This window comes from Tachyglossus aculeatus, chromosome 12 (genome assembly GCF_015852505.1).
Source record: "Tachyglossus aculeatus isolate mTacAcu1 chromosome 12, mTacAcu1.pri, whole genome shotgun sequence".
Taxonomy (NCBI): Eukaryota; Metazoa; Chordata; class Mammalia; order Monotremata; family Tachyglossidae; genus Tachyglossus; species Tachyglossus aculeatus.
This window is the reverse complement of record NC_052077.1, coordinates 5,192,183-5,264,271: the sequence shown is the minus strand read 5'-3', so window position 1 is coordinate 5,264,271 and position 72,089 is coordinate 5,192,183. Positions and strand designations below refer to the sequence as shown.

Sequence of the window (72,089 nt, the reverse complement as noted above, 5' to 3'; positions counted from 1 at the left end):
AAAAAAAAAAGACAAGTTGATTAATTAGTGAAACTATCCTCTTTCATCAATTTTTTTCTTCTTTTTCTACCTCTTTATAAATTTGAATATCATTTATTTCCATCCCTTTCCTATATAGGAGAAATGGGATATGTACTGTCAGAGCTTGAAGACAGGACTAAGCTGCCGCTGTTCATTAGTTTACATTAGTGATGTCCATTCCTGCCCTGTGATTTTAAGCTCGGCTGCTCCAAATGATTGATTAGAGTCCTTTGGTTTAGGTGATGAGAAAAGCAATAGGCAGCTATTGTTAGGAAAAAAAAAAAGAAAAATTAGAGCACCACAGTGTTTTAGGGAATTGTTTCCCGTCCTTTGTCCCTCCACATTGCACTGGGGTTAAAGCCCAAAACTATATCATCGGAACCCAAAAGATGCAGTGCCAAGCTAAGGTACAGTTTGAGCCTGTTGTGAACAGTCTCTCTTCCAGCATCTGGGAGAGGGTATTCATGTTTTGTGTCTTGATGGGTGAAAAGTATTACCTGGAGGTGCCCACAATATCGAGTCACTATTTTAAAGCCTATTTATCACAAGGCTACCAAAACAAAAAAAAAAATCAGAGCTCAAAGCTGGCATGAGAGATTTTAGGCCTGGAGAACAATCTGATCATTTAACAGGAAATGAACCCAATGCCTGTGTCATCAGTATGTATACATGGAACTAAGGAGAACAACAAAAGTTCTTCTGTTCACTTAAATCATTAAAGTTATGATGTCATTTTTTAAAAATGTAAGCCTATAAATTGAACATTAAGGATGAAGTCATTCACTCAGATTAAAATCCCCAACAGGGATTTCGTACTTGGGAAAACCAGATTTCAAACTGAAAGTTTTATGAGTATTACCTCTTATCATAGAAAATAGAATCTGGCAATAACAATGGTATGATCACATACCCAGGGACACTCCAGAGAATCCTCCTCTCTACAGATTTCAGTGATGATGATCAGTAGCAATTACATGTCCATAACCCAGTAGGATCCCTCTGTTCTATAAAACTGGAAATTCTCTACATACATAATTTAATTGACTCTTCAAGCCTTTCCCAGTCAGAATCAGTGTCATTTTTATTGGGCTGTTGGGCTTACCAATTTGTTCAACTTCTCAAACTCACAGTTAATTATGATTATTAATTATGCTAACTCAATCCCCCAGGGTCATTGGTGAGCCTGGAACACTTAAATTACTCCAGGAGTAAAATGTTACAAGGGTGGTAACAGTGAATTCTTTCAGGGTGGCCAAGTGCCAGTTGAGGAGGAAAAAAACCAAAACAAAACATATTTATGAATAGGGGCCCAGGAAGAATTAATTCATTGCTTGCATGTGAGCAATTTACTCCTAGTTTACTCTCTCTTACTCATCAGCGGGCCACATCTGGTTTTACTAAACTCAGCTGTATGGATCCCACTCCCTAGTCATAACCCAGCCCACACAGGAACTTTCCCTAACTTAAAATATAATTTAAATAGATTGAATTCTGAGCACTTCATTATGTTCTTTTTGGCACACAGGAGAGACAGATAAGGAGATTTAACTTACCCAATGTCAGCATGAACGCACTACCATGATTTCATTTGAATGTCTATAAGTGATTATAGTCTTCTTTTGGATTGTCTGTGTGAATAATTTAGTCCTCTTGCACTTAAATTGTTTGTTTTTAAACATCAGCACCCTGTCTTCGGAATGTAAACTGATTCCATCTTTCTGTGTTGTATGAAACTGGGTGACTAACACTGATTGAATTGACCTTCATCCTAGGCACATCTCCATATATCCCTTTCCAGAGGTGTATTCCTTGCTTCCTTTCCCCCCACACCTTGCCTTCTTTCCAATATTTTCTCCATCCCACTGATCCTTCTTCCTTGTCAATCAGTCTTCATGGCCCCTTCCTTGACTCCTATCTAGTGTCCTACTAATTCCCTGCTGCTACTATTCCCTTCATTTTTAGTTTTATAGTTCATCTGATCCCAATTTGCTTTTCCTGTTGTTGCATTTTTTTTTCAAAGCAGAAAGATTTTTGCTTTTTTTTTTTTCAACGGATTGAGCTGGGAATTCACTTACCATTGTGATCCTCTGGTGTGAGGTCAAGAAGAAATTAACTGATAATATGGCTGCATCTTCAGTTCACTTTAAATATCCCAGTTCAGTAGTCCTCTATCTGCTGGCGAATGCACTGAAGTTCTCCTGCAGAAGTCAACCTTTGCAAAAAGCATCACAGTGAAAATGCAGCCGTGTGTTGAAGAGGTTGATCAATTTGATCAAAATGAACATATTTTGAAATTATTTTTCAAGTAGAGGTATTCAAATTTTCAGCAGCACTTGGCTTTCTAAAAAATAGCAGCCCTAAGCATTCTTTAGGGTGCCAAGAGCAAAGCAGCCTCAGTCGGAATCCATCAGGAGAGTTAGAAATGAGTGTGTTGATGGGCAAGTCCAATTCTCAAGTTTCACTGCCTCAGTGAAATTAAGGACCTTGCTCCATTTTACCCCCTTAGACTGTAAGCTCCTTGTGGGCAGGGAATGTGTCTATCAACTTTGTACTCTTCCAAGCGCTTAGGACAGTGTTTGACACACAGTAAGCGCTCAGTAAATACCACTGATTGATCCAGCGCTTAGAACAGTGCTTTGCACATAGTAAGCGTTTAATAAATGCCATTATTATTATTATTATTATTGATAGGCCTTGGCTCCAATTAGTGTCATTATCTACGAAGGTAAGCGTTCTAAGGCTTACTAACATGTCTGCCAGTCAACTCTCCATTTAAAGCGCTGCTGCAGGATGTAGATTTTTACAAATGCTGCTGTTGAGAATATAATTTCTTTTCCACTTCATGTCTCATCCAAACCGAAACACAGTGGTAAGTGTATTTCAGCCTTTCAGTGGCTAAACACTGTATTCTTAAACCAATGTTTTAAAACTAGGTTTTTTTCACCCCAACCAAGAATGAACCATGTGTTTTGTCCAAACCATTGTGTCCACAGGGGGAAAAGGGAAAGAAAGGCAAAAAGGGGCCTAAAGGGGAGAAAGGAGAACAGGGTGCCCCTGGATTAGATGCACCTTGCCCGTTGGTATGTCTCCCTTGTGGAAATCCATCCTCGTGACCTGGGAAATAACAGGATTTAATGCTGGGAGAGGAGCAAGCTAAAGCTAAACAGTAACCTGAGAGAGGAGGGTTAATCTGGGGAGATGGAGATGGCCTGAAGCATTTTTTTTTTGTATGTGTGTGGTATTTAAGCGCTTACTATGCGTCTAGAACTGCACTAAGCGCTGGGGTATCTTTGAGCTAATGAAGGTGGACAGAGTCTATGTCCCACGGGGGCTCACAGTCTTAATCCCCATTTTCCAGATGAGGGAAGTGAAGCCCAGAGAACTGAAGTGACTTCCCCAAAAGGTCACACAACAGAAAAGCAGCAGAGCTGGGATTAGAACCCCAGTCCTCTGATTCCCGGGCCCAAGCTCTTTCCGCTCGGCCAAGCTGCTTCCTGTTACCAGGGGAAACATCGGTCCCCCGAGAGCTCAGCCTCGGGCCATCCGTCCCCTTCTCGCAACAGCCATCCAAAGAAGCAGACCTCTTCCAGATGCTGTCTCCCCTCACTCCCATGTCTCCCGCCGAAGTTACTCTTTGCTGCTCGCTTGCTCCTCTCCACTCTTGTATCGTTTTGGTCTCGTCAGCAGACCCCGTGTGAAAGAAATGTAATTTTGTCAGTAACGTTGCAAGTTAATCTTCACAAACAGGGATTCCGTGGAGTTAAGGGGGAAAAAGGGGAACCGGGTCAACCTGGCCTGGATGGGCTGGATGCCCCTTGCCAATTGGTACAGTATTTCTCTTTCCTACCAACCCTGCATGTGATTCCTTTGTTCAATATACATCAGTCTCTATCGATGTAAAGTGGCGCTTTGTGGAGCAAGCTTTACATGATGAACACACGACATGCATGTGCATGAACCATCCGGCTCCCTCAGAGACCATCTCAAGATGGAGCGAGCGCATCTTCCGTCCGCAGTGCAAACTAACACCTCTGTATTGCGCTCACACACGACCCACTCAGAACTTGTCATGATAATGATTCTTCCCTTAAAATGATCTTCCGTCCCCCGCCCATCCTTTTTTTTCTTTTAATATGCTTCTACCGCCACTCATTTAAGATCCTACCAGACTGGCAGCGTTAAGCTTTTGAGAGGTGAACATTTGGTTCCCTATTCTAAACTAGAGTAGAATGCTGATAGCTGATGCAGAGAAGAAAAACCAAGTTCTCTGAACTCTGAAAGATAATAATGGCCTGCGGCCCAAACCCTCTGTCTTGGTGGCTTAACGTTTTAAATTTAATTGTCTTTCCTTTGGAGCTTACTTCCCTGAAGTTCACGGTACTCCCTTGCTCTTCAAGTTCCTTCCTGTACTAAAATTCTACTGGTTGATCCTTTTCCCTTGTACCAATCTGGCAACTTAATTTTTATCCAAATTGTTCTAAAATATAATAGGAGGTGATTTTCCTCCCATATTTAAAAATATATTCCCACTTCCCACAATCTTAAGAAATCTGTTGGTTGTAGGTAATTGTTACTTAAGGTGTGCATGACTTATATGGTTTGGTAGTTTAGCACAGTTCTCTTAAAATGAATGTTACATTCCATGAGATTTTAGCAGATTGTATTTTCAGAATAGAAATGTATTCTCTATTATTATGATTAGAGAATTATGGTAGAGGTGCCTTGTCATCTATTTTGTTTGCCTTGGAGTACTGATAACCATTTTTCATGTATTTTACAGAGGATAAACAAGCATGCTCTTATTTTTTAAAAAGTCCTCTGTCTTGATTATATCATTTGTATCTGGAGACTGTGTACAATATCCCTACTTAAAGAAGAAATAATAGCCTATGTGTATGGCTATAAATTTCCTGAGAAATTCAATGCAAGAAGAATATATTGCACTAAAATTCCAATTGGTATTACTAGATTTCCTTAAAATATTATATCCATCTATGCAATTTACTGGGAAGATTCTACCATTAGTTTGTTTTAAAGAGAGAGAAAATTCAAATATAAGGAAAAGTAAATAGTTTAATATTTGACATGCTGGCTTAATCAATCAATCGTATTTATTGAGCGCTTACTATGTGCAGAGCACTGTACTAAGCGCTTTAAACACCATACATTCCAGATAGAAATGATATATCTTTGCTCATTTATCATATACATTCAACCATAGACCATTGTGGTTAGCACATCTCGTATATGTTGCCGATTTGTACTTTCCAAGCGCTTAGTACAGTGCTCTGCACTCAGTAAAGCGCTCAGTAAATGAACGAATGAATATCATTTTAAAAGCTAAAGATTCCAGTTCAGTTGACTTTGATTTAAAGCTTTCATGTTACACTATCCCCCAATTCATGTGCTTTTATGGAAACATCAAAGTATGGCACATATCAAACTCTGTAAGTAGAATTGCTGTGCTTCATCAGTTAATTTCTCCTTTTCAAAATGAAGCTTTATTATAATAATAATAATAATAATTGTGGTATTTGTTATGCACTAACTATGTGCTGAGCACTGAATTAAGCACTGGGGAAGATACTAAATAATCAGGTCCCACTAAATAGGAGGGAGAATCGGTACTGAATCCTCATTTTGCAGATGAGGAACTGAGACATGGAGAATTGACTTGTCCAAGGTCACGCAACAGATAAGTTCTTATTAGTTGTATGATTGAGATTTTGCTTCTTGAAGGCAAGGACCATGTCTGTTACTTTTGTTATACCCTTCGAAGTGCCTAATACAGCGTGCTGCACATAGTAGATGCTCATTCAGTTCTACTGATTTTTTTTTCCTCTTAAGTAAAGGGGGGCTGTGATTTAGGCAAGGCTTAGCTCTTGTGCATGTGAATGGAGGATTCTCACTCTCCAGAGCACTGATTGTTCTCTTCTTGGTTTTTCTTCTTGAAATAGGGGCCTGATGGATTACCAATGCCTGGGTGCTGGCAGAAGGTAAAATTTCACAAATCTCTCCCAAAGTACTCCCTTTCCTTTTCTGTTGACCTAGTCTAACCTGGCCTATGCCAGGCAGCCCAGACTTCTCACAGTTCATAACAACCTCTAGATAAATCATGATTCAAAATATCACAAGTTAAAGATATATACATATATAATATATAGAGATTTAATAGTTCAAGGAAATGTAGTAATACCAATTGGAATTCCAAGGAGACTAACTCTTATGATATTTTGAATCTGGATATATCTAATATATGTTTTATAATTATAGTATGATATACCTGTGCAAGAGTTACTTTAATGGGGAGTTTTAAGAAATAGTTTGTAAGAACATTTACATTCTGCATGTTGATTCAGAATCATTCTCTGTGCATCTTGATTACTGTTTGCGCATTGTGGGGATTTTTTGTCCTCAGAGTTGTTCTATAGCAATGTAAATGATTTACTACTTTGGGATTATTTTGGCAAATGGTAGAACTCTGTCACTAGCAGCTAGAAGCAACCAAGGGAGCACAGTGATGATAGCTCTTCCTGCTTGGGTGGAAAGGGGATGCATTTGGTAGAAATCAGCACTTTGGATTTAAAGAAGATGGGCCAGCTCACTTGTAATTTTGCCCCTTAGGGCCTGCACCCACTTATAATTAGGAAGGGGAACAGAGATGGATGATGAAATGAAAATTCAAAACGTGCAACTTCAGGATACAAACTCATGTTATAGACTAGGCTCAGGACAATAGTCCCTTGGCTTTCATGGATTTTTTTTTTTGTCTCTAGTTTTGTCTGGTTGAAGTTATCTGTAGCGGCAGGCCCTACTCCCTACACCAGTCTCTGCTCTTTCTCTCTTTTGTCTCCAGGAGACATGGACAATGGCTGTCTGGCCACTTCCCCAGCCCCAAGAAAATCAAAGTGGCCATGAGTTGTAGAATAAGTTTCCTAGTTGCTGTAAGGGCAGCTGCCATTGAGCACAGGCTGGATAAGTGGTTCTGACTTTTTTTGTGGTATTCATTAAGCACTTACTGTGTGGCAGGCACTGTTCATTCATTCATTCAATCATATTTATTGAGCGCTTGCTGTGTGCAAAGCACTGTACTAAGCACTTGGAAAGTACAATTTGGCAACAGAGACAATCCCTACCCTACAACAGGCACTGTTCTAAGTCCTGGGGAAGATGCAAATTAATCAGGTTAGACACAGTCCATGCCCCACAAGGGGCTCACATTCTTAATGCCCATTTTACCGGTAACTGAGGCACAGAGAAGTTAAGCAACTAGCCCAGGATCACACAGCAGGCAGAGTCAGGGCTAGAATCCAGGTCCTTTTGATGCTAGGCCCATGGTCTAACCATTAGGCAAAGCTGCTTCTCATTTGTGGGGCTTTCTCTAACCAATCCCCTGGGAATACTGAGGGACTACTGTATAAACTCTTTGTTCACACTGGGATGAAACTTTCCAACAGAAACAATGACTGAGTCTCCAGTCCAAGACTTCAAGACCAGTCAATCAATCAATGGTATTTATTGAGTGCTTGCTATGTGCAGAGCACTGTTCTAAGCACTTAAGTGCTCAGTAAATACAATTGAATGAATTGGGAGAGTACAATACACAGAATTAGCGGACACGTTCCCTGCTCATAAGTACCAAGAACCTGAGTAGAGGATTCATGATAGTGCTTGAGCAGCACTACTTACGTTTTCTGGTCCCTGACAGTCATGAACACAGCATGTCGCATAGTGCAGTCCTCATCTACAGGCAGCAGCAGGATTAGAACCCGGATCTCCTGATTCCCTGAGCAGTGTTCTCTTTCCACTGATCCAACAGCAGGATGTTCAAACGATACCTCGGCAATTAAAACAGATCCGAGAAAAATTTAGCTTGCCTGAATGTTTAAAAGATTTGCACCCAAAGTTTTCATTGGCTTTAAATAGAAGGAAAGAATTATACCAAGGGTTTAGATTTTGTTTGTGTGGAAGTAAAAAGGCTCTTGATCAAAAAGCTATATAGGGACAGATGTGCCAGCAGATAAAATGTCCACAATAGGGGTATGAGCTAAGAAAGTGGGAGACTGGGTAAAACTGAAATTTCTGATCCTGTTAAAAAATACCTGCTTTTAAATTGGGAAAGAAAATGGAAAATTAAAATTGTGTTAAAAAGTCATTATAGGTTTACACAACTTTCTTGAGGAGGAGTAACCAAGAAAGTTTACACACTCTAAATAGCTCTTGAAATTAAAGGCCCTACAATTCAAAAGGCTTCATTTCGCCCCCAGACCCCACTGCCTGATCCAAAGATTCTAGTAAGCTTGTGCAAATTTAGATGACCAAAGACTACTTGAGGGGGGAAAGCCATTTTTTAAATGTATTAATTTTAAGGCTCCCTCCCTCCCTAGCCCCAGATATCTGAATTCTTAACTTATGGGCTGAGCCCTTGCATCTTGCTGGCAATGAAAGAACACTTTTGTTATGGCAGAGAAAATTATCCAGAGAAGGAACTGTGTTTGCAAAGACATACCTTTCATGGTTTTTTTTTTCCCCATTTATTTATATTGAGCCTTTATTCTGTGAACCAGATTTTGTCAAGTAGCCCTCACAGTGAACTAATTTTAAAATTTTCTAGATGTTATAATAAACATAACAAAAAATGGAGCAAGGAGGAACACTAAAGGGGAAAGGATCCAATGGAAAACCAGCAGCCACTACTCAAAGCTTTCCTTCAACCTTTTAGTTGTGAGGATATGACTCTCAAAGGTGCCTCTCTGGCCAGCTGGTCAGCTTTTTTTTTTTTTGAGTCCAGTGATTACAGAGGGCTCAGGATGGTAGCAAAGAGAAGGGATCCAGAGCCAGCCCCGCTTCCCAGAGAAACACAGCCATCAGCTTGTTTTGGGCAGGGAACATGTCTATCAACTCGGTTATACTGTACTCTCCCAAGTGCTTAATACAGTGCTCTGCACATGGTGAGCACTCAACAATTATGATTGTTGGAATGATCACAGCCAAAAGCAGATCAAGATTGGTGAGAGATACAGTTGCAGAGATACCGGGTGAAAGAAACTAATCAATCTGTTGTAAGTATCGAGAGCTAGGTGCAGAGCACTGCACTAAGCTTTGGGGAGAGTACAGTGCAACAGAATTAGCAGACATGTTCTCTGCCCATAACAAGCTTACCAATGTAGACTGGAGAGAAGAGAAATAAAGAAAGCTGAGAGGAAGCAGGAAAAAATAGCAACAGAGAAGGAGGGGGAAGATGGACAGAAACAGTCATCTTGGGTCTTTCCCACCCCATGAAATAGAGGAAGAGGGTGAAGAAATTACTCTCCCCCCATTTCAAAGCTTTACTGAGATCACATCTCTTCTAAGAGGCCTTCCCTGACTAAGCCCCCCTTTCCTCTTCCCCCTCTCCCTTCTGCATCTCCCTGATTTGTCCCTTTGTTCTTCCCCCCATCCCAGCCCCATAGCACTTATGTACATATCTGTAATTTATTTATATTACTGCCTATCTCCCCTCTTCTAGACTGGGACCTCGTTGTTGGCAGCAATGTGTCTCTTGTTATATTTTACTCTCTCAAGCACTTAGTACAATGCTTTGCACATAGTAGGCGCTCAATAAATACAATTGAATGAATGAAAGCAGGGCCTGTTGCCCCAGGTTGGAAAGTAGAGAAATGGGTCCTGTCCCTGGGGAACACAAGGAAAAAAACAGAGTGGCTGAGAAAGGAAAGAGGTACGCATTGCATGGTAGGGAAGATTACTGCTGCCCTTAGGGTCAGGAGTCTGGATCTGACATCACTGGTGTGATGGACACATAGTCCCACACCCTAGGATTACTGCCAGAGGGTGGATATTATACTCTCCCAAGTGCTTAGTACAGTGCTCTGCACTGTAAGAGCTCAATAAATATGATTGTCTTACTGACTGATGAATCCAAAGTTAAACAGCCATTTTAGCAGATTCCATTCTCTGGCCGGCCTCCATCTGATCCAAAGGGGCAGGCAAGGGCTACTGCATCCCTCTCTGTCCTGTCCAAAAAAGTCAAGGGGATGAAATAATAAAATTAATAAATTTTAATTTTAATTTAATTAAAGTAATAATAAATAATAATAAACCTGTGAGCCCCCGTGGGACAACCTGATCACCTTGTAACCTCCCCAGCGCTTAGAAAAGTGCTTTGCACATAATAAGCACTTAAATACCATAAAGAAAAAATAATAATAATAATTATGGCATTTGTTAAGTGCTTACCATGTACCAAGCACTGTACTAAGTGCTGGGGTAGATACAAGGTAATCAGGTTGGACACAGTCCCTGTCCCACATGGGGTTTACATTCTTAATCCCCATTTTACAGATGAGTGAACTGAGGCCCAGAAAAGAGAAATGACACACAGCAGACAAACGGCAGAGCCAGGAATAGAACCCAGGTCCTTCAGATTCCCAGGCCCGTGCTCTAGCCACAAGGCCACACTTATTTTGAGTGTGGGATCAAATGTGGGGTGCAGCTTTGAACGAGAGGGAGAAGACACCTGCCCCAGTTCCAAACCCCAGAGAGGATGAGGCAAGTCTGACTCCACTTCCATCCCCCCCCATCCAGCTCCAAGGGTTAGTCTGGGTGAGCACTGTACTGTTTGCAGCTGGTCCTCTGTCTGGTATAGATTCAGGAGTGGACACTATACTGCATTTTTATTTTGAATATCCAGGCTTCCTCTGCAGCTTGACACCAGTAACCCTATTTGCAGGGACTTGAAAGGAGGAAATAGGGGCTCTGGAACAATAGTTCCCCTAGGAACCCACTGTAGGATTGCCAATTTTTATAAAAGGTACCAAATGACACCGCTATATTATGTTGAGTAGCTTGCATAATGCACATGGCATAACCCACTTCTTTTTCTTGAAATTGTCTACGGGCACCTGCTATCTCCCTCCATCAGTCACCACCCTAGAGAAGGGTGACCTAGAGCTGTCCATCCTAGCAATAATTGTGGTATTTTACATACTGTGTGTCAAGCACTGCACTAAGCTGGTGGGGGGTGGGGGGGTGGTCATCATCAGGTCGAACCCAGTCCCACTATCTAAATTGGAGGGTGGAGGATTTAATCTCATTTTACAGATGACGAAACTTGAGGCACAGAAACACTAGGAGACTTGCCCACAGTCACACAGCAGGTGGTTGCCAGAGCAGAGATTAGAACCCAAGTGCTCTGGTGCCCAGGTCCATGATCTTTCAACTGCGCCTCACTGCTTCCTAAAATTTGTCCAAAAATTTGTCAATCCATGGGACAGGTATGCTCCTTCCCCCTCAGGGAGAGCCATCACCCCCCCCCCACCAATTGACCAAGAGAAGGCCATTTGTCTTGCTCACTTCACTTATATCAGTTTCCCCGACTCAGTTTTAAGCTGTTAGATACATTACCTTTCTCTGTCAGTCTTAAACATGGTTTCCCAGATCATTTTCAAAGCATCTAAACGTAAGAATTACTACTCTCTCTCCCACCCCACCGAGTACGGTGATGATATTTCAGTCCCTTCTGCAAAGTGCTAGCTTTATGTGCCCGGGAATGGGGATTGTAAATCAGTCAACTTTCAGATTTCAGTTCATTTTTTTTTTTAATTTGGGCTGCCTCTCTCCTAAGAAAATGGTTGAAAAGCATTGTAAATGTTAAAGTTTGAGAAGCAGCTTGGCCTAGTGAGAAGAGCACAGGCCTGGGAGCCAGGACTTTGGGTTCTAATCCTGACTCCACCACTTGTCTGTTGGGCAACCTTGGGCAAGTCATTTCAGTTCTCTGTCCCTCAGTTACCTCATCGCATCTTTATCTGGGGATAAAGACTGTGAGTCCCATGTGGAACTTAGATTGTGACCAACTTCATTCAATCATATTCATTGAGCACTTACTGTGTACAGAGCGCTTGGAAGAGTACAACATGAGAATAAACAGACATAGTCCCTGCCCACAATGAGCTAATAAGGGGAGACAAACACTAGCATAAATAAATAAATTACAGAAATGTATATAAGGGCTGTGGGGCTGGGAGGGGGGGATGAATAAAGGGAGCAAGTCAGGGCAACGCAGAAGGGAGTGGGAGAAGAGGAAAGGAGGATTTAGCCAGGGAATGCCTCTTGAAGGAGATGTGCCTTCAATAAAGCTTTGAAGGAGGGAAGAGTAATTGTCTAGGATTTGAGGAGAGAGGGTGTTTCAGGCCAGAGGCAGGATGTGGGTGAGGGGTCAGCGGTGAGATAGAAAAGACTGAGAGACAGATTAGCTTGTATATATCCCATCTCATAATACAATGTTTGACACCAAGTAAGTGCTTAACAAATACCATTAAAAAAAAATCTTGTCTATGTTTCAATCAGGAAATAGCTCCACTACCCAAAACTGGGACAAGAATAAGGAATGCCTAGAACAGACTTAACTTTCTTTAAAATCTATAGCAATTCCACGACTCCTACAATCATCCCTTTAAAATACAGATGGGAAAGGTCATGAAACCAAGACACCTCTTAGCCACCCATTTCATTTCAATAGGAGCCATGGAACCCCTTCGCCAGAAGTTCACTAGGTACATTTTGAAACCGGAGTCACTTTTTCCAAACATAAATGCAGGCAAAATTACTCTGACTTAGTGGTTTTGCTGACTCAAACTGAAAAGTTACTTTTAAGTTTGCCCAATCCCTAACGTGACTGGAGGTAGGCCCCTCTAGCCGGCTGCCAATAAGGTTCTAGCTACACATAAAATTAAACTCAAAGGCCACAGTGTAACTGAGCAAGCCACAACCTCTCTGTGCTTAATTTCACTATTTCCAAATGAGGCTTCAAAAAGACTCACAGTGTGTTGTGGGGCAAGTTCACTCTGCAAGTTGAGACATTCAAATTGTTCTTTCAGAAAGGATCCCAGTGTTTCCTTTCCCAAAGTAGCCCTTGGAAAGCCTTCTTTTCACAGAGCATTTTCAGAACAGCAAAACTCCAAACTCGAGAATCACTACTGACATCCCAGTAATTCAAGTCCAGTGATGACTTTTCAATCCCACCTAGAAAGAAGGTGCTGTCTGAATGTACAAAAGAGGCAGTGGTCTTCTAGATACAGGGAAAGACCCACTCACCTTTCAAATTTATGTTCTGTCCAGCAGTTTTCTGGTTGAATAACTTCCATTAGACCACCACGAAGGGCATTTTCTGGCCTGAGTGGGCAGGTCTGCTTTGTCTCCATGGAGCAAATCAACTGGATTATCATCAGGCTGAGCAGACTCATGGGCTCAAAGGGATGTCACCCATATCCCATTTACAGAAAGTGTCATTCGGTGATTCCAATCTCCACAGCACCCTGTAGGTTAGAATGGCAAAAAGCTGGATTCAGAGTTCTACCAGATTTTTAACAAACGTAAATTTGAAGCAGAACTTCTGGTGTGGTACTAATCTCACTACTCTTTTTTTTGTTTTTCTTGTCTCTTTGCAGTGATGAATCTAACCTTAGAAGCATGAAGTTGTGTATATAATGCTCCACATTTTTGTATTTATAGTTGAAAACTGAAATATAGATTTTACAAGTCTGAGATATGTTTACATGTAGCTGCTTCTCCCTGTTTGCAGTAGTCCATGTGTGTACATTTTTCTTCACTTACATCTGAAGTTGGGCAAGCTATAAAACAAGGTGGGGAGAAACCTGCAGAAACACAAAACGACATCTCACTCTTATATAAGTACCTACGTGGAGATGTCAGCAGTGGAAAGTGGTTGTTTCTGCTCTTTCTTTCTTAGTTTTTGGCTTGTGACTTGCATGGACAACGCGTGCCATGAACTAGTTTACATGAAAGTGTGACCAAATATAGACTAAAGCCTAGGGCCTGTACTGTACCGGACTGGTGGTGGAGTTTTAGTGGCTGCACTTCCACATTCGTCTCAACCGTCCCTCTCGATCCCGGCTGCCGTGCCTGTTTGTGATAGACTAAGAAAGCATGAACCGTGTGCCAAACCTGCTTGTGTCAATCCCATCATCCGATGCTAACTTGCTGCTTGCTGACACCTGCGCTCCCAACATCTGAACTTTTTATCCTTTCTGTCCTGTCAAGGGGGTCACACCTTGGCTTATTGCCAAAAAAAGATAAGGTGGCGGAGAGCACGCACACACTGAGAAAGCTAAATTCTGGCATTTTGAGGAAGCTGTGGTCCCGACTGCCGAGGGCAACAGCCTCCACTTTGGGGCGTTCACCTGACCGCTGTGGTTGAAGTGAAAAGGTATCGCACCTGTTGTCTGGTGACAGTTTTCCACGTTCTGCGCCCAGCGGTGAAGGAGTACGTGATGGACACGTTTTGATATTGGGGGCTGTCACTTGCGTTCACTACATAAGGAAGAGGTTTTGCCAAAGGAAACAACAGCCCACCCAACCACCAGAGATGAAGGGAGGGAAGGGAAGGAAAACCCCTGAAGCTCCCGCAATCACGGGGGGCTCAGAAAGGTTACAGAGATGGACAGCGGGCCTTTCTTCCAGAGACGGGGGCCACCGCAAGCTAAAGGTGCTCTTTAACGAGGAATTGGAAGATGCATCATGTACTTCCCACGTGGCATTTTGGAGCTGCCGCTCGAAACGGAGAGGTTGAAGATTACTCTCTTGCGATACGAGGGGTCACTCCAGCTGGGACCACCCGAATGACCCCCGTGGAACCTTTCCTGCAGCGTTTTGGAAGCCCACCGTATTTTCCCTTCTTTTGGAGTTTTGGGTTTTTCTTTTATATTTGCTGTGGCGGATGCTTTGGTTTTTGAAGGAATTGGTTTGGCTGGCCAGCGGCAGTATTTGTTTTCCAACCTTCAAATGCACGAAGATGTTTTCACGTGCCCAAGTTGTAGCATAGTTGATTTAGCTCCCGAAAGGTCTTTCTGCTCTTGCAAAGGTTTTGCTGGACCCAAAAGAATGAGGGAAAAGCATAAACCTCAGTGAACGATTCTACTGCTACTACAATAATTATTCTTCCCTTTGGGGTAGATTATTAAACCCCAAGAAAAGTATACATATGTTCTGTTCAGTTGTATTCCAGGAGTCAAAAAGCATCGAAGAGGTGCAGTTTGTAAGTTCAGTGCTCTCATTTTGGCTTATTTTCATTGTTCAGTCTGAAATACAGTTGCTCTCACATTTTTAATGCACATTATTTTCTATTGCTTTATTCGCTTTAGAGCTGATCTTTGCCTTTATTTAGTGATTTTTTATTTACTTGAGTGTTTGTCATTTATACACTGACCAAATCTGAGCAATCAGAAATATGTAAAATACAATTGCGGAAGAGAGAGGAAATTTCTTCTATATTCTTCTATATTTCCTAGCATCATCAGGAAAAGTAGCACCTGATCCCCAAACTTGTTTGTAAATGCTGAAATGTGCCATACCTTTGCCACGTCCCACTATGGGGAAATACTGCCTTTTGGTGAATGCTTCAGTCAGTAATTCCTCACAATGTGAGATCAACTTTCAAGCATTTCACAGTGCTACAAGTGGTCCATTTAGAGTAGTGTTACAACCCTAAAACTTACAAATGAGAGCCTCAGTGATCCCTGAAGATAAGTATTGTATTCCAATCAAAGGTGCTTGTGTGGCTGAGCAAGAAGTAAATTCTTTATCTGAAGCATCAAAATTCAGGCACCTGAGCAGGGTCATAATTCAACTCAAAGGAAGATTCTGACAGTTTAACTTTCCTTCTTGCTATCTCTATTTCCTTTTAGTGGAAATGAACAAAGAGGAATTACTCTTCTAAGCTTTGTGCCTTGTCCAAAGAGACCCAAAGCCACTTTTTTGAAACACAGAAACAATAGCAAAGACACTTGGGCTCATTTCTTTTAGTCCAATGCCTAAGTGATGAGGTTTTAAAGAAGCTAAGTGCTGCACTCAATACCAATTTTGGACTCTGACTAGTTTTATCCCAGGTGCAAGGAAAGTTATAAACTTCACTTTACCTTCTGCTGTTACCTCTAATGATTTCTTTGAGCCAGGCATCAAGTTTCTTAATTCCTTAAATGTGGAAATGTTTTATCTTTCAGTTTCCGAGGTTTTCCTAAGCTTTCATTTTGCTGTCAGGACAAGATCATTCTGTTAGAGGAAGTTCTGATCAATAATTTGCGGTTTGATATACAGTTTTTAGACACAGGTGTTGGAAAGGAGTATATTTTCCTGGAGGATTGTTTTGTATTTGTTAGGGAATTGGGTAGGAAATAATCTAGTAGAAGCATTGGATGTAAAAGTCAAGCTCAGGTTCTAATTCTGGCTAAGCTTCCCTTAAAGACTTAGGGACCCAGAATTGGTATTTGTTTTAGAATGAAAGCTATTTTGACATTGTTTTGGTGCTAATTTATCTGTCCCCCCTGCCCCGTTTTTGGACAGTGCAGTTCCCTGAAAACAATTTCTTTTCTACAATTTCTAAGTAGCATTCCTCAGTTAGTGAGTGATTTTGTTTGTTTGTTTGAAGTTTCTGAATTTACAGAGACCATGGTTCAACTACCAGCCTTTTTAGTTTTGGTAGAAAGCATTTCCATCAGTTACATATCCCCCCGTTTAGTGTTTTCTGGTTTTTACATTATTTTCAATCCATACGCAAAAGGCTTCAAGAAAGCCAGCCCCCTCAACTCTCTGCCCAGTTTTTAGGGAACAAACCTGTATGAATCTCTGCTTCACCCCCAGGCCAGCATGGGAGAAGGAGAATGGATTTTTCTTCTTTCTGTGATATTTCAAAGAGTATATTTCTAAAGATTGCCGATGCCCTAGACAAACACTCTTTATCTTGTTCTGTTTACTGGGGATTTCACTGTAAGGGCATGACTTTCTGGGGAGGCAGAGGAAGTGTTCATATGTGATCTCTGTCTATAGTTTAAGGGTGCATATGCCAGCCTGGGAAACGATCAACTCAGAGTGTCTGTGCCTATGAAAGGAATCATGTTCTACTAGAATGTTTATATTAGTTTGAAACGTGCTACATCAAACATTTCATTCTTTCATCACTAGTTCAGCATGCAAAGTTGAGATTGGCAATTTTAAACTGTGTTACCCTAGACAGAAATGGGTTATATTAGTGTTTTGCCAGATGGACATTTCCAGGAAGTGAAAAAGATCAAAAGACATAACTACTGACTTTTGTTCTTTCAAATATCTTTATGTCCATTACGGCAGTGTTTGACTTGTAAGCTCTTTATCAGGTAAGAGCCCTTCCGTTTTCTCCGTTAAAAAACAAACTCAAATCATTGCTATTTTTTAGAAACTCAGGTCTCTTTCTAGAAACCTATGTGTTTGATTTTATCACCACTTTCTGTGACTGTAATCTGTAATCAACCAGAGTGTGCTATGGGAAAATGAACGTGTTAGAGTTCTGCTATGTTAGTGGGGGGAAAAAGAGGCCTTCGACAACCCCCTTCATCAAAACATTTGCATAATGGCTGTATTTACAAGGCAAATCACCTTCAGCTACATTTCCTCTTAAGGAATTTTGCATATGATTCCGCCTTACAAAATATAATTTGAGAAACGTTTGGCATGTTTTCATTTTTTTAAATGCTTCCTTTAATTGTGTTGCTTACAGACATAAGCATAATTGTCTTTCTTTGGTGAACAGGGGGACTTACCCAACCTGGGACCTTATTATTTTACTTGTTGATAGTAAACCAAGAATTTGTCTGAATTTCCCAGGATGCAGCTGGGAAACTGAACACTCCTCAGAAGTATTCTCGAAACATTTGATTCAGAAAGGAATGTTTTGCATATTGTTTGCCATTTATGTGGATAGTCTTTATTATTGTACATGTTTGGGAAAATATAATATCATGCAAATTAGTAACTTTTTTAAAGATGTATGTATCTGACCTTTTTCCTTTGGAAAATACTATATATTTTTATTTGTATTTTTTACTTTTTTAAGTCCATCTATATGTGCAGTTATTTTTGTATTGCCTTATATTGGAGACCATTGGTTTATTTCAAGAGAAAACTGCAAATAGGATTCTAGCAAGAATTTCACTGCTTTTGGTACAACAATTATGTGGGCCAGGCTCATATAATCAGTTATACTAACCAAGAATATATTGTGTCTTATCACTGTAAATATGACACAAACCTGTTTGGCCGAGGAGTGTAAATAATTTCAGGAAGGAATTCATCCCGTTTGGTTACTTATTTCAACTATGGAGGGCTCTTACCCTCATTTTCAATTGTTCTGAATCTGACATAGTTGAATCAGACAAACAGCATGGGTTTGATTTCTTGTTTGGTAATATCACCTTGTTTTTTTCTGGTTTTAATATTGTTTTGGTTTTGAGTTTAACTTGTTTTTCGGTTCCTAGTTTGTGAGAAGTTGATCTTCAGAATTATTTTTTACACTATTTATGAATTATTTTCATAATGTAAAAAGCGTGTAATTATTAAAATATTAATCCAAACATTGATACTGATTTGTATGGTTATAAAGTTTTCTCAGTGTCCAGGCTCAAAGTGTAGTCTGATCTCTCTGGCTGAAGCAAAATCTTCAATGAATTGGGTTATGGTGGTGCGGTTTTTTTTTACTGGAGTGCAGCCATTTGAATTCAAGATGCATTCTAGCTAATTTAGGATAACAAACACTAAAGTTTCCTTGGAATGAATGTTGGACCGGGACTTGAAGTACCAAAAAGTAGAATTTCAACCTTGTAGCACAGCCATAAGGAAACAAGTTCATCATTAAGCAACTATTGAGTACTCTGCACAAAGCCCTGGGAGGACAAGTAGAAACAATCCCTAATAATAATAACTGTGGCATTGTTAAGTGTTTACTATGTGTCAGGCACTGTACTAAGTGCTGGGGTAGATACAGGGTAATTGGGTTGGATACAGTCCCTTTCCCACATAGGGCTCACAATCTTAATCCTCATTTTACAGACAAGGCAACAGACAGAAAGAAGAGAAGTGAGTTGCCCAAGGTCACAGAGCAGACAAGTGGCAGAGGCAGAATTAGAACCCAGGTCCTTCTGACTTCCGGGCCTGTGCTCTATCTACTAAGTCATCCCTGCTTTCGAGGCATTTGCAATCTAATTGGCACTAGTTCTTCCCAGGCTAACTCGAATTCAAAGTGGGACCGTGGTTAGTTGGTGGTTTGAGATTAACTGGGAAGGAGGGGATTTTGGAATGATGTAAAGTGGGGATTAAGACTGTGAGCCCCATGTGGGACAACCTGATAACCTTGTACCTACCCCTGTGATTAGAACAGTGCTTGGCACATAGTAAGAACTTAACAAATGCCATCATCATCATCATCCTAGTTTTCAATTACAGGAAGACCACACACTCTTGCAGACAAGTTGGCGGGCCCCTTTCCTGCGCCCCCCAAACTGGAGTACCCCAACAAACATCTCTTACCCTGAGCTTGGCCTGTTCAACGAAGACTTCCAGGTTCAAGACACGACTCAATTTCAAGGGAAGGGGATGTGGAGGATTAGCAAGAGCTATTTGCAGGTGGGTGGGAGGCATATTTCTATTCAAGATCTCTCCCTCTGCACCACCTCGACCTGCCCAATCCCCACTCTATCCCGTCCCAAATCCACATGCAGAGTCAAGCTGGGACTTGAACTTGAAGGTTTGCCCGAATTTGGAAATACCCTTTGCCCTTTTTCTTGGCTGGAAAAGCACAGCTCTGTATCCACCTACCATGAAGGAGTCGCCAGATTGAAAGTGGCTCCATTACTCCCTCAGAGGGCTGTGCCCACTAATACCCTGGTAATAGCTCTAATGGGCTTGTCAACAGGAGTTCCCTAAAAAGGAGGGTGGAGAGGCGAGAGGCGTGTAGAAGGGAGGTTATTACAAGTGAATCCCACCAAGCGTGTAGAAAGGAGGTTATTACAAGTGAATCCCACCAAGCTGGGCTGCTGATTTCCAGAATGTGTCAATCCCCTATAGCAGCAGGGAAGGCAAAGGGGCCCAGGGGATCCAATCTGTGAAAAGAGAGGGCCAGGAAAATTGCCGCAAAGTGGGACACCAGAAAGAGACAATGATCACATTTTATTCTACTACAAATTGGCAAATCTGAGCTGACAAACCGACTAAAGAGGAGATAGACTCTTTTTTGTATGGTATTTGTTAAGTGCTTACTATGTGCCAGCACTGTTCCAAGATCTGGGATAGTTACAAGCCAATCAGACAGAACACAGCCTGTGTCCCATTTGAGGCTCACAGTCTCAATCCCCATTTTTACAGATGAAGCAACTGAGGCACAGAGAAGTTAAGTGACTTGCCCAAGGTCACTCACCAGGCAAGTGTCAGAGCCAACATTAGAACCCAGGTCCTTCTGACTCCCAGGTACATGCTCTATTCATTAGACCACACTGTTTCCTGGGAGAGGAAGAAAGGAGAGAGGGTATTCTTTTGGATTGGGAGACTTTCACCATGAAAAGAAGAAGGGGTAAGAGAGTCTTCCCCATTCCAGTTACCCAGAGAGCCCTAACTCCAAGTTACTTTTCCAAAACACCTGTATCACTTTCAACATGAGTACAGAGTGCTGAATCAACCCACACCGAAGACCCCCCTCAGAGAAAAAGAAAAACACATCACCCCCTTCTCCCCCTCATCTAGTCAGACACTCTTATTCATTCCTTCTCTCTAGCAACAATAATAATAATTTTAGTATATTCAGCACTTTGTTGTGGCCACTATATTATGCTAAGGGGTGGATATAAGCAAATCAAGTTGGACCCAATCCCTGCCCCACTTGGGGTTCACCATCTTAATCCCCAGTTTACAGCTGAGGTAACAGACACAAAAAAAGTTAAGAGATTTACCCAAGTTCACACAGCAGATAAGTGGTGGAGTCAGAATTAGAACTCGGGTCCTTCTGCCTCCCAGGCCCATGCTGCTTCAGCCCTCTCCCTGGGTCCCTTCCCACGTATTCATTCATTCATTCAATCATATTTACTGAGCGCTTACTGTGTGCAGAGCACTGTACTAAGCGCTTGGGAAATACAAGTCGGCAACATCTAGAGCTGGTCCCTACCCAACAAAAGGGTTAAAAGTCTAGAAGGGGGAGACAGACAGCAGGACAAAACATGTAGACAGGTGTCAAAACCGTCAGAATAGAATTATAGCTATATGCACAGCATTAATAAAATTGAGTAGTAAATGTGTGAAAATATCCCTATACACTTGTACACTTATTCATTCATTCACTCATATTTATTGAGTGCTTACTGTGTGCAGAGCACTGTACTCCACTTAGTACCACATTTAGTCTCCACGTGGGACAACCTGATAACCTTGTATCTACCTCAGCGCTTAGAACAGTACTTGGCACATAATAAGTATTTAACAAGTACCATAATAATAATTATTATTATTATTAATTATTAATACTTAATAATAATAATACTATTATTATTATTAGAAGGGGCCAGGGGCAAAAACTGCAGCTACTGCCATCACCAGAGTTCCACTGGAGCTCCATGGTCCCATCCCTAAGCCAGACACGCTGACTGAGTCAGAGTGACCCTGTTCTTTAAGTCATATCCTGGACAGCTACGAGGGCAGCAAAGCCTGGAAGACTTCCTGGCTTAAAACCAGACCTCCACACCCATCCTGCAGCAACAATCATATTAGGGGTAGCCTCTCTCAGCCGATTCCCAGCAACGCAGTGGGCAGGAGGTCAATGGGACTTTCCAGAAGTGCCTCTTACCACTGACCCAAGGACTAGCAGAACCAGGAAGTCCCCTGACCCCATTAACCCAACAGGATCTGCCCCATTTGACAAACTGAAAGAGAAAAAGATGTCTCCATTCTTACTTTTTTTATGGTATTAAGCACTTACAAGCTCATCAATGACCTCCCTCAGACTCTTTTGTATTGTTTTGTTTTTTATTAATCACTTACTATGTGCCTGGCACTGTTCTAAGGGCTGAGGTAGGTACAAGATAATCAGGTTGGATAAAGTCCCTGTCCCACATGGGGCTCACAATCCTAATCCCCATTTTACAGATGAGGTAAGTGAGACACAGAAAAGTTAAGTGAATTGTCCAAGGTCACAAAACAGGTAAGTGGCGGAGCCAGGATGAGAGCCCAGGGCCTCTGATACGTGTTAAATACTTACAATGTGCCAAGCACTGCTCTAAGTACTGGAGTGGACATAGCATAATCAGGTTGGACAGGGTCCCTGTCCCACATGGGGCTCTCAGTCTAAATCGGAGGGACGGATTAAATCTCTATTTTACAGAGTGGTAAACCAAGGCACAGAGAAGTGACTTCTTTTTAAGGTATTTGTTAAATGCTTACTATATGCCAGGCACTAGAAAAAGCACTGGTGTAGTTACAAGGTAATCAGGTTGGACACAGTCCATGTCCCACGTGGGGCTGCCACTCTTAATCCCCATTTTACATATGAGGTAACTGAGGCACAGAGTAGTTAAGTGACTTGCCCAAGGTCACACAACAGGCAAGTAAGTCCTCTGACTCCCAAGCCCATGCTCTTCCACTAGGCCACGCTGCTTCCATAAATCTGTCAGCAACTATGGAATGACAATGCTTGATGACTTCTGCCCAAGTGGATCGGAAAATGTGATTGAGAGCACAAAGCAGGGGAGAGGACTTGGACTGTGCTGAAGCTCTGAGAGAAGGTAACCTTTGGTCAACAGAGAAGCAGTGTGGCCTAGCAGATAGAGCCCGGGCCCGGGAGTCGGAAGGCCCCGGGTTCTAGTCCCGGCTCCACTACTTGTCTGCTGTATAACTTTGAGCAAGTCACTTAACTTCTCTGTGCTTCAATTACCTAAATTGTAAAATTGGGATGAGGACTTTGTGAGTATGGTATTTGTTAAGTGCTTACTATGTGCCAGGCACTGTTCTAAGCGCTGGGGAGGCTACAAGGTGATCAGGTTGTCCCACATGGGGCTCACAGTCCTAATCCCCATTTTACAGATAACTGAGGCACAGAAAAGTTAAGTGACTTGCCCAAGGACAAGTACAATACTCACATTGTGAGTTCCTACTGTGTGCAGAGCACTCTGGTCAGTGCTTCAGAAAACACGATTGAGTCAAAAATCTGGTCCCTGCCGTCGAAGAGTTTATAGTTTACTGAGGAGATTAACAGACACAAGCTATTCTTCAGTTGGAGAAGGTGAAAGAATCAGTGCCACAACAACTGCTAGCAAGGGTATGGAAGGATAGATAAATAAATGCAAGTAAATTCAAGAAAAATAGGCACGAGTACTAAAGGGAGGTTTTTTGGTTTTTTTTAAGTGCTTACTATGTGTCAAATGCTATTCCAAGTGTGGAGGTAAATATAAGGTACTCAGGCCGGGTATAGTCCCTGTCCCACATAATGCTCACATTCTAAGTAGAGGGAGAACAGGCACAGAATCCCTGTTTCTGCAGCTGAGGAAACTGAGGCACAGAGAAGGTTAGAGACTTGCCCATGGCCACTCAGCAGGCATGTGGGACCGTCTCTATATGTTGCCAAGTTGTACTTCCCAAGCACTTAGTACAGTGCTCTGCACACAGTAAGTGCTCACTAAATACGATTGGATGAACGAATGTGGCGGATCTGGAATTAGAACCGAGGTCCTCTAGCTTCCAGACCCTTGATTTACCATACTGCATCCCATAAACATGTTCGTAAACATGTTGGTGATATTGGATGGGCTTGACCTGGGAATAATCATAATATATTCTGGTATTACAAGAAACAAGATAAGCAGGTAAAACACAATCCCTGTAACTACACGGGGCTCACAATTTATGGGGGAGAGAAAAACGTACTTTATCCCCTATCTGTTTTTTAACAGATGAGGAAACAGAACAGTGTTTGACACATAGTAAGCGCTTAATAAATACCTTTTTAAAAAAAAAAACAAAACAGAAAATTTAAGGAATAGGTCTCACAGCAGACAAGTGGTGGAGCCAGGATTAGAACCCAGGTTTCCTTGTTCCCAGGCTCATACTCTTTCCCCTAGGCCACACTGACTGATGATGCTTAACCAGAGAATACCTCCTGCAGGAGCCGGGATTTCGGGAGGGCTTTGAAGGTGGGAAAATATATAGTGTAACAGATTGAAAAGGGGAAAGAATTCCAGACAGAAGGATGGACTTCACCGAAACTGAAAAATCTGCCTCGGGGCCTCCAAAAGAAGTGTTCTGTTTGCCGGTCACTGCTGGCACATAGTAAGTGCTAAACAAATACCATTATTACTATTATTATTATTATTATTATCATTGTTATTATTATTATTATCAAGCCAGGCTTGGGAAAGTGGAAGTTGGTAACAATGAAAAGCAGCATGGTCTGGTGGAAAGTGCCCAGGCCTGGGATCAGATGACCTGTGTTCTAATCCCAGCTCTGCCAATTGTTTGCTGTATGACCTTGGGCAAGTCACTTAACTTTTCTATGCCTCAGTTGCCTCAACTTAAATCCTACTTTCTCCTATTTCGACTGAGAGTCCTATGTGGGATGGGGACTGTGTCCAACCTTATAATCTTTGCATTTATCCCAGAGCGTAGAACAAGACTCGACACGGTAAATGCTTAACAAATATATTAAAAAATGGATATTAATTATAGTTATGAAAACTGTCCATAGAACACCATTAATCTAACCTCATAAGCATCTCTCATTTCTAAATCTATTCTTATGACAGAAGCAGAAAACAAAATGGCTATGGAAACGATCATATTCAGAGGAGGAAAGAGGAGAAGAATAGAGCCCCAAATTGACTGACATCCTGGCTTTTTTCCCAACCAACTTTCTTTTTTCCTTTGATGGGCAGGTGTCCTAGTGTCCTAGGAGGAGTGCCGTGGCTTCGTGGAAAGAGCTTGGGCCTGGGAATCAGAGGACGTGGGTTCTCTCCATGTCTGCTGTGTGATCTTGGACAAGTCACTTCACTTCTCTGTGCCTCAGTTACTTCATCTCTAAAATGGGGATTAAGACTGTAAGCCTCATGTGGGATAGAGACTGTGTCCAACCTGATTATCTTGTATCTACCCCAGCGCTTAGAACAGTGCCTGGCATTTAACAAAGCACTTTAAGTGCTTGCCAAATACCACAATTATTATCATATATCAATGATTAAAGAACTCCAAACAGACCCATAAGGAAATAAGGAGTTTATGGAGGGACAATGGAGAAGCAGTCCAGAAACCAACGTTGGGCTGGCTTGATAATAGCAAATGCCCATCTTGAAATCTGCTCTAATTTCCCTCCCCAAAGCTGGCCAGGGTTCTTTCTGGTGTCACTCAAGCCCTGAACAAATTAAAGCGAAGGATTCAGTTCAACAATGGCATTTCCAAAGAGGAAAGCAATTATTATTTCACGGAGGGCAGAACTAGGACAGCTATGAGATCTAAATGAGAAAATGACCATTTTTTTCTTATTTACATGTGTCTTTTTGATCTTACTTATACCTGCAATGGTTAGTGCAAGTGATAGGGAACAAGTGAGTTGCAAAACTCCCCTGCTGTGACACGACTTGCCTGCTGTGAGACCATTTAACATTATTGTGCCTCAGTTTTTTCATCTGTCAAATGGGGGTAAAATACCCATTCTCCTCTCAAACTAAAATACCCCTTCTCTCATTTGCAAACTGTGAGCACCATCAGCGGCGGGGGGGAAAGGGAGACTGCATCTCATCTGATTGTACTGTATCTACCCCAGTGTTCAGCTCATAATAAGCGCTTAACTACTGCAGTTATTATCATTAGACATCAAATGAATTTATATCAACCTCATATGTGAATGTCTATTTGTCCCTTTTGCCTGCTTTAGTTTAGGAACTTTTCACCCAGCACTTTATATTTCCCTGTGCAAGATTCAGTTTATAACATCTCTGCACTGGCCCCATGACTTTTGAATTCTTACTACTGACTCATATAATTTGCTGAATATGACTGTTTACGTACATTAATTACACCATTTCAGGTACCTGAATTGCAATTACACTGTGTGACTAGAGATAGGTATCTTGGTCACCAAAGGCAAATGAATTGTTCAGTGACACCCAGAAAAGGCAATTGCAGTAATAAAGCTAAGTCTATCCCTGCCTTCTAGTTAGCTGCACTAGAAATCACCCTGAAAGTAAGTTCCTTGTGAATGTACTAACTTGCTTGAAGCATATTTTAAATTACATACATATCTTTAAATTACATATTATAAATTATTTATTTATATTAATGTCTGCCCCTCTTGACTGTAAGCCTATCACGGGCAGGGAACATGTCTGCTAATTCTGTTGTATTGTACTCTCCCAAACATTTAATACAGTGCTCTGCACACAGTAAGCGCTCAATGAATACGATTGAATGAATGAATGAATGAATGAATGAATACTAGGTGCTCAGTAAATAATGATTATGAACTTGCTAGGGATTATTACGATGAGAGCAGAGAAGCAGTATAGCCTAGTGGATAAAGCACAGACCTGGCAGCCAGAGGACCTGGGTTCTAATCTGCCACCTCTCGGCTGTGTGACCTTGGTCAAGTCACTGGTCTTCTCTGTGCCTCAGTTTCCTCAACTGAAAAATGGGGGTTCAATTCCTCTTCTCCCACCTAATTAGACTGTGAGCCCCATGTGGGACAGGGACTGTATCCGGCCTGATAATTTGTATCTACCCCAATGCATAGAACAGTATTTGACATGTAGTAAGCACTTGAGAAATACCATTTTTTTAAAAAAAGTAGAATTTGATCGAACGGGGGATGAAACACCATAAAACGAGCTAGAATATATGGAGTTTCCCAAGAACTTGAAATTATTTTTTAATCTTTTTTTCAAATAAACTTGCCATGTCAGGATGCTCTGAAATTTGAGAGTTCTGATGGACTGTTCTTAATAATGTGCTCTCCTTCTGATGAAACAGATCTGTGTAATCTTATTCCCTCAAATAAGCATAGAAGAAGCTCAAAAATTGAGCTGCACTGTATTTGCTTAATGGGTGGCAAGCAGCAGAAGCTTTTAATTGGATTCCTCCTTGAGAATGAAGAAACAACCTTTAAGGGGAGGGTGCCAAAATCACACCCCATAAGGTGTCTACCACACTATGCATCTTCAGTAGATGCTGTCGTCAATCTGCCTCCCTCAGAATGCTGCTGCTCCTACAGCGTGGCTCAGTGGAAAAAGCCCGGGCTTTGGAGTCAGAGGTCATGGGTTCAAATCCCAGCTCTGCCAATTGTCAGCTGTGTGACTTTGGGCAAGTCACTTAACTTCTCTGGGCCTCAGTTACCTGTAAAATGGGGATTAAGGCTGTGAGCCCCCCGTGGGACAACCTGATCACCTTGTAACCTCCCCAGCGCTTAGACCAGTGCTTTGCACATAGTAAGCGCTTAATACATGCCTTCATCATTATTATTGAAGACCATCTCAACTTGCAATCCCTTTCCTGCCATTATAGGGCATGCCCAATGCTCCCCCTGGCTATTTGGACAACTTAGGAAAGCAGCATGGCCTAGTGGATAGAGCACGGCTTGGGAGTCAGAAGGTCGTGGGTTCTAATCCCAGCTCCACCACGTGTCTGCTGGGTGACCTTGGGGAAGTCACTTCACTTCCCTGTACCTCAGTTTCCTCATCTGTAAAATGGGGATTAAGACTGTGAGCCCCATGTGGGACAGGGACTGTGTCCAACCTGATGTGTTTGTGTGTACTCCAGCGCTTAATATACCACCTGGCACACAAGTAAGAGCATAACAAATACGAGAATTATTATTACCTGGATGGTGTCCAACCCAATTACCTGTAACTACCCCAGCAGTGCCTCGGTTCCCTTGTCTGTAAAATGGGGATTTAGACTATGAGCCCTATGTGGGACAGGGTCTGTGTCCAGCCCGATTACCTTGTATCTACCCCAGCACTTAGAACAGAAGCTGGCACGTAGTAAGCACTTTTCATTCATTCAGTCGCACTTATCGAACACTTACTGTGTGCAGAACACTGTACTAAGCACTTGAAAAGTACAATACAGCAATAGAGACAATCGCTGCCCACAGCAGGCTCATTCATTCATTCAATCGTATTTATTGAGCGCTTACTGTGTGCAGAGCACTGTATTAAGCGCTTGGAAAGTGCAATTTGGCAACAGATAGAAACAATCCCTATCCTCACTGCTTAATACTATTATCATCATCAACAGTATTAATGTTACTATTAAGAATGATAGTAGTCTCAAGGCAGAATCCAATTAATTCTATGGATCTACTACCGGAACAATTCTAGATGGAGGTGGGGTGTTCTGGGAGGGCTGTGTCCATGGAATAGCTATGGGTCACAGATGATTCTGTAGCAAGGCAAAGCATTGTTGTCTAGTGACTGACATTGTGCAGCGGCGGTGTGATGTGATGAGCGTTGCTTCTGGGCATTAAAGGATCTCACTGCTTGCCATCCTACTTTTCCCTGTGTCAACTAAGGCAAGTAGGTTGCAATGATGGAAACACTTGCAGAATATAAATGGTTCCAAGCCTGCTGAAAGCATTTCACTTAGTACAGTACTCAGCATATAGTAAACGCCCAATAGATATCACTGATTGATTGATGCCCTGGTGATTGTAGCATAGCTCTGTGATTAGAGATAGGCATGGGGTCATTAGATCCTATCCTCACTAATGATCCTGAGAATCTTTGTAAATCTAGAGACAAAAGATTAACTGTATGCAAAGGTCGAACCAAGGATAGCTCCTCCACAAAAATGAGCATCTTTGAGCTGTCAATAAATCAATAAATGGTATTTATTGAGTGCTTATGTTCCCTGCCTACAAGGCGAATCACTGCTGATAATAAATAACAAGGGTAATTATTATTGTTAATATTCATAATTAGCACATTGGTTAAGTGGTTACTGTGTCAAGCATTGTTCTAAGCACTGAAGTAGATATGAGTTAATCAAGTTGGACACAGTCCGTGTCCCATGTGACACTCATAGTCTCATTTTACAGATGAGGAAACTGAGGCATAGAGAAGTTAAGTGATTTGACCAAAATCACTCGACAGGTAAGTGTAGAACTGGGATTAGAACCCAGATCCTCCAACGCCCACGTAATTATGCCAGGAGAAGCAGCATGGCCTAGTGGAAAGAGCATAGGCCTGAGAGTCAGAGGACCTGGGTTCTAATCCCAACTCTGCCAAGTGCTTTCTGGGTGACCTTGGACAAGTCACTCAACGTCTCTGTGCCTCAGTTCTCCTGTTCTCCCTCCTACTTAGACCGTGAGTCCCATGAGGGACAGAGTGGCTCAATGGAAAGAGCCCGGGCTTGGGAGTCAGAGGTCGTGGGTTCTAATCCCCACTCCCCCACTTGTCAGCTGTGTGACTTTGGGCAAGTCACTTTACTGTGCCTCAGTTCCCTCATCTGTAAAATGGGGTTAAAGCCTGTGAGCCCCACGTGGGACAACCTGATTACCCTGTATCTACCACAGTGCTTGGAACATAGCGCTTAACAAATATCATCATTATTCCAGTGCTTAGAACAGTGCTTTGTACATAGTAAACACTTAATAAATGCCATCATTATTATTATTATTATGAGGGACAGGGACTGCGTCCAACCTAATTAACTTGGATCTACCCCAGCGCTTGGAAAAGTGTTTGACACGTAGTAAGCGCTTAAATACCATAAAAATAATGTTATAATAGGAATGGTATTTTACATGCTTATTATGTGCCAGGCACTGTGGTAGATATAGGATCATCAGATTGGATACAGTTGCCATGTATAGCTCGCAGTCTAAAAGGGAGGGTGAACAGGTTTTATATTTTACAGATGAGGAATCTGTCACAGAGAAGTTAGGTGACATCCATAATCATACAGTAGGCAAAAGGCAAAGGCAGCATTAGAACCTATTTCATCTGGTCCTCAGACCTGCTTCCTATTGACACAATTCTTATTTCTTTGTATTTGGTATGGTGGGAGGGGGTTAGCCTCTAGTAAAATAGTTTATAATAATAAAATACTCTTCCAAAGACACTACAGCTATCTGACCATTATCGTTTTTGTGACATGTTGTTATTTACCAAGCACTTATTATGTGCTAAGATCTGGCAAAGATGCAAGATTATCACATGGGACACAACAGTCCTGGTCCCATCCCAGGCTCACTGTTTAAGAGGGAGAGAGGGCAGGTATTCATTCATTCTTTCAATCAAATGTATTTACTGAGTGCTGACTGTGTGCAAAGCACTGTACTAAGCACTTGGGAGGGTAGAATACAACAACAAACAACACATTACCTGCCCACAAGCCCACAACGAGCTCACAGTCTAGAGAATCTCATTCCTTATTTTACAATTGAGGAAACTGAGGCACAGGGAAGGAAAAACCTGCCCAAGGTCATATAGAAAGGGTCAGAAGCAGAGCTTAGACTAGAACCCAGGTCAGCCGTGAGTCTTTTTCTTGGCCATACTAGGGGCTTGCTGATCTACAACTACCACAGTGAAATATTCCCTTTCTACTAAATCATGCTGCCGTTGACTCCCAGCCCCATGCTCTTTCCACTAGGCTTGTTGCTTCCCCAGGAGTTGAGTGACACATTCGTTCCCTGCCCACAAGATGCTTAGGGTCTGTAGGGGGGCACAGACACTAAAATAAATTACATACATATACATAATTGCTGCAGGGCTGAGGATGGGGTGAACAAAGGGAAAAAATCCAAGTGTAAGGGAGATTCTCCCCTCCCCTTCACCCCGACTCCCTTCCTCTGCTCTACCTCCCTCCCCGCCCTACAGCACTGGTGAATATATGTTCATATTTATTATTCTATTTATTATATTAATGATGCATATATAGCTATAATTCTCTCTATATTGATGCCTACTTGTTTTGTTTTGTTGTCTGTCTCACCCCTTCTAGACTGTGAGCCCATTGTTGAGAAGGGATTTTCTCTATTTGTTGCCGAATTGTACTTTCCAAGTGCTTAGTACCGTGCTCCGCACACAGTAAGTGCTCAATAAATACGACAATGAATGAATGCAGAATAATAATAATAGTGGTACTTGTTAAGCGCTTACTATGTGTCAAGCCCTGTTCTAAGCTCTGGGGTAGTTAATCAGGTCGGACACAGCCCCTGTCCCACATGGGGCTCACACTCTTATCTCCATTTTACAGATGAGGGAGCTGAGACACACAGAAGTGAAGTGACTTGCTCAAGGTCACACAGCAGACATGTGGCAGAGCTGGGATTAGAACTCAGGTCCTTCTGACTCTCAGAAGTGCCCCAGCCACTAAGCTACACTGCTTCTCACGCTGCAGAAGAGAGTGGGAGTAGGGGAAACGATTCCCTGGAAAGGAAGGCAAAGACCAGTTGAGGTACATGTTAAAAAGCTTTTCCTGATTAAGCCCTCCTTCCCTGCAGGTAGGGAACGTGTCTACCACTTCTATTGCACTGTACTCTCCCAAGCGTTTAATACAGTGCTCTGCACACGGAAAGCACTCAATAAATTCCAGTGACTGATTGATTGAAAGGCAGTACAGAGGGTGAAAGAGAAGCTTGCCTGGCACAGATCTTCACTCTCTAGCAAACTGTAAAAAATTAACCAGCTCTTCAACTAGGGCTCTGGTAATAAGTCTTCAAATGTGAAATGGCAAGAGATGAGACATTAAGAAGCCCATTAACTGGAATCAGTTGGAGTCACACGAAATTGAAAACGGAGCCATCAGCAAACAAAAGAAATCGTCGAAACACTGAAAAACTGGAATGTTGAAACCTCCTTTCCACCAATCAGAGTCGGTGTACATTGTCCAGAGTCTTTCCAGACACAAGCTTGTTTGGGCAGAGACTATATCAACAGGAGCAAGTCGTAGCCTGCTCTGACCCCAACCTTTTCTTCTCCACCTTTTTCCCTCCAGCCCACTATCTTTTTCCCAGGGGTGTCTCTGACCCTCTTATTCATTCTCCCCTGGTGTCTTCACTCCCTTTCTTCTTTGCTTCTTTCTGTCTCCAGTTTCCCCTTATGATTATATGGTTAAGCTTTTACTGTGTGCCAAGCACTATTCTAAGTACTGAGATAGCTACAAGTTAATGAGATTGGACAAAGTCCCGGTTCCAGATTGGGCTCACGCTCTTAATCCCCTTTTTTTTTTTTTTTTACAGATGAGGTAACAGGCACAGAGAAGCTAAGAGACTTGCCCAAGGTCACACAGCAGACAAGTGGTGGAGCTGGGATTAGAACTCATGATCTGACTCTCAGGACTGTGCTTTCTCCACTACAACATGCACCATTCATTCATTCAATTGTATTTACTGAGCACTTACTGTGTGCAGAGTACTGTACTAAGCGCTTGGGAAGCACAAGTTGGCAACATATAGAGACTGTCCCTACCCAACAGCGGGCTCACAGTCTAGAAGGGGGAGACAGACAACAAAACAAAACATATTAACCCTATTTGCCCAGCACTTTAGATCAGCATTGGAGTAGATACAATTTAATCAGGTCAAACACAATCCTTGCCTCACAGGGGACCAACGGTTTCAAGGAGAACATATGACATTCTCATGAGGAAACTGAGGCTCAGAGAAGTGAAGTGACTTGCCCGTGGTCACACAGCAGACAAGTGGTGGAGCCGGGATTAGAACCCAAGTCGCCTGACTAGCAGGCTCATGCTCTTCCCTCCAAGCTATGCTGCAATTCTAGATTCAAGGGTGTTTGGAGCATGGGATATTTAGGGGGACCCCTTCAAGGTGGGGGGCCTTGAGAGGGCAGAGCATTGCTCAGGGAAGATGGGGTGGACTCCGGGGATGTAATGGTGTTTGAGGTGTTCAGGGATGTGATGTGGGCAGGGAACATGTCTACCAACTCTTTTATATAGTAATAATAATAATTGTGACATTTGGTATTTATTAAGCACTTACTATGTATCAGGCACTGTACTACTACTAGTAATAATAATGATGGTATTTGTTAAGTGCTTACTATGTGCAAAGCCCTGTTCTAAGTGCTGGGGAGGTTACAAGGTGATCAGGTTGTCCCACGGGGGGCTCACAGTTTTAATCCCCATTTTACAGATGAGGGAACTGAGGCATAGAGAAGTGAAGTGACTTGCCCAAACTCACACAGCTGACAGTTGGTGGAGCCGGGATCTGAACCCATGACCTCTGACTCCAAAGCCCGGGCTCTTTCCACTGAGCCACGCTGCTTCTCTAAGCACTGGGGTGAATACAAGTTAATCAGGTAGACACAATCCCTGCCCCACATGGGGCTCACAGTCTCAATCTCCATTTTACAGATGAGGTAACTGAGTCCGAGAGAAGTGAAGTGACTTGCCCAGGGTCACACAGAAGACAAGTGATTAGAATCCGTGACCATCTGACTTCCAGTGCCTTAGTCTATCCACTGTGCCTTCCTGAACTTCTCTAAACCATGCTACACCACCATGCCCAAGAACTTCAGTCCACGATCCCTCGGCCACACCCCTCCCCCAGTAATAACGATAATAATAATAATTGTGGTATTTGTTCAGCACTTACTACGTGCCAGGCACTGTACTAAGTGCTAGGGTGGATACAAGCAAATTGGGTTGGATACAGTCCCTGTCCCGTGTGGGGCTCACAATTTCAATCCCCATTTTAAAGATGAGGTAACTGAGGTACAAAGAAGTGAAGTGACTTGCCCAAGGTCACCCAGCAGACAAGTATCCCCGGCTTCCCCAGGAACTTCAATCTGGGGCCTGTATCTACCCCAGCCCTCAGTACAGTGCCTGGCACATAGTGAGTGCTTAACAAATACCATTAAAAAATCAGTACCATGGATTGAATATCAGCCCAGAAATAACCCACCATCTCTTGGTTCTACTACATGCACCAAAATATGCTTGGAGAGCAAAGACACCATCTAACTTTGGCAAACTGAACAGAAGTTTCAAACCCAGGATTCAGACATCAATCTCGAGAGGTTTTTCAAGATCGGAAATGTTATAGGAAATATATAGGATAAATAAATATATAAATAAATAATATTATTACATAATAAATAATAAATAAATAATTTAATAAAATAAATAGAAATAATAAATATATAGGAAATATATACCTGTATATATGTATATATTTTTGTACATATTTATTACTCTATTTATTTATTTATCTTACTTGTACATATCTATTCTATTTATTTTATTTTGTTAGTATGTTTGGTTTTGTTCCCTGTCTCCCCCTTCTAGCCTGTGAGCCCGCTGTTGGGCAGGGACTGTCTCTATGTGTTGCCGACTTGTACTTCCCAAGTGCTTAGTACAGTGCTCTGCACACAGTAAGCGCTCAATAAATACGATTGATTGATTGACTGATTATAGGAGTGTGGGCTTTATTACCAAATGTTCATACAGTGTGGGGACAAAGAGAGGGCTGGGGAAAGTCAAATGGAGGTCATGGGTTTAAATCCCAGCTCTGCCACTAGTCAGCTGTGTGGCTTTGGGCAAGTTGCTTCACTTCTCTGGGCCTCAGTTCCCCCATCTGTAAAATGAGGATTAAAACTGTGAGCCCCCCGTGGGACAACCTGATCACCTTGTAATCTCCCCAGCACTTAGAACAGTGCTTTGCACATAGTAAGCGCTTAATAAATGCCTTTTAGACTGTGAGCCCACTGTTGGGTAGGGACTGTCTCTATATGTTGCCAACTTGTACTTCCCAAGCGCTTAGTACAGTGCTCTGCACACAGTAAGCGCTCAATAAATACGATTGATTGATTGATTGATTATTATTATTAAATGGAAAAGCAAAGCCTCTTTCTGTTTCAGGAATAGTACCCTGACATATTTGCATTCTTTAACGGCCTGTGGATCTCCTACTGTTCACTTGGAAGAGATGAGTCAGGTCAGTGAGAGGGAGGGGCTGCTAGGAGATTTTAAAATTTTGAAACAAAGTCTAAAAAGTATCTGGCACTTCAAAAAATGTATTTTTAAGGGATCGAGAGTTTTGACATTTTGAAGGCTCTGGGAGTTGATTAATCCTTTCAAGGATGGTGAAGGAGGAGACAAAAATGGTAGATCGCAAACATACCAGATGGAGGTGTTATTTGGAATGGTATTATCAAAAAGTGATATTACTGATTGATTGACATACATATTGGAATTCTAAAAACTAGAATGATCTCATGCCATCTTTGTAAGGAGAAGATGGTGAGAGGAAGATTCAGAAATGGAGGCATATAGCTCCAATCCTTTTTTTCAAAAAGAAGCAGTGTGGTCTAAGGGAAAGAACACAGTCCTGGGAGTCAGAGGATCTGAGTTCTAATCCTGGTCACTTTCTGTGAGACTACAATATAATAGAGTTGGTAGACATGTTTCCTGTCCACAGGGACTGCTACTTGCCTGCTGGGTGACCGCGGGCCACTTAACTTCTCTGTGTCTCAGTTTCCTCAGCTGTAAAATGGAGGTGAAATACCTTCCTCCTACTTTTATTGCAATCCTGTGAAGGACACCGTGTCCAACCTGCCTAACTTAAATCTACCCCAGTGCTTAGAACGGTGCTTGGCAAAGTAAGCGCTTAAACGCAATAATTATTATTATTGCTATTCAAAAACCACAGCAAATCAGTGACGAGCAGGGAACGTGTCTAACTTTGTTATACTGTTCTCTCCCAAGTTCTTAGTAAAGTGCTCTGCACGCACAGTGAGTGTTCAATAAATACGATTGAGTGAGTGAGTTTGGGATTCAACCTCTGATCACCTGACTCCCAGTTCAATCATCTACCCGCTAGAAAAGTCTCTCCAGGATTGAGTCCATTTGCCCTGTCCTTTGTCCTCTGCCCCCACTGAGAGGGATGGAAGAGTTGGGGTCCAGGGAGAGAAGGGCATGGGGAATAAAGAGAAGCAGTGTGGCTTATTGGATGGAGCACGGGCCTGGGAACCAGAAGGGTCTGGGTTCTAACCCTGGCTCCTCCATTTGTCTGCTGCCTGACCTTGGACAAGTCACTCCACTTCTCTGCGCCTCAGTTCCCTCATCTGTAAATTGAGGACTAAAACTGTGAGCCCTTTGTGGGACAGGGTTCAACCCGATTGTCTTTCATCTACCCCAATGCTTAGAACAGTGCCTGGCACATAGTGAGTGCTTAACAAATACCATCATCATCATTATTATTTGTATTCATAATAAGAGAAAATACTATTATTGACAGTAATTATTATTATAAGGGGGGGGCAAGACAGGGAGGGCGGGCTCTGGACTGCAGCAGGACTGATCTCAGATCAGTCTCTGAGTCTCTGATCTCAGTCTCTTTTAGACTGTGAGCCCACTGTTGGGTAGGGACTGTCTCTATATGTTGCCAATTTGTACTTCCCAAGCGCTTAGTACAGTGCTCTGCACATAGTAAGCGCTCAAGAAATACGATTGATGATGATGATCTCAGACATCCTGGCCCTCCTTCACCCCCAAGAGTGGTGGCTAGTGGGTGACACCTGGGGGAACCGGCTCTGTGCCTGGAGGTGAAGAAGGGGAAAGCAGGGAGCAGGCCCCACCTGCCAAAAAGGGAATAATAATAATAATAATGGCATTTATTAAGCACTTACTATGTGCAAAGCACTGTTCTAAGCGCTGGGGGGATACAAGGTGATCAGGTTGTCCCACGGGGGGCTCACAGTCAACCCCCATTTTACCGATGAGGTAACTGAGGCACAGAGAAGTTAAGTGACTTGCCCAAAGTCACCCCGCTGGCAATTGGCGGAGCCGGGATTTGAACTCATGACCACTGACACCAAAGCCCGTGCTCTTTCCCCTGAGCCATGCTGCTTCTCTATCCTGCAGGCCTCAAAGCACTGAGGGTCCAGGAAACCCTAGGGGGAAGGCACTCAATCCAGCTGCACCTGTAGGTGGTTTTCAGGGGGGCCGAGGGCGGGTCCTGGGTACGCCCCTGAAATAGTCTAGTTGAGGCAAGGATAATAATAATAATAACGGCATTTATTAAGCGCTTACTATGTTCACTGTTCTAAGCACTGGATGGTCAGAAATGTAGCCAGAACCGGACTGGTTCTGTTTCCCAGGCCCACCTCTGATTCGTAGACTGTAAACCCGGTGTGGGCAGGGAGTGTCTCTCTTTATTGCTGAATTGCACTTTTCAAGCGCTTAGTACACTGCTCTGCACACAGTAAGTGCTCAATAAATACTACTGACTGACGGAGGGCTGGAATAATAATGATGGCATTTATTAAGCGCTTATTATGTGCAAAGCACTGTTCTAACCTCTGGGGAGGTTACAAGGTGATCAGGTTGTCCCAAGGGGGCTCCCAGTCTTAATCCCCATTTTACAGATGAGGGAACTGAGGCACAGAGAAGTGAAGTGACTTGCCCAAAGTCACACAGCTGACAATTGGAATGAACAGAAGGGACCAGCATTTCAGCAGCTGCGCCGTCTCTTCCTACCCCCACGCCATCACCCAGCACCCCACAGAGTTGGGGGGCAGATGCGTGGACTCTGACTGGGGAGGGGACTCCTTGTGCTCAATAAATACCATTAAGTGGCTGCAGAGGCAGGATTAGAACCCACATCTTCTGATACCCGGGCCCAGGCTCTTTTCATTAGGCTATGTTGCTTCTCCAACACTTATATTTTTATACTCATCCTCTCCACTGTGTCTACTTAAATGTATTTTCAATTATCAGTCCCATTCTGACATATTTGGACTCCTTTTGGCCTTCCTCCTGCTCTCCCTCTTCGCAAATAACGTAAGTTGTCTGCCTCTCCCTAGAGGGCAAGGGTCATGATTTTCTCCAAGCATTTAGTTCAGTGCTCTGCACACAGTATTTATTTATTCACTGATGAGGATGATGACTGATCCAGTGCCCAGCACTAAACACAGTTCTTGGCACATAGTAAGCGCTTAATAAACACCATCATTATTATTATCATTCGTACCCCTCCCTTCTTTCCTATTAGAATGTAAACTCATTGTGGGCAGGGAACATGTCTATCAACTCTGTTGTATTATACGCTCCCAAGTGCTTAACAGAGTGTTCAGACAGACTATTCAGCCTGTCACCAAATCCTGTCAGGTCTACCTTCCCCAAACCTCTAAAATCTGCTCTGTCTCCAACCAAATTGCTGCCACCCTGATCTAAGCACTAATCATATCCTGCTTTGACTACTGCAACAGCCTCCTTACTGATCTCTCTGCCTCTTGTCTCTCTCCTCTCCAGCCCACTTCACTTCACTTTGCTGCCCAGATCATTTTTCTCCAGAATAGAGTGTTCTGCACACTTTAAGTGATCAATAAATGCCATTGATTTATTGATTGATAAGAATTCATTTGCTCATGCCAAATTATCTAGGTACACACTTACTGAGCAGGTAGATGGGTTTCTGCCCCATGCCTTTCCCCAGTCCAGTCCATACTTCATTCTGCTGTCCGGATTATTTTTCTACAAAAAATGTTCAGGACGCGTCACCCTGCTCCTCAAAAAAACTCCAGTGGTTGCCCATCCACCTCTACATCAAACAAAAACTCCTCACCATTGGCTTTAAACCACTCCATTCATTCATTCATTCAATCGTATTTATTGAGCGCTTACTGTGTGCAGAGCACTGTACTAAGCGCTTGGGAAGTACAAGTTGGCAACATATAGAGATGGTCCCTACCCAACAGCGGGCTCACAGTCTAGATGGGGGAGACAGACAACAAAACAAAACATATTAACACAATAAAATAAATAGAATAAATACGTACAAGTAAAATAGAGTAATAAAAATAAATAGAGTACCACCTTGCCCCCTCCTGCCTCAGCTCGCTGCTCTCAATCAATCAATCAATTGTATTTATTAGGCGCTTTCTGTGTGCAGAGCACTGTACTAAGCACTTGGGGAGTACAAGTTGGCAACATCTAGAGACAGTCCCTACCCAACAGTGGGCTCACAGTCTAGAAGGGGGAGACAGAGAACAAAACCAAACATATTAACAAAATAAAATAAATAGAATAGATATGTACAAGTAAAATAAATAGAGTAATAAATATGTACAAACATATATACATATATACATGTATATACATATATCTCCTACTACAACCCAATCCATACACTTCACTCCTCTAATGCTAACCTTCTCACTGTACCTCAATCTCACCTATCTTGCCACTGACCCCTCGCCCACATCTGCTCTTGGCCTGGAATGCCCTCCCTCCTCAAAACCGACAGACACTTGCTCTTCCCCTCTTCAAAGTTTTGTTGAAGACATCTCCTCCAGGAGGTCTTCCCTGCACCCCCGCTTTCCTCTTAACCCGCTCCCTTCTGGATCACCTTAACTTGCTCCCTTTGTTCTTCCCCTCTCCCAGTCCCACAGCATTTATGTACATATCTGTAATTTATTTATCTTAATGCCTGTCTAACCCCAAGACTGTAAGCTCGTTGTGGGCAGGGAATGTGCCTGTTTATTGTTGCATTGTACTCTCCCAAGCACTTAGTACAACGCTTTGCACACGGTAAGTACTCAATAAATACGACTGAATAAATGGAGAGAAATGTTTCCAACTTGTACTTCCCAAGCGCTTAGTACAGTGCTCTGCACACAGTAAGCGCTCAATAAATACTATTGAATAAATGAATGAAAACATTAGTCTGCATTCCTCACCAACAGAGGGCAGAGGCACATCATGTGAAAGAAATTTGTTTCTCCTTAGAAGCCTTCACTACTGAATCATTTCCTCACAGGCTCACTCTCATGGCAAATAACCTCATAACAAATAGGGTCTGGGCTCAATCAATGATATTTATTAATAATTATTATTATGATGGTACTTGTTAAGTGCTCTGTGCCGTATAAGTTAATCAGATTGGACACAGTCCCTTCCTAGCAATAATAATATTGGGGCACCGTACTACACGCCGGGGAAGATACAAGCAAATCGGGTTGGACAGAGTCCCTGTCCCACATGGGGCTCACTTTCTTAATCCCCATTTTACAGGTGAGGTAACTGGGGCTCAAAGAAGTTAAGGGACTTGCCCAAGGTCGCACAGCAGACACGTGGCAGAGTCAGGATTAGAACCCAGATCCTTCTGACTCCCAGGTTTGTGCTCTATCCACTAAGCCGTGCTGCTTCTATTCCTACTGAATGCAGAGCACTGCACTAAGCACTCGGGAGAGTACAAAGCAACAGAATTGGTAAGACACGTTCCCTGCCCACAAGGAGCTTACAGTCTAGAGAGGGAGACAGAAATTACTAAAAGTAAATTCCAGCTATGCTCGTAAGTGCTGCGGGGCTAAGGGTGAAGATCAAGTGCTTAAAGGATGCAGAACTAGGTGCATAGGAAATGCGGAAGGAGAAGGAATAGGGGGAAAAGAGGACTAAATTGGAGAAGGCCTCGGAGGAGAAGAGATTTCAATAAGGCTTTGAAGGTGGGGAGAGTGATAGTGATAAACTCCCTCTAGACTGTAAACTCATTGTGAGTTTACCGACTCTGTTGCAATTGTACTCCCCCAAGCGCTTAGTACAGTGCTCTGTACACAGTAAGCGCTCACTGATTGATATGGAGGGGGAGGGAATTCCAGGTCAGAGGGAGGATGTGGGCCAGGGGTTGGCAGCGAGAAAGACAAGATCGAAGTTCCGTGAGGAGATTGACATTGGAGGAGTAAAGTGTGAGGGCTGAATTGTAATAGGAAATCAGGGAGGTAAAGTAGGAGGAGGTGAGCTGATTGAATGCCTTCAAGCCAATGGTAAGAAGTTTCTGACAACCACTTAACATGGGATAAGGGATACAGCACGGGCCTGGAAGAACAGAAGGACCTGGATTCTAATCTCCGCTCCACCACTTATCTGCTGTGTGACTTTAGGCAAATCACTTCTCTGACCCTCAGTTACCCTATCTGTAAAATGGGGATTGAGACTGTGAGCCCCGCATGGTACAGGGACTGTGTCCAATTCCATTTGCTTGCCTCCAGCCCAGTGCTTAGTTCAGTGCCTGGCACATAGTAAGTGCTTAACGAATACCATAATTATTCATTATTAGTAGTATTATTAATAATTAATAAATAGTATTATTCTCATTGTCTCCTAGGGTGGAAAGGTTCAGCAGGAACCCTGAAAGTAGGTGGCTAACACTGGCAGTGAAGGCTACCGTGGCTAGCAAAGCAACTAAACTGGCAACCTGTAAGCTCACTGTGGGCAAGGAATGCATCTGCTCTATTGTTATAATGTACTCACCCAAGTGCTTAGTACAGTACTCTGCACACAGTAAGAGCCCAATAAATATGATTGACTGACTGACTGGTTTAAGGCTCTGGCCCGATTCTTTTGTACCTAAAGCTGTGACACCCATGTTAAGCCAATTAACTTGTATCTCTCCTACTGCTTAGAACAGTGCTTAGCACATAGTGAGCGCTTAAGTACCGTAATTAATTATTATTATTACATGCACTTGAAAACATGCTGATCCTGACTAGCCGGGGTAAGAGCAGGCTTTATCCTTCTAGACTGTGAGCCCATTGTTGGATAGGGACCATCTCTATATGTTGCCAACTTTTATTTCCCAAGCACTTAGAACAGTGCTCTGCACACAGTAAGCGCTCAATAAATACGATTGAATGAATGAATGGGGCTGTACAAGCCACCCACCCCCAATCACCAGGCCCTTCACACAGGCTCTGAGGTCCCAGAGACTGGGGTGACTGGTTTGAAGCTCATCCCTCAATTCTGGCCCGAGGTTCAAGTGCCATTTCTTTCAACTAATCTCTCTCATTCAACCTGCATATTCAGCCTGTCACCAAATCCTGTCAGGTCTACCTTCCCTAAACTTCTAAAATCTGCTCTGTCTCCAACCAAATTGCTGCCACACTGATCTAAGCACTAATCATATCCTGCTTTGACTATTGCAACAGCCTCCTTACTGATCTCTCCGCCTCTTGTCTCTCTCCTCTCCAGCCCACTTCACTTCACTTTACTACCCAGGTCATTTTTCTACAGAAATGCTCAGTCCACTCCTCATAAACCTCCTGGAATGCCCTCCCTCCTCAAACCCGACAGACAATTACTCTCCCCCACTTTAAAGCCTTATTGAAGGCCCATCTTCTCCAAGAAGCCTTCCCAGACTAAGTCCCCCCCTTTCCTCATCTCCCACTCCCATCTGCATCACCCTGACTTGCTCCCTTTGCTCTTCCCCGCTTCCAGCCCCAAAGTACTTATAATAATAAACAATAATGGCATTTGTTAAGCGCTTACTATGTGCAAAGCACTGTTCTAAGCGCTGGGGAGGATACAAGGTGATCAGGTTGTCCCACGTGGGGCTCACAGTCTTAATCCCCATTTTACAGATGAGGCAATTGAAGCCCAGAGAAGTTAAGTGACTTGCCCAAAGTCATCCAGCTGACAAGTGGTGGAGACAGTATTAGAACCCATGACCTCTGACTCCCAAGCCTGGGCTCTTTCCACTGAGCCATGCTGCTTCTCTATGTACTTAACGTATGTACCCGTCATTTATTTATTTGTATTGATGTCCGTCTCACCCCCTCTAGACTGTAAACTCATTGTGGGTAGGGAATGTGTCTGTTTAGCATTAAAGTGCATTCTCCCAAGTGCTTAGTACAGTGCTTTGCACACAGTAAGCGCTCAATAAACATGATTGAATGACTATCCAATAGGCCACCTCTCTCCCCATCTTCAAAGTCCTACCATCTCCTCCCGGAAGGCTTCCCTGACTAACCTCTCTTCCTCACCCTAACCACCCTCTCTTCTGCATCTGTAACCCTTAAGCACTTTGATACTTACCTCACTTTCAGGCCCCCAGCACCTTATAATAACAATAATGATGGCATTTATTAAGTGCTTACTATGTGCAAAGCACTGTTCTAAGTGCTGGGGAGGTTACAAGGTGATCAGGTTGTCCCACATGGGGCTCACAGTCTTAATCCCCATTTTACAGCTGAGGTAGCTGAGGCACAGAGAAGTTAAGTGACTTGCCCAAAGTCACACAGCTGACAATTGGCAGAGCCGGGATTCGAACCCATGGCCTCTGACTCCAAAGCCCGTGCTCTTGCCACTGAGCCATGCTGCTTCTCTGTAACCTTATGAACCTTATGTTCATATCCCTCTACTCTGCCATTTCCTTTATCTGTAATTTGTCTTAATGTCCGTCTGTCCCACTGGATTGGAAAATCCTTGAGAACAGGGATCAGTCCGCCAGCTCTATTGTAGTGTACTCCTCCAAGGTCTTAGTACAGTGGTCTGCACACCGTAAACGCTCAAAAAATACCAGTCTCAAATTTATTACAGTGCTCTACACACAGTTAGCACTCCAGTCCTGCCCTACCTCCTCCCTACTCACTCCCTGCACACTTCCTCCTAATAATTTCTCACCATCTCTCTCTCCTCCCTTCCCAAATTGCCATTCTCCCCTGCTGCTCAGTCCTATGCCTCCACTCCTTTCAGGAAATGTCAAGAGCAAAGTGACACTCACTGCATCCACTGTCAATAGCTCGTAACACCTCTCTTCCACCCCCACCACTCCCTGCACAATTTAAGGCACTGTTAATAATAATAATGTTGGTATTTGTTAAGCGCTTACTATGTGCCAAGCACTGTTCTAAGCGCTGGGGTGGATACAAGGTGATCAGGTTGTCCCACGTGGGGCTCACAGTCCATCCCCATTTTACAGATGAGGGAACTGAGGCCCAGAGAAGTTAAGTGACTTGCCCAAAGTCACACAGCTGACAAGTGGTGGAGCAGGGATTTGAACCCACGACCTCTGACTCCGAGACCTGTGCTCTTTCCACTGAGCCACGCTGTTTCCCCTGCTTATCAGCTTGGGTCGGGATCGTTAGGAAGTGAAATTTCATTAAATGAAATACTGGAGGAGAGGAATGGCATAGATAATACAAAAGGGCAGTGTGGCCTAGTGGAAAGATCACAGGCCTGAGAGTCAGAGGACTTCTGGCTCTGCCACTTATTTCCTGTGTGACCTTGGGTAAATCACTCAACTTCTCCGTGGCTCAGTTCCCTGTTCTGCAGAATGGGGATTCAATACCTGTGCTCCCTCCTACTTAGAATCCCAGCTCCACTGTTTGTCAGCTGTGTGACTTTGGGCAAGTCACTTAACTTCTCTGTGCTTCAGTTACCTCATCTGTAAAATGGGGATTAAGACTGTGAGCCCCACGTAGGACAACCTGATCACCTCGTATCCTCCCCAGTGCTTACAACAGTGCTTTGCGCATAATAAGCACTTAACAAATGCCATCATTATTATTAGAATGTGAGCCCCAGATAGGATCTGATTATCTTTTATATACTCCAGCACTTAGTACAGTGTTTGGCACATAGTAAACACTTAATACCACAATTATCAATTATTATTATTACTACTCTATTGTACTCTCCCAAGTGCTCTGCACACAGTTAGCACTCAATGCCACTAATTGATAATACAAAAGCCTCATTTTAGCTTATTAGAACTGCTCTTTTCCCCCCATCAAATCCTCTGCCAGAGTTGTTTATATTAATTCACTTTTTCTTTTATTTCCCTTTCTCACTTGGTTACCAACTCACCTCTTTGGTGCATCGGCTGATACTCAGAGTAAAGGGCAGCTATAACAAGGTCTGGATAATCTTTGAATTGGATCATTAGCCCCTTTCCATGGTCTGAAGACCGGTTTTACTAAAGCAGGCCCTGCTGCTTCCCCAACCCCACCTCTACCGACCCGCTCTATCCTCTTCCAACTTCTGCTATCCAGCCCAGCCCCAGGGGAACTTCTGTTCTGGGGGAATTTTTTAAAAATGATTTTGTTAAGCACTGGTCTAAGCGCTTGGGTGGATATAAATTGGGTGAATCTGGGATTAAAACCCAGGTCTTCCAGCTGCCAGGCCCAGGCTTTTTATATTTTATCATTACATTTGTTAAACCCTTACTATCTGCTGGGGAAGCTAGAAGTTTATCAGGTTGGACTCAGTCCCTGTCCCACATGCGGCTCACAGTCTTAAACTGGAGGGAGGAGAATGTAATCCCAGTTTTATAGATGAGGCAGTTGGGGCAAAGAGAAATTAAGTGATTTGTCCAAGGTCACATAACAATAATAATAATAATAACAATAGTATTTGTTAAGTGCTTAGTATGTGCTAAGCACTGTTCTAAGCGCTGGGGAAGATAGAATCTATCGTATTTATTGAGTGCTTACTGTGTGCAGAGCACTGTACTAAGCGCTTGGGAAGTACAAGTTGGCAACATATAGAGTCAGTCCCTACCCAACAGTGGGCTCACAGTCTAAAAGGGGGAGACAGAGAACAAAACCAAACATACTAGCAAAATAGAATAGATATGTACAAGTAAAATAGAGTAATAAATATGTACAAACATATATACATATATACAGGTGCTGTGGGGAAGGGAAGGAGGTAAAATGGGGGGATGGAGAGGGGGACGAGGGGGAGAGGAAGGAAGGGGCTCAGTCTGGGAAGGCCTCCTGGAGGAGGTGAGCTCTCCAAAAAGGTTGTCCCACGTGGGGCTCACAGTCTTAATCCCCATTTTCCAGATGAGGTAACCGAGGCACAGAGAAGTTAAGTGACTTGCCCAAGGTCACACAGCTGACAAGTGGCATTCATTCATTCATTCAATCATATTTATTGAGCGCTTACTGTGTGCAGAGCACTGTACTAAGCACTTGGGAAGTACAAATTGGCAACATATAGAGACAGTCCCTACCCAACAGTGGGCTCCCAGTGGCAGAGCTGGGATCACAAAACAGAGTGGGGATTAGAACTCGGGCCCTCTGATTCCTACACCCATGGTCTTTCCACTAGGCCACCCTGCCTCCCAGGACAAAGTTGAGTTGGTGGCAGTGGATAGGAAGGAGCTACAGCCAGGTATAAATCCTAGGGCACAGGAAGTGGAAGACGTAACACAGGAAAAGTTAAACTTTCCCCCACTCTCCTCCAATCTACTACTTTGCCTCCTCCCTTTCTTCCACTCCTCCCTTTCATTCAATCATATTTATTAAGCGCTTACTGTGTGTAAAGCATTGTACTAAGCGCTTGGGCTTAGTAGCCTTCCCTTCTCTCCTTTCAGGACTTGATTTCTGAATAGCACCTTTTTTTCATCCCAAAGTACTTTCACATCAATTTTGTTTTATGTGTGTGAGTTTTTTAAGAGGTTTACTATGTGCAATATAACACTACACAGACACATTCCCTGCTCACAGTGAGTTTCCAGTCTACAGATGATATTACAGTTTATGCCATCACATTTGAGTCCCCCAACTAATTCTGCCCCCTTAGAGGAGATGCACAATTCCTTTTTTGGCCTCCTCGGCGAAAATGATGACCATTTCTTGAATTTCATTCAATCCTATTTGTTGAGTCTTTACTGCGTGTAGTAGGAGAGTACAAATTAAGGGTAGAACAAGTTAATTAGGTTGGACTCAGATCCTGACACGCATGGAATAATAATAATCCTGTAATTATTTAGTAATACTAACTTAGTAATACTAACTTCCTATGGGTCAAGCAAAGTGCTGTGGTAGATACTAGATAATTAGGTCAAACACAGTCTCTGGCCCACAATGGCTCACAGTCTATGTGGAGGGAGAACAGGTACTGAATCCCCATTTTGCAGATGAGGAAACTGAGGCACAGAGAAATTAATTGACTTGGCCAAGGCCACACAGCCGGTAATGGCAGAGTCAGGATTAGAACCCAGATTCCTTGACTCCCAGGGCCAAACTCTTTCCACTAGGCCACCTCGCATTCTCAATAATGAAACATCAACTTTTTAGAGTTGTGTGCCACAATTTTACCTTAGGATTCCAACCATAAAAGCTTAAAAAAACATACAGATAGGTATGTGTGTGAGTGCTTTTCATTTAAACAGAAAAGATCCCAGTTCGCAGTTAAAAAAGGAAAAAAAATATTCTTTTACCAGTACTTCAAATGTAAATTAAAACAAGGTAAGGCATACAAGAAGTGAAATCCACTCCCTCAGGATCCTTCAATCCAATGTACAGCTCATAAAGGACAATCATCAGGCTTTCACACCCCACCCACAATGGGGTAATGTTTTGAACAAGGCGCTAAGAACAGCCTTTTAGACACCTCCTGGGCAGGGTCACTAGGAGATGAGGTGAGAAGAAATTTGTAAAGAGGAGTCTGTCCTCCCTGGTGACTGGGCATTAGAGGAATCTGACTGGGGGAGGGAGACACTGACACATTTCTGAAAATGTCACTGTGGGCAGGGAATGTGTCTACCAACTCTGTTGCATTGTACTCTCCCCAGAAGCGCTCAATAAATGCCATTGATTGATACGTTTGATTGATTTTTTTGAGCAAAAACAACAGCACTGTGAATCAATGACATTCTCAAAATATTTCAGCTTGAGCCCAAAGCAACAGATCATCGACCCGGGAGTCAAGGGACCTGGGTTTTAATATCAGCTTTGGCACTGTTGTGAAGCCTTAGACAAGGCACTTAACAGTTCCTCATCTGTAAAATGGCAATAATATATCTGTTATCCCTCCTATCTAGACTAAGAAGCCCACGTGAGGCAGGGACTGTGCCTGGCCTAATTATCTTGTACCTGTTCAGTCGTATTTTATTGAGTGCTTACTGTGTGCAGAGCACTGTACTGGATGCCCAGGAGAGTACAATTTAACAGTAAACAGACACATTCCCTGCCCACGATGAGTCTAGAGGGCCCGTGATACAGAGCTTAGCACATAGTTAGCCCTTAACAAATACCATAACTGCGATTATTGTTCTTGGTAAATAGATATGTAAGGGAAGGAAGGCTCACAGTTCCAAAAACTGCTACAGCCTCCTCTTTCATAGCCTACACACACAGCTCATAAAACCTTTTCTGGGATTCATCCCTTCTGGAAACTATCCTTCTGCCTCTCCTGGGTTAAGGAGGAGACATGTGATTACATTGAGGAAAAAGAAAAACAGAAGGTCAAATTTAAAATAAATAATAAAAACAAGAAACTTTCTTAGGGAAAGAAAGGAAACCCAAATTATCTGATTGCGCTCAAGACTAATTGTACTTCATTTGTTTATGGGATATGCTATTTACTTCCTTTTGTACTTTTGTAACTAACAGGAGGTCTTAAAACCTGCTATTTAAACAGATCTCACTGAACTACTGTCAGGATTCTTTCTGCCTGCTAATTCTTCTCAGTCATGCTAAGTGTGGCTCATTTGGGCAAATCCGTCCTTTACTGAGAAATCCGTGCCCTTATGGTCTGACCCCGTGGTCTGAAAATAATCAATAGGGCAGGACAAAAATCAAACAAACCTCAACTTTTCAGTGAACTAGCACTATACAAACCCAATACATGAAAATATTTTTTTAAAAAAATCATCCAGAAGCTACAGATAAGATTTGGGGGAAAATCACTGTTAGAAATGAGTTGACAAACCTGTGCAGGGGTATGACAAATCCTTGGCTGGTGATTTTGCCCCGAGTGGATGAAAGGCTGTGGTACCAGAGTGAGTGTGGCACAGTTACCATTGATGGTATTTGTTAAACATTTACACTGTGCCAGGCACTGTTATACAAGCTAATCAGGTTGGACACAATCCCTGTCCCACATGGGGCTCGCAGTCCTAATCCCCAGTTAACACGAAGTGAAGTGACTTGCCCAAGGTCTCCCAGCAGACAAGTGGAGGAGCGGAATTGGAACCCAGGGCCTTGTGATTCCCAGGCCGGTGCACTCTCCACTAAGTCACACTGCTCCCCCAAATCAATTCTAAAATCGATTCCTTCCAGGATAATCTCAGTCCCAAAGTTTTGTCCTAGAGAAACAGAATGGTGTGAAGGATAGGCCTGGGAGTTAGAAGGTCATGGGTTCGAATCCTGCATCCACCATTTGTCTGCTGTGTGAATTTGGGCAAATCACTGCACGTCTCTGTGCCTCAGTTACCTCATCTGTAAAATGGGGACTGTGAGCCCCACATGGGACAACCTGATTACCTTGTATCTCCCCAGCGCTTAGAACAGTGCCTGGCACATAGTAAGTGTTTAACAAATACCATTGTTATTATTATTATCATTATTACAGGGACAGTTTCCAAACCAATTTGCTTGTATCCACCCCAGTGCTTTACAGTGCCTGGCACATTGTAAGTGCTTAACAAATACCATAATAATAATAATAGCTATTATCATTATTATTATGTGCCTAAATCGAAGCAAATCCACTGGGAGCCTTCATCCTTGGTTGCTTTATTGGAAGAAGGGAAAGGTTCCTGAATAGCCAGCTGATACTGGCAGTGCCTGTAGTAACTGTAAAAATACTTAGTAGGAATGGAAAGAAACTTTAAACTCCCATGAGGTGAGGTCCTATATAAAAAGCAGCCCGAATGAAGTATACACATGAAACATACTCTGACAAGTCAACATTACAAATACCATACTCTGAACATCTGCCAATTCCCACTCGGTTCTGGCATATTCATTCAATCGTATTTATTGAGCGCTTCTGTCTGCAGAGCACTGCACTAAGCGTTTGGAAAGTACAACTCGGCCACATATCTGACAAAGAAGTTCCACCTGCAATTCATGTAAAAATCCATCGCCCCAAATTAAAATGCAAAGTTCCCTGGAATGAAAGGGGGGCCTTTAAAACCTGTTTATTCCCGGGCATCGTGCAAAACCTGTCCTGCAATCACCAAACTAGACAGGAGGCTCGGATCCAACAGAGTTCAGCTCCTTTTCCTCTAAGGGCTTTACCTAGAACAAGTTTGCTTGCAAATTCTAGCAACTTGGCTCCTTGCCTCGAAAGAAAATCACGTTTCTTGCGTCTGCCGCCTGCTTGCCAAGGGGTGGGCGATGACCAAATGTTCAAAGGCCGGCTAACCCTACAACTTGGGTTTTTTTTTTTTTTTTTTTTTTAGGAAGGGGGGTAAGAGAGGAGACCCGAGCCGCCCAGAGGATGCCAATGGGGCACAAAGATCCTCTGAAGAGGTGAAAAGGAGGAATGTCAAAAATGGGGAGGGGACCGGGATGAATTTAGGCAGGGGATTGGAGGATGGAGAGGAGGAGGGAGGGATTTGGCAAAGGATGCGGGGCCAAGCGGTAAATAAAAGGAGGGTGTTACTCACCCCCAGTTTGGGCTTTTCACCTCCAAGGCCGGACCCACAGGGGATTAGGTGTGAAGTCTGGGCTGGCATCTTGCATTTGCAATAGCATCGGCGACAGCAGCAGCGATAGCAGCAGCATGAGTGAGTTGTACTGCAAGGAGGACACGATCCAGCTGAGGAAGAAACATATTGGGTAAGGCTGGGAAAGGGCACTGGGATCATAAGTGTTTGGTAATAATGATAATAATGGAATTTGTTAAGCGCTTACTATGTGCAAAGCACTGTTCTAAGCGCTGGGGGGATACAAGGTGATCAGGTTGTCCCACATGGGGCTCACAGTCTTAATCCCCATTTTACAAATGAGGTAACTGAGGCCCAGAGAAGTTTAGACTGTGAGCCCACTGTTGGGTAGGGACTGTCTCTATATGTTGCCAACTTGTACTTCCCAAGCGCTTAGTACAGTGCTCTGCACACAGTAAGCGCTCAATAAATACGATTGATTGATTAAGGGTCTTGCCCAAGGTTACACAGCTGACAAGTGGCGGAGTCGGGATTCGAACCCATGACCTCTGACTCCCAAACCCGGGCTCATCCTTTCATCCATTCAATCGCATTTATTAAGAGCTTACTGTGTGCAGAGCACTGGACTAAGCGCTTGGAAAATGCAATTCGGTAACAGAGAGACAATCCCTACCCAACAACGGGCTCACAGTCTAGAAAGGGGGAGACAGGCATCAAAACAAGTAAGCAGGCATTAAAAGCATCAATATAAATTAATAGAATTATAGATATATAGAGATGCAGCATGGCTCAGTGGAAAAAGCCCAGTCTTGGGAATCAGAGGTCGTGGGTTCTAATCCCGACTCCTCCACTTGTCTGTTGTGTGACCTTGGTCAAGTCACTTAACTTCTGAGCCTCAGTCACCTCATCTGTAAAATGGGGATTAAGACTGTGAGTCCCCCGTGGGACAACCTGATCACCTTGTCTCCCCCCAGCGCTTAGAACAGTGCTTTGCACAATAGTAAGTGCTTAACAAATCCCATCGTTATTTTTATATATAGTCTTTACTATTTATGATCCTGCTATTTAACATGAACTAAAGGTAAAATCAGTTAATAGCATACTGCAACTAATCTAAAATTGATATACCTATAATTTACAGGGATCCACAATCTATGATTCAGGGAAGATGTAACTGCTCTCGTCCCCCCAAAACCCGATTACAGGATCTCTTCCCTTCTGTTGGTACTGCTCCGGACGCTGTTTATTTTATTTTTGGCGAATTGTACTTTCCAAGCGTTTAGTACAGTGCTCTGCACACAGTAAGCGCTCAATAAGTAAGATTGAACAAATGAATGAAGATTGATTTTAATGCTTTTAAGCGCTTACTCAGTGCCAGGCACTGTACTAAGCGCTGAACGGCCCATGTCTCACATGGAATTCGCAGTCTAAATCCACATTTTACATTTGAGGTAACAGGCATAGAAAAGTTAAATGACATCTACATGAAACTGGTTTTTTTAATGGTATTTATTATATGCCAGGTATTACTTCTCTATGCCTCAGTTACGTCATCTGTAAAATGGGGATTAAGACTGTGAGCCCCCTAATGGGACAACCTGATCACCTTGTAACCTCCCCAGCGCTTAGAACAGTGCTTTGCACATAGTAAGCGCTTAATAAATGCCATCATCATTATTATTAAGGCTTGATGTACCCCCAAAAAAGTGCTTTAAAATTTAGCCCAAAATGAAAATGATGGCTATCAAAGAAAAATATGGCAAAATTGTATGTCAACACACCTAATCTGGGTGAATTACTGCCAAGATACCAGTTGGCCACATGAATTTGAAAACTAAAATAACAGAAGTGATAATGTGAGTTGGAATCAACTTGCAAAGTTTCAAAACAGTAGCAGACACTTTGAATATATCACCTTCAGGAGTAAAAGCACTGTAACCAGGCAGTGGAATGCAAAGTTGAATTGTTTTTAACGTTCTTACTCCCTGCCCAAGTGGAGTTAACCTTCTAATTTGAGACCATTAGTGTTTTTGTCAGATATGGAAAACCACCCTAACTTTGTTCATGTACCTTAATCACATTTCCCTTTCAGTAAGCTTGTGTGGAGGGTTTGTATGTAAGGTCTGTAAAATGGGAATTCAACTCCTGTTCTCCCTCCTACTGTGAGTTCCATGTGGGATAGGGACTGTATCTGTCCTGGTTATCTTGCATCTACCCCAACGCTTAGTACAGTACTTGGGACATAATACATGGCTGTAACAGATACCACAGTCATTATTATGGTAAGAGGGAACCAGGAAATTAAACAAGATAGGATAGTGTACATATAAGGAGATAACAGCAGGAGAAGAGAAAGGCCGGCCTCTGATTCCTTTAGGAGTCTGGAGGTGGGAGGAGTTGAGCAGAATACATTGTATTTTATCACCCATTTTTTTATAAAATAATATTAGTATTACATTTGTTAAGTCGTTATTATGTGACAAGAATTGGGGTACATACAAGTGGCAGGGTTGGGAGTTTATCAATCGAGTATTTACTGAGCATTATTATTATTGCAGAGCACTGTACTAAACACTCGGGGAAAGAATACAGTAGAGTTGGTAGACACAACCCCTGCCCAGAAGAATTATGGGAGTTTGTTATGATCAAATTTTTCTATTATCCATCCTCTTTGAAAAGGACTCAGGAAAACATTCCAGGCAACCCCATATTCCATCCCACTTCTAGTGAATGTTTTGGTTTCTGTGTGTCTCTTTGTATCTCTCCTTGTGCACACTTACATTTGGCACACGTGTGTCTCTACAACGAAAGCATCTCTCCCTGCTTGCCTCCATGCCTGAATCCCTGGGGATACTTCTGACTTCTTTTGGAGTCACAGAATGTGCCCATAACTCCATGAGGCAGCCTGATAATTAATAATGATTACTGTGGTATTTTTTATGTGCTTACTATGCCCTAGGCACTCTTCTAAGCACTGGGGTTGATACAAGATAATTGGGTTGGACACTATCCTTGTTAACAATAATAATAATGATAATGGCATTTAAACACTTACTATGTGCCAGGCACTATATTAAGCACTGGGGTGGATAAAATCAAATCAGGTTGGACACAGTCCCTGTCCCACGTGGGGTTCACACTCTCAATCCCCATTTTACAGATAAGGAAACTGGGGCCCAGAGAATAATAATAATAATAACGGTATTTGCTAAGGGCTTACTACGTGCCAAGCACTGTTCTAAGCACTGGGTTAGATACAAGGTAATCAGGTTGTACCACGTGGAGCTCACAGTCTTAATCCCCATTTTACAAATGAGGTAACAGGCACATAGAAGTGAAGTGACTTGTCCAAAGTCACACAGCCGACATGTGGCATAGTGAGGATTAGAATCCAGTTCCTTCCGACACCCAGGCCTGTGCTCTATCCATTAGGCTGCAGTGACCATCACCTCCAAGCAAGTCTCTCACACAAATAAGCCCATTGTAAGCACGGATTGTCTCTATTGCTGTACTGTACTTTCCAAGTGCTCAGTCCAGTGCTCTGCACACAGTAAGCACTCAATAAATACGACTGAATGAATAAATTCAAGAAGTAAGAACAGGCTTCCCTGCTTCTCCCTAGCCATCTAACAGGCCAGTAGTCTGTATTAAGGAGCTAGTAAATTGCTAAAAGTATAGACTGTCCCAGACTGCAAGCTCTCTGTGGGCAACGATTGGGTCTACCAACTCTGTTATATCATACTCTTCCAACCACTTACTATAGTGCTGCCCTTTTTTTAGCCCAAAATGAAGGTGATGTTTATCAAAGAAAAATAAGGTGAAAATGCTCAATAAGTATGACTGATTGATTGAAAAATGTAGTACAGAAATCAAAAATACATCAGAAAAGGCCCCAACTGTTTGCTGGTGAGCACCCAAAAATGCAGCAGGCCCTAATTGTTACAAAGGGTTCCCAGAGATGATCCGGCTCATGGCTACCCTAACACCAATTGGCTGGTCACAGGTGTACGATTGGATGGTTCTGTGCAAGCCAATATCACCACAGAAAAAATTCAAGCACAGATCCTACTGGCAGGATTATCTCTATCTTATCTCAATACAAAAGTCCCCGCAAGTAAGTGGCTAAGACGTAGGTTGTATGATTTTTGAGGAAGCAGTAGTGGTCTTGACATCCTGAGCCTACGTGTATCCCTATTTAATAATAATAGTATTCATTAAGTATTAGGTGCCAAACACTGTGCTAAGTACTACTACTACTACTAATAATAATAATGATGGTACTTGTTAAATGCTTACTATGTGCCAAGCACTGTTCTAAGCTCTGGGGGGGATACAAGGTAATCAGGTTGTCCCACGTGGGGCTCACAGTCTCACAGGTGAGGGAACTGAGGCACAGAGAAGGGAAGTCACTTCACAGAGAAGTGTGCCCAAAGTCACACAGCCGATACATGGCAAAGGTGGGATTAGAACCCATCACCTGTGACTCCCAAGCCCGGGATCTTTCCACTGGGCCACACCGCTTCCCTGAAAGTAGTAGTAATGGTAGTACTTATCAAGTGCTAACTATTTTGAAAGCACTGTGAAATACTACAGAGTTGGGAATTGCATTCCTTCATTTGTATTTGAGTGTTTTTGAGCACTGTACTAAGCACTTGGGAGAGTACATTGCAACAGTAAACTGACACATTCCCTGCCCATAATGAGCTTACAGTCTAGAGGGGAACTAGATATGGCCAAAGGGGTAATGCTAATTAATAATTAATGCAGAAGTGAGAAATGAGGTAAGTGCTCAATAAACCAAGAACGAAGAATCAGATCAGACACAGTGCCTGTTCTGCCCAGGGTTCCCAGTCTAGGAGGGAGGGAGAACAGGTATTTTATCTCTGTCTTCCAGCTCTACAGGTCCATCCTGAGGTTTCCCATGAATGGCTGGGCTAGGTGGGTTAGGCTCACTGCCACACTCCCCGCCCCCTGAGAGCCATTTGGGCAGCAACGCCAGCTGAACTCGCCCATCCTGGACCAGGTCCACCGGCTATTTCAGCCTCATAGAGGCAGCCACTGGTCCCAGCCCATCGTGGGTTTTGCCACTTGTGCCTGGGTCCATTCCCTTCTCCCTTTTTCCTCCCACACCTACTATGCCCTCTCCCACCCCCGTCCAGTCTGAGATTTAGTCACACAAATGAGTTTCCAGAGGAGGAAAGAAAAAGCTGTGAGAGCAATTAGAGTTCAGCAAATACATATTTGCAAAATTCCACTCAAGTTGGGAGGGTTGTAGGGCTGAGAAATTGAGAAGAAGCATAGCTTAGTGGATAGAGCAGAGTTCTGGAAGTCAGAAGGTCATGGGGTCTAATCCCAGCTCTATCACTTGACTGCTGTGTGATCTCGGGCAAGTCACTTCACTTCTCTGGGCCTCAGTTACCTCATCTGTAAAACGGGATTGAGACTGTGAGCCCTACGTGGAATAGGGACTGGGTCCAACCCTATTATCTTTCATCCACCCCAGTGCTTAGTACAGTGCCTGGCACATAGTAAGCACTTAAATGCCATTATTATTATTCATTATCTGGACATTAAAGTGCCCACAACTGAAAGTCGCTTTCACTGAGTACAGGAAAATGCCGCTTACAATGACATCTCTCTCCTTTGGCCATTTCTAGCCCATCATGCAAGGTCTTCTTTGCCAAGGATCCTCTCAAGATTGTGCGGGCCCGTGGCCAGTACATGTTTGATGAGAATGGAGAGCAATATTTGGACTGCATCAACAACGTGGCTCATGGTAAATGTCTTGTGGGAGTTAAGGCATTAAGGAGTTTAGGTAAAATTCTCGTGATTACAAGTGGAAGCTGTTTGGTGGGGGTGGGTTGTGGTAAAGTTTCCCAGGCCTTCGGACATTTTAATTGATTTTCCTCTAGACCTTAAGTTTCTTGTGGGCAGGAAATGTGTCTACTATCTCTATTATATTGTACTCTCCTAAGCACTTAGTATGGTGATCTGTGCACAGTAAGTGCTCAGTAAGTACAATTAATAGATTTCCTGGATGTTTCTCTCCCCTTCCCCACCCCTTCATTCTTCTCTGCCGACTCTAGTGGGACACTGTCACCCAGAAGTGGTCAGTGCTGCCGTGAAACAGATGGAGCTGCTCAATACTAATTCACGATTTCTCCACGACAACATCCTCGAGTATGCTAAGCGTCTGATTGCAACCCTGCCAGAGAAGCTCTCCGTTTGCTATTTCACAAATTCTGGGTAGGTTTCAGGGGTATTTCAGTCTCCCTATCTCCCAATCCTCTTTGTGGCCGTCTGGAGCAGAAAACAGGCTTTCAGGAGAACTAGATTCTTTGTTCTTCTGCCATTTGGATCCTGGGGCAAGCCACTGTTTCTTTTTAAAAAATTATTAATGGATCAGAAGCACTGCTTCTAGTAGTTTGCTATGGAGACTTCACTAATTTTGATTCCTCACCAAAGGGGAACACTTGAAGATAGTTACATCTTTGAGACATATGATTTCAGTGAAACTGTCATCTCAATAGTAGCCGATTGGCTTTGATGGGAAAAAATAAATAAAAAAAAATTCTCAGCTCAAGTGGCTATTTCATAGGCAAGTACAAAACCAGCAGGGCCTGATCGGAATAACTGGTATCTACCCCAACACAACAGCACAATTATTGTTCTTTTTTTTTTTAAGAGAAGCAGAGTGGGTTAGTGGATAGAACCCACTATTCCTGCTCTACCACTTGTCTGCTGTATGTTGTTGAGCAAATCATTTCTCTATGCCTCAGTTACCTCATCTGTAAAACAGGGATTAAGACTGAGCCCTATGGGGGACAGGGACTGCGTCCAACCTGATTAACTCATCTCCACCCCAACATTTAGTTCAGCGCTTGGCCCATAGTAAGCACTGAACAAATACCATAAAAATATTATCTAACCAGCAGCTGCAACATCCCTTATAAAAGATTAAGATTACCACCAAACAGTGTTACTGTCCTGCAGCTTTCTTGAAGTGAAATTTAACAAAATCATGTTTAACCGGGCATCTCGAGAGAACACTCCTCTGGTAAGGAAGGGAAGGGCTAGCTGACATTATTATTACGGTATTTGTTAAGTACGTACAATGGATAAGCACTGCTCTAAGGACAGGGTAGTTAATCAGGTCAGGCACAGTGCCTGTCGCATATGGGTCTCACAGGCTAAGTAAAAGGGAACTGAATCATCAATGTGGCCCATGGTAAATGTCCCGTGGGTTTAGTATTAATGTTAAATTATTGTGCTTCCAAGCTATCTGATGGGGATGGGTCATGGTCACACAACAGGCAACCAGCAGAGGTAGGAATAGATAGATCCCAGATCTTCTCACCCCCAGCCCCGGGCTCTTTCCACTAAGCCATGCTGCTTCTCAGCTTGAAGACCAGTCTCTCAGAAACTCCAGAATTCCCCGTTTCCAGAATCTCAGGAACTCTTGGGAGAATGCCCAGAGTTTCTCACGGAGCTGGTTAGAAATGGACTCGGTCACAGTCCGTGAGATCCCTGAACTGCAGCTTGAAGAGAAGTAGCAGGGCCTAGTGGAAAGAGCAGAGGTCTGGGATTCAGGACATGGGTTCTAATCCCGGCCCCACCACTTGTCTGTGGTGTGACCTTGGACAAATCACTTAACTTCTCTGAGCCTCAGTTATCTCTTCTGCAAAATGGGGATTAAGACTATGTCCAACTTGATTGGCTTGATTCTACCAGCCCTGGCATACATTAAATGCTTAACAAACACTATTAAAACACACAAATAAGGAAGGGGGCAGTTCCAGAAAGCAGCAGTTTCTCAATGAATATTCTGTGCCCTGGTGAAGGGGACAATAATTAGGACATTCCCATTTCACAGAGGAGGAAACTGAAGACTTATGTCTAAGTGGCTTGCTCAAAACTACACGTGAGGGGAGTAGCTACTAAAGACAAAACCATCTGCTTCCCACAGCATTTCTCTGACTTTGTGACCAAGACATATAATAATAATTGTGGGATTTGTTATGTGCCAAGATCTTGGGATAGACACAAGATGAGCAGGTCCCACATGAGCTTCACAGACTAAGTAGGAGGGAGAACAAGATTTGAATTCCCATTTTGCAGATGAGGGAACTGAAGCAGAGAGAAGATAACTGACTTGCCCGAAGTCACCAAGCAGGATCCATGATTTTCCACTTAGGCCACAAGGCTTCCCTAGTAATAGCTCGAGGTTGTGAGGGCAGCTGGGCAGAAATTTCCCAAGGAAGCATTCCTCTTTTTCAATGGGCCTTTGGGGCAGGGCAGTTTATTCTAGAGCCCTTACCAGGACAATGATTTTTTATTTTGGCCTTTGTACTTTCATAAATGAAGTGTAAATTAAAATGAGATGGGCATTTGACATCAGCCCACACTGAGAGCATCAGGTTAGCAGAACGGCATTTTTAGTTGAGGTGAACCTAGAACTCTGAAATGGAACAGAGTGCACTGTTTATTGTGCCATCAGCTGACTTCCAAATGAACTACCATAAGAAGTACTGTGGGTGCCAAAGCACAAATAAATGGGAGTAGAGACAGAGCACCTCTTCATATAAGATTACAAGAATATACCCTTTGATACAGCATTTACATTGAGAATCGTGTGCTTCTCCCCTGGGGCACAGAACATGCAGTGTCACTATCTAAACTGTATTGGAACTTGTACCCTGTTCAATCTCTACTGCTTGACTTTCTAGCTCTGAAGCCAATGACCTTGCCTTACGTCTTGCCAGGCAGTTGAGAGACCATCAAGATGTGATCACTCTTAACCAGTAAGACAATTCAGCTGCTTTCTTTATGACCCTGAGGGGTGGAAGTCACCCAGTATTATCACTAACAAAAAAACAAACAACAAATCCAAAATAACTAAAATCAAATGTAAGATTAGATTTTCTGCTGTGCCCTCCATGACTGTCTAATGCCTGACTTTTAGGTCAAGGTGACTAATTTCAAGAATTTCAGATTATTGCAGGAATTTTGACTTATTTTGATTTTGATATCAGACCACTGAGTCATGTGGTATTTCTGTTAAGTGATGTATGTTCCTGTTCTTCTCAGTGCCTACCATGGTCATGTGACTTCTTTGATAGAGATCAGTCCATACAAGCATCGATTGGGGAAAGATGACAAGAAAGAATTTGTGCATGTGGTGGGTATTTCTCAGTTACATACCTATTTATTTAACATAGTCCTCCCAGTTCCTTTCCCCCCTGTCCAAAATTCATTTGTAAGTTACTGTGATTTGTTCCTTTTGAGCAACTGTTGACATATTTGTGTTTCCTATTGCTCCTTAACAAGTTTTGATTTTGGCCTTTGTACTTTCATAAATGAAGTGTAAAAGGGCTAACCAAAATTCTGAAATACGGTGACTCGGGTTGGCTGATTTCAAATGGAGATACAACATAGCGTTGTGGAAAGAACATGGGTCTAAAAATCAGAGGACCTGGATTCTAGTCTCAGCTCTGCCAATGGGTGGCTGAGTGACCTTGGTCAACTCATTTCTCCTGGGGCTTTAGTTTTCTCATCTGAAAAATGGGGATGTATCCCCCTACTCTTCCTCTCCTCTTAGGTGGTGAGTCCTGTTTGGGATGGAAACTGTTAGATCTGAGTCTGTCTTAGTTCATGGCTTAGAGCAAGTGTAAAGTAAATGTTATTATCATTATTGGAGAATTGCCTCATCAAGCCTGAGGGCAGGGATCTTGTTTCTCCTTCATAGTAAGCAATTCCTCAACACTTTTTAAATGCCCCACATGGGACTCACAGTCTTAATTCCTATTTTACAGATGAGGTAACTCAGGCACAGAAAAGTTAAGTGATAAATTACACTGATTAAAAAGTGTTGGGTGAGTCAGATGAGCAAATTGAGTGTGTTTTAGGTGAATGAATTTTACCAATTGAGAATATTTGGAAGTAGCGAGGGTCATAAGATCTTTTCTAGAAACTGAACACCTAACATCATTAGAAACCCTTTCTCAATTCATTCAGGCACCATCTCCAGATACGTATCAGGGAATATATAGAGAGGACCATCCAGATCCTGCCAGTGCTTATGCAGATGAGGTGAAGAAAATTATTGAAGAAGTTCAAAAGAAAGGGCGGAAGGTGTGTATCAAATGCTACCGAAATAACTTCTCATCCTGCTTGAAAGATGGTTTCATTTTGCACCACCTTAATGTGAGAAGGGAAGGAAAGGGATAATCGATGATACTTACTGAAGGCTTACTGTGTGCAGAGCACTATGCTAAACACTTGGGAGAGTACAATAGAGCAGATGGTAAACACTTCCTGTTTTTTGGAATGCCAGATTCCCTCCTTTGCCCGCTATTATTGAATAACCATTCTGGGTATTTTTTTAAGCCTCTGTAATTTTTCTCTTGATATATTGCCTAATCCCACTGAGCCTTGTGATAAGCTTTAGCCCTTTGACCCGGAAGCAATGTGCTCAACCTAGACCCCAAGTCGATGCCCCTGAGAAGGCCCAATCAGGCAAATTTAGACAAGAAGTTGTCTCCTGTCTTTAAACACGCTGGCAGTTGTGTGCCCTCATTCTGGAAAAGGACGGGTTGTCATGGTTGACAGTGACCAAAACATTGACTAATTCTTGCCCTATTTTTCCTAATCAATTTGAGCAAGAATAAGGTATATGTAAGCTCGTTGTAAGTAGGAAATGTGTCTCTTTATTGTTGTACTGTACATTCCCAAGCACTTAGTGCAGTACTCTGCACACAGTAAGTGCTCAATAAGTATAACTGAATACATGGAAATAGCACTTCCCTCCTGGCTTAACCTATACCCCATAGACTCCTATACTAATTATCAGACACATAGCAAAACAGGACTAGGGAATCACCAGAGCCCTATTCTTTATCCCTATGCCTCAGCAGCAAAATTCTCTTCTACTTTATTGCCGAAGCAACCCACCCACCCTTCTCCAAGTCAGCAGTATCTAGACCAAAGATTTAAACGCTCTGCCCTCGTCTTTTTTTTTTTTTTTTACAGATTGCTGCCTTTATTGCTGAATCCATGCAGAGCTGTGGAGGCCAAATCATTCCACCAGTGGGATATTTCCAGAAAGTAGCAGAGTATGTACCCGGTTTGGGGGATTCTTGCACAGACTAAGCATCGTAATAACATTTATCCTTAGACTATTTATGTCCTGTCTCTGTTTTCTCCCACTCAAGAGCATTTATTGAGTGATTACTGTGTCCAGAGTACTGTACTAAGCACTTGGGAGGGTACAATTAGATCCCTTCGAGGAGGGATCTGGCAAAGAAGGCAGATATTAAATTATGTATTTATATAGTTATATATGTAAGGATATGAACGTAAGTTCCAGGTGGAGAGGGGGAAGGCATTAAGCACTTAGGGGGTATGGGCTCAAGTGCATAGATAACGGCAGGTGGGAAGGAAAATAGGATGAGGGTTTAATCAGAGAAGTAGTGTAATGCTTCTCACCCGCACCTAACTGATTCGCAGTGCACTCTAACAGGAAAACCACTTCACCACTGAGTTTAAGCAACCTAGTAGCTGTCTAGCAAAACGTAACTTAGAAGACCACCCATCGATGCTACCTCTGAGTTCTGATTTCCTCAATATCTTGTTGGGGAAGGAGCAGGGGTAGGTGTGAATATTCTAAAGTCTGGTGTAGGGTTTGAGATGTCTCAAGGGCTCTGGCCTCTTTCTGCTTTTCAGTTCCGTCCGACAAGCGGGAGGTGTAATCATTGCTGATGAAGTGCAGGTTGGCTTTGGTCGAATCGGAAAGCACTTTTGGGGCTTCCAAATGCACGAGGGCTTTGTGCCGGACATCGTGACCATAGGAAAGCCGATGGGCAACGGCCACCCAGTGTCTTGTGTTGTGACCACCAAAGAGATCGCTGAAGCCTTTAATGCCTCTGGAATGGAGTATTTCAATACGGTAAATTTCAGTCTCAGGCTTTAAGGCCCTAGGGTCAGTTTAGCTTCCTTGGTTTGCAAAAACTTGCTCCAAGTATTAAAAGGCTTAAAGATGAAATTCCTTAATATCAGAATGCAGTGATTCCTCCTAGTGGCTCAGCCCAATGGAATGAGAATCATTCCTCCTGCTCTTTCCTCTCAGTTGGGTAGTTTTAATAAAAATAATGGTATTTGTTAGGTGCTTACTATGTGCCAAACAGTGTACAAAGCGCTGGGGTGGGTTCAAGCCACGTGGGGCTCCCTGCCTCAATCCCCATTTCACAGGTGAGGTAATTGAGGCACAGAGAAGTGAAGTGACTTGCCCAGGTTACACAGCAGACAGGTGGCGGAGCCAGGATCAGAACCCATGACCGCTGACTGACTCCGAGGCCTGTGCTCTATCCACTTGTCCATGCTGCTCCCCTAGTTTGTGTCTGTTTTCTAAACTGCTCTTAAATTTCTGCCACATTACCCCCTTCCCCCCAATGGAGAAGCCTTGCCAATCATCAATGGGCATTTTAGATCTCATTACAATCCACAAAGTGCTATCAAAGACACGCACATGCACACACACAGGGTATCCTACCCGAAGAAGATTCCTGGCATGAAAAATGCTGAAGGGAAAAGGTTACTGTAGAAAAGGAATTGTGGCTTGTGAAGCATAATACCTAAAGTAACTTGAGGGCAGATTCAGATAGCAGTGATATTTGAAAATCATGGTAGAAGGAAGCTAATAGCAGGACCTCCTTTATTGCCGGCTTTGCATGCAAAGCCTTCATATCTGTTATGCAACGTGCTTGATGGGATTTCGAAAAATATATTTACCCTAGTCTGTGGCAACCAGTGTTTATGCTGGATGCGAAATCAGGTGAGCTACTGTTCTGGGAGAAGATGTCCTTCAAATTTAATCTTGTTTCTGATCTGAAAGTGTCAGCAGTATTTTTCAGTCTTCCAAACCACTCTTTTTTCCCTTCCATCTTTGTCTTTAGTATGGAGGAAATCCAGTGTCTTGTGCTATTGGCTTGGCTGTCCTAGATGTAATCGAAAAGGAAGATCTCCAGAGAAAGGCCACAGAGGTGGGGAACTACATACTTGATTTGCTGAATGAACAAAAGGCCAAGCATCTTCTTATAGGTGATGTCAGGTAAGTGCCTCAAAAAGCTATCAGTAGTTACAAGTTCAGCATTAACTTGGACGGAGGAAAAAGCCGCAGCCTTAATCCAGGACCTAGAGGTGGGGGGCTTGCAATGTTTTTCTGAGAGCATTTTGTGCCACTGAAGAGAGCTAAGTGTTCTAACAACAGGTGAAATCCCACTTCACTAGCTAATAGCCAAGGAAGTTAAAGCATAGGAAATTTATTCTTAGACAATCAAGGCATTTGTTAAATGCAATTGATTGAGTGTAAGCATTTATTTACTGGGTGCTGTGCACGGTACGAAGTGCTTGGGAGAGTACAATATAACAGTTGGTAGACATACTCCCTGCCTACAGCTTACAAGCGGGACAATGTATCAGGTACTATGTACCAGGATAGGTGCGATACAATCATAATGGACACAGTCCCTGCTCCAGACAAGGCTCACAGTCTAAATTGGAGGGATAAAAAAACAAGCACTGAGAAATTGAGCCTTGCCTAAAGTCACATAGCAGGCAAAAGGCAGAGCCGGGATTAGAACCCAGGTCCTCTCAGGCCTGTGGCCTTTCCATTAGGCCTTACTACCTCTCATAGGACATACATAGAAAGCCCTTTCTCTTTAATTAATCAGTTATATTTACTAAACACTTGAGGGAGTACAAAATAAGAGTTGGTAGAGGTTTAGCTCACAATGAGCTCACGGTTTAGAGGACTTTTCAAAACAAGAAAAAGCCAACTTGTTTCCAAACTGCACTGGTTGACCCGTTAACTCGAGTTAGCCTAAATCAGCAATCAGACATGAATGGGTAATAGTCTGTATCCCAGACAGCTTCGGATTAAATGGAAAAATTTAGACTTCTCTGTGCTCTCTGACAGGAAAGTGTTTGGTCCCCGTATGGCATAGTTCATCTTTCTCTCTGCTTCCTTAGGGGTCTCGGCTTATTTATTGGAATAGAGTTAGTGAAAGACCGACAAAAAAGGACTCCAGCTCCTGTTGAAGCCCACCATATCATATACAAGTAAGTAATCTCACCAATGATACCGGAGTTTTGTTCTAGAACCTTAAGCCTAGAGAAATTTCCTTTGCTACCTATGATTTTGACCGATGCATACCCACAACTGTGTCTTCTGACAACATACTGTATGCAGGCTCAAAAGAACGCTCCCCAATTCTCCCAGCATTGTCCCATCTAAAAAGTGTTGCAGAAACACTCATTAATTTGGTAAAACCCCCAAAACTGTTGTATATTTCAACTGTCCTTCCAGCATAAACACTCTAGTGTGGGAAGTGCAAATGTTTATGAAATCTGGAATACCTCATAAGGCTTAAATCCTTTAGTTTTCTCTCCATCTTCCCCTAAAAGACATGGAAAATTGACGATCTTTCCTTTGCTGATTTGGTTTTTGGTATGACGCCAGGTTTTGAATCTCTCTATACCACTGTATGGTCAATCTTGATATTATGTATGTGGAATTTTAGTATTAATATTAATGATTATTTTCCCCTTAACCAGAATGAAAGAAGAGAGGATTCTTCTCAGTGCTGACGGTCCCAACCGAAATGTCCTCAAAATTAAACCGCCCATGTGCTTCACTAAAGAAAATGCAGAGTTGATGGTGGAAAAGTTGGATGAAACTCTCACAGGTTAGCTAGGCATTCTGGGAAGAACAAGGTGCTAGGCTCTTAGGGGACAAGCGCTTAGTATAGTTCTCTGTGCACAGTAAGCGCTCAATAGATACCATCGATGATGATGATGTGACGGAGGATCACTAAATTTAGTGATCAGTGATTCTAAACTAAATTCTAAGCTGGGACGGGATGTATGACTGGAGATTAGGAGAGGGAGAGCTGATCGAGTGCCTTAAAACCAGGAGTTTTTGCTTGATCTGGACATGATTGGACAACCACCGGAGGTTGGGAGGAGTTGAGAGATTAGTCAAGGATGGCTTCCTGGAGGAGATAGGGAGAGTGGTGGTCTGTTGGATGAAAATGGGAGGGAATTCCAGGTGGGGAGGGATGCATGAGCCAGGTGTCATTAGTGAGAAAGGCACAGGAGTGGAGAAGTGATGTGCAGGCTGGGTTGTTGTGGGAGAGAAGCAACAGAATGTAGGAGGAAGAGAGAAGGAAAATGGTGAAGATTTACCCATTATCTTTTTTAATGCTATATTGTCTTTGTTTAGCTTTAGAAGAGACCATGGGAATCCACACTGAAAATGCAGTTTCAGGAAAAACAGCATCCAAAGAAAAAGTAAGTGCTTGCTTTCTGTCCTGGGAAAAATAGTATTGGGAAAAGGGTATGATTTTTTTCATATATGTTCCACAGGGTTGTAAGGTCTGGGCTCATAGTAGCCTGGTTATGTATTCTGACCATTTTTGACACCTGTCTACATGTTTTGTTTTGTCTGTCTCCGCCCTCTAGACTGTGAGCCCATTGTTGGGCAGGGACTGTCTCTATATGTTGCCAACTTGTACTTCCCAAGCACTTAGTACATTGCTCTGCACACAGTAAGCGCTCAATAAATACTACTGAATGAATGAATGAATTACCCAGCAGTAGGGGAGCCTGTGTGGCCTATTCTAGCTTTTTTTTTCCCCCCAAGGGAAAAACAGGGAAAAGCAGCCCTTCCAGGGCCACTGGCCACTCAAGGGGAAAGAGCACAGGCCTGAGAGTCAAGGGATCTGGGGTCTAATCCCGGCTCTGTCTGCTGAGTGACCTTGGACAAGTCGCTTAATGTCTGTGCCTCACTTTCCTCATCTGTCAAATGGGGATTAGATACCTGTTATTTCTCTCCTTGTGAGCCCTATGTGGGGCAGGGATTGGATCCGATCTATTTTCTAGTGTCGACCCCAGTGTTTTACAATGCTTGGCATATGTCACAGTGCTAAAATGCCACAATTCTCTATTTTTGCTTCCCCTAGTGTCTTCCCATTCTAGCAGAAGCCATAGCAGCCAGAGGGAGTCGTGTGGGCCCAGGTCACATAAGAACAACTTTGAAAAATATTCCCTTAAAAATCTGAGTTCCATAGATCTCGACTAGGCTGTATTAAAACCTAAATGGGGTAGTAGAAACAGAGGTCTAACGATCTCTCAGCTGGCATCCTGACAGGTTAGGTGGAAGTTTGATGACCTTATTAGGCTAAACATTGCATTTTAAGGATAAACTTTTCTCCTCATCTAGATAATTCAAGTATGTAAACTAAATTATTTACATTCTTTCTCACCCAGAACTTGTAGGCAGATGGACAGAAGGATCAGTGGGAAAGGGTTCTGTCCCATTCTCCCCCCTCCACACCCATTCACCCTTCTTGGAGGCCTCCCAATTATGGGTCAAGCACTGTACTAAGTGCTAGGGAAGATACAAGATAATCAGCTTACATATAGTGTCCAGCACACTCACATAATAATAATAATAATAATGGCATTTATTAAGCGCTTACTATATGCAAAGCACTGTTTTAAGCACTGGGGAGGATGCAAAGTGATCAGGTTGTCCCACAGGGGGCTCACAGTCTTAATCCCCATTTTACAGATGAGGTAACTGAGGCACAGAGACGTTAAGTGACTTGCCCAAAGTCACACAGCTGACAATTGGTGAAGCAGGGATTTGAACCCATGACCTCTGACTCCAAAGCCCAGGCTCTTTCCACTGAGCCATGCTGCTTCTCTAGTAATTCACATAGTAATTAGTTAAGCAGTTACTATGTGCCAAGCATTGTACTAAGTACTAGGATAGATCAGATCCAATCCCTGCCCCACATAGGGCTCACAATGAGAGAAATAACAGGTATTGATTCCCCATTTCTCAGATGAGGAAATTGAGGCACAGATGTTAAGTGGCTTGCCCAAGGTCACATGACTGGCAAAGCCAGGATTAGATCCCAGATTCCCTCTCAGGTCTGTGCTCTTTCTGCTAGGCCACACTTCCTCTTTGGATGTCCAGTGGCCTTGTGTGGGAAGGCCGGGCTGTTTTTCCCTTGGGGAGAGAGAAAATCAAGATGGAGGAATGGAATTACAAAGAAGAGACAAGAGGTTCTAATCTCAGCTCTGCCACTTGTCTGCTGTGTGACTTTGGGCAAGTCACAACTTCTCTGTGCCCAAGTTGCCTCATCTGTAAAATGGGGGACTGTGAGCCCCACGTGGGACAACCTGATTACCTTGTATCTCCCCCAGTGCTTAGAACAGTGCTTGGCACATAGTAAGAGCTTAACAAATACCACCATTATATTATTATTCAGTGGCTTATTCAAGGTCATACAGCAGACAAGTAGCAGAGTCAGGATTAGAATCCCAGGCCTAAACTCTTTCCGCTAGGTCACACTGCTTCTCATCTATGTCTGTCTAGGCCGCCTATTTTATTCTGATGACTCTGGGGTAAAGAACTGAGCTGTTTCCTAAGTGGCAGTTGCGCATCAAACTTGAAAATAGGAATTTTTAGATGAGATCATGGGCCTGGGGAAGCCTGTTACTGGCTCTGCTTGGGGCCGAGTCTCTCCAAAAGCTGCCTCTTCTCTAGCCCCTACTCAGAGTGTGAGAAGGGGCCAAGGTCAAAGCACAGAAGCTGAGAGGGCTGGGAAGGAGCAGACAGGATGGCCTGGTTGCATAATGCAGGAGTTGTTTATGCCTTGGATTTACTGAGGAACAGTCAGTCTCCTAACATTTCAAGTGAATGTGCAGTAAAGTCAACAAGTTTTCCTCCTGAATTACTTACACACACACACAGACACACACACACCACGGAGGTAGACAAATTCCAGGAAAAAAAAAAAAATTAACAAGACTGTTCCTGCAGAGTCCGTGGCAAAACAGACCCAAAAAAATGATTATCTGATGTTATGTGGCGAAAGACAGCCACACAGTTAGTGAAGATGCCCAAGTGCTCTGCTCACAGTAAGTGCTCAGTAAATACCATTGACATCCAACTTCAGGGCAAAAGAACAATCCAGACTTTGGATTTAGAATAACTAGGAAAACAAAGTGATTAGATTAATAATAATAATGATGATGATAAAGAACGGAGTTGTCCCTATGTGTCAAGCGCTGGGGTTTTAGGATTTACCCCAGTAAATAAGTGGTATTTATTGAGCCCTTACTATGTGCTGAACATTGTACTAAATACTTGGGAGAGTGCAGTACAACACAGTTGGTAGACACGTCCTCTGACCCCAACGAGCTTACGGTCCAGAGGGGGATAATTAGAAGTGGATGGTTATTTATCATTTGCTCAAACATATCTGTTACAGATGCTCCCTGCAGCAAATTCAGACTGTGTCAACAACATCAGCCAGACCAACGGAAACTCATGCAGGAAAAGAAATGGACTTTGTATGGAGAAACACAACACTTCCTTCAAGAGGATCTCCACATGAACAAGGCCCCGATACTTTCACCTCAACAGTTTCATAGAGGGTGACTAGATGTGTCCCGCCATTTTCTGGGAAAATTGTTATTAAACATTTTGGGTTAATGTATAGGGTGATTATTCATCTCACTTCGATTTGAAATGAAGTTAGGTCAATATGCAAATACTAGCTGATGACCAAAATACTGTTAGGGTTGGTTATTAAGTTTTGTAACATCTATCCTATATAATCCATGCTTAATTTATTCTGTGGGTGTGTGTGATTTCAGTATGAATTACTGAGTTGAAGGGCTACCTTTTAAATACTTTAAAACATATTTAAAAATCGTTTTGTAATGGGACCCAGAAGTCAATGATCATGATTTCCTACTGTGAAAAAGCTTTTTTTCTTGACCCAGGCAGGGTTAGAAGGGCCCTGAGTTATTCAGGCAAGCCACATTAAATACACATATCATTGAATAATAGCAACGTTACTCCAAGAAATCCACAGACCACCATCATAGTGGGAATAGCCAAGAGACTCTTAGAACAGAGTCATTTGTGGAAGAGGAAATACAATGAGATTCGGACAGCACCATCTGGTGAACATTTGCATTGAATTAAGAGCCAGGAAGCCTAAATTTTAATCCCGGTTTGGCTGGGAACAATCTGAGCACCTCATTTCTTTCATTTCTTTACATGTCTTAAGAAATAATTGTTCCTCCCAGTTGGGTTGCAAAGCTAAATATGAAAATACATGCAAAAACGCAGTGAACTCGTAGAAGAGGGAATGAATATTCATTTGGAGGGGAGAAGGCTGGGGGTGGTCATATAGTTATGGTCACTAGAGAAGTCCAAAAGCACTTTCATTCATTCATTGAATCGTATTTATTGAGCACTTACTGTGTGCAGAGCACTGTATTAAGTGCTTGGGAAGTACAAATCGGCAACATATATAGAGATGGTCCCTACCCAACAACGGGCTCACAGACTAGAAGGGGGAGACAGACAACAAAGCAAAACAGTGTGTATCATGCACACTGAGGGCATTATATAGAAGAATAGTAGGAATATTTGTGTGAGGTTTTTTTAATTGGTAAGGGGAAAGCAATTCTTTTAAAGTGCTTTCATTAACTCTTTTGATAAAATAATGATTCCTCATTTAATAATGGTTTCTCTCAGCCAACTGTTTATTTGTCATGTGTCTAACTGCCCAGTCCATAACTCTGGATGCTACAACAAAGCCAGAAAACGAATTCCTAACTGGTATAGTGTTATGCCTTAATGGATGGTCCTTGAGGATTAATGAATAATGCTTAAGTAAAATTTATATTTTTGCTAGAACTCAAATACAAGCTTTACAACTTCCAACTGTTAAATATTGCTATTTTCTTGTTCTTGAAGACATTTGATTAATGGCAGAAGTTTCTAGGAAAAGGATCGATGTTTATGATACGGACTATGATAAATTGATATTTTTGTCTTATTTGCTAGGCACAGACTATTCCCTAAATTAAAACTATACCATTTGCATCCTTGAAGTCTTTGCTTTTTGAATTACTGAGTTCATTTAGTCTTTCCTAATCTATCAGGAATGGGGAGGTGGGAAGATTTGATTTGGTATCACTTCATTGAAAAAATTGGACAATGGTGTATTGCAACTGGTTTAAACAGAGGGAAAAACTTCTTTGCTAGGGGGGAACCTCTAACTCTATTTTACAGTTAGAGGTTCCCCCCCTCTTTTTCTGAATATAATAATAATTATGGTATTTATTAAGCACTTACTATTTGCCAGGCACTGAATACAATCCCATTCAATTATAATTGTTTCCTAAGATTTCTTTTTAATGAAATAAGAGAAAGTTAGCATGGTATCTGCAAAATGAGCTTCCTGATATTCTTTGCAGTTTTTAAGTAATTGCCCTTTTCAAGAATGTGTTCTAAGCAGATAATTTCCAGAATCTGCTCTGGACTTTGCATTGGAAGGGGCAAGACATTCCCCAAACATGAACTTGAAAAATTCAAGAAGCTACATCCTGGGGACCAGTGTCATTGATGCTGTAGTGCTTGTGTTTATTGCATGTGAATAAGGCCATTCCAAAGGGCAAGATTAGAATAAACCCTAGAGCACTAAATATTAGATCCTTGAAATTGAAAGAGGCCCCTACAAGTTGAGACAAACCAGCAGACTATGAATTCAGAAGTTCATTTATGCAAGAAATAGAACATCAATATTGAGAGGAAGATAATCTTTAGCTCAAAAGGAGTTAATAACACACTGAATATGTCAAAGAAAGCAATAAAGAGCAACAATAGGATGGTTCTTCACTTGGGGAAATCATTCATAAAGTAGTACTCCGATAAATCTGTCAGATGTTATTTATATACTCTCCATTTCAGCAATGTAGACCCAAACTGAGCAGTTTTCATTAAATCCAACAATGACTGGACAAATGAACAAGTCTTCCTATTTGAGCACCACATTCCAAAACCACAGCCATTCTCCAAACTTTCCTTCTGAACTGAAACTCCAAACCACACATCCTAACGATAAGTGTGAGGGGAGGGAAAAAACAAGTTCTGAAGGTGGAAGACAGGGCTTGATGTTTGGCTTCATGGAGAAAATCACTGAAGTAGCTGAAGGGCAGAGGTTTAAACCAGACAGAATTTGATAGGTTTCTATAAATTTGGTAGGCCATAGAGAGAGGAGACTAATACATTCTTTATTTCCTCTCCACGTGGTATTCCAATTCCATATTCCACAGGACCTCTACCCTCACATTTAGCAGTTCTGTACATATCGACTGACAGACCCTCCTATTTAAGCACTGATTCATCTACAGATTCCTTTTTTGTTTCTCTTCTAGCTGTGGATTATTTTTTGCTTGGTAGGTTGTATGGTCTTTGATGGCAGGGATCATGACTTACAGTTCTATTGTGCTCTTCCAAGGACATAGTTTAAGCAGTGGTATTTATTGAGTGCTTACTATGTGCAGAACACTGTACTAGCACTGTACTGGAACTCCCTCTCCCTTTATCTCCAGCAGAAGATCACTCTCCCCACGTTTACAACCTTATTAAAAGCACATCTCCTCTAAGAGCTTCTTAGTTCCCCAACTAAGACTTCATTTCCTACTTTCCCACTTCCTTCTGTGTTATCTTTGCATTTGGATTTACACTCTTTATTCACCCCTCCCTCAGCCCCACAGCCCTTACTCTTTTAATGCCTGTCACCCCTTCTAGACTGTAAGCTTGTTGTGAGCAGGGAACGTACCTTCCAATTCTAATAATAGTTACGGTATTTGTTAAGCACTTACTATGTGCCAGGCACTGTACTACTCTTCTAGGTGTTTAGTACAGTGCTCTGCTCATAGAAAGCACTCAATAAATAGTATTGACTGACTGGCTCAACAGCAATCAAATTCTAAGTGACATCACTTTGACTGTGAGCCCTATGTGGGACAGGGACGGTGTCCCACATGATTATTTGGTATCCACTCCAGTGCTTAGAGCAGTGTTTGACACATAATAAATGCTCAAGAAGTGCCATTATATTATTATTATTATTATCAGGTCACATCTGAGAGATCACCACTCTCCCACCTTCAAAACTCCCCTAAAAATCACATTTCCTCCAAGAAACCTTTCCTATTTTATTTGCCCTATCCATCCTTCCCCTCTATTCACTTGGCTGAGTACCCTTTA

The 72,089-nt window shown here is 42.7% G+C and overlaps 2 protein-coding genes across 2 annotated transcripts in view; both read left to right on the top strand.

Annotated features, from left to right (window-relative positions):
- Window positions 1–18,414, top strand: part of COL25A1 (collagen type XXV alpha 1 chain) — a 561,710-nt gene extending 543,296 nt beyond the window's left edge. The window contains exons 36-38 of the mRNA XM_038755133.1: window positions 3,769–3,846; window positions 5,979–6,017; window positions 13,467–18,414. Of these exons, the coding sequence (XP_038611061.1) occupies window positions 3,769–3,846; window positions 5,979–6,017; window positions 13,467–13,469 (120 nt within the window). The 3' untranslated portion in view covers window positions 13,470–18,414. The remainder of the gene's footprint in view (window positions 1–3,768; window positions 3,847–5,978; window positions 6,018–13,466) is intronic.
- Window positions 18,415–49,975: 31,561 nt separating this feature from the next.
- On the top strand, window positions 49,976–69,315 carry ETNPPL (ethanolamine-phosphate phospho-lyase). The gene is made up of 13 exons (XM_038755320.1): window positions 49,976–50,120; window positions 55,606–55,724; window positions 56,035–56,194; window positions 58,675–58,749; window positions 59,036–59,126; window positions 59,963–60,079; window positions 60,977–61,059; window positions 61,670–61,892; window positions 62,899–63,053; window positions 63,974–64,063; window positions 64,559–64,689; window positions 65,226–65,293; window positions 68,287–69,315. The coding sequence occupies exons 1-13, from the start codon at window positions 50,065–50,067 to the stop codon at window positions 68,410–68,412; spliced, it is 1,494 nt and encodes a 497-aa protein (XP_038611248.1). The 5' UTR covers window positions 49,976–50,064; the 3' UTR covers window positions 68,413–69,315.
- Window positions 69,316–72,089: the final 2,774 nt, after the last annotated feature.

What these genes read in the sequence shown, in the direction of transcription:
- ETNPPL (XM_038755320.1), top strand. Translation starts at nt 50,065, where the DNA reads ATGAGTGAGTTGTACTGCAAGGAGGACACGATCCAGCTGAGGAAGAAA. An exon ending in TGCTATTTCACAAATTCTGG is followed by an intron (nt 56,195 to 58,674) that starts GTAGGTTTCAGG and finishes TTGACTTTCTAG; the next exon opens with CTCTGAAGCCAATGACCTTG. An exon ending in AGAAAGAATTTGTGCATGTG is followed by an intron (nt 59,127 to 59,962) that starts GTGGGTATTTCT and finishes CAATTCATTCAG; the next exon opens with GCACCATCTCCAGATACGTA.